Genomic DNA, 72,089 nt, shown 5'->3' with positions numbered 1-72,089 from the left:
CAAAAGAAGAAGTATGTGGATAATGATATTGTTAAATTGAAGCTATTTCCATTCTCACTTCGAGATGGTGCTAAAACTTGGTTTTCATCTTTGCCTAAAAATAGTATTGATTCATGGAATAAGTGTAAAGATGCTTTTATTTCCAAGTATTTTCCTCCTGCTAAGATCATCTCCCATATGAACGAGATTATGAATTTTAAGCAACTTGATCATGAACATGTTGCACAATCTTGGGAGAGGATGAAATTGATGATAAGAAATTGCCCTACTCATGGTTTCAATTTGTGGATGATTATACAAAACTTTTAGGCCGGATTGAATTCTGCTTCTAGAAATCTTTTAGATTCGTCTGCAGGAGGCACTTTTATGGAAATTACTTTTGGAGAAGCTACTAAACTCCTAGATAATATTATGGTTAATTATTCTCAATGGCATACCGAAAGATCTTCCACTAGTAAAAAAGTGCATGCGACTGAAGAGATTAATGTTTTGAGTGGAAAGATGGATGAACTTATGAAATTATTTGCTAGCAAGAGTGATTATATTGATCCTAATGATATGCCTTTGTCTTCTATGATTGAAAATAATAATGAATCTATGATGTGAATTTTGTTGGTAGGAACAATTTGGGTAATAACGCGTATAGAGGCAATTTTAATCCTAGGCCGTTTCCTAGTAATTCCTCTAATAATTATGGTAATTCCTACAACAATTTTTATGGAAATTATAATAAGATGTCCTCTGATTTTGAGAATAGTGTTAAAAAAATTATGATTTTGCAAAAAAAAATTAATTCTTTAATTGAAGAAAAATTGCTTAAGATTGATGATTTGGCTAGGAACATGGATAGAATTTCTCTTGATGTTGATTCCTTGAAACTTAGATCTATTCCACCCAAGCATGATATCAATGAGTTTCTCAAGGCTATGAGAATCTCCATTGATGATTGCTAAGAGAGAGCCGCGAAGATGCGTGCTAAATGAGATTGGTTTGTAAAAACGTGTTCTTCTAGTTTCCGTGAAAATAATGATGAAGGTCTTAAAGTGATTGATGTGACTCCTACTACCTCCGTTTCAGTTTACAAGTCCTGCGCATATACCTAGGTTGCCAATTTTATCACCCTAATATAGACTATATAACACAAAAATTATACCTTTTGAAAGTAGAAACTCCGAAGTTTATGTTGGTATATTTTTTGTAACATATGAGTTGTATTAGGTTGGTCAAATAGACGACCTAGGGATACGCGCACGCCCTGTAAACTGAGAGATAGATAGTATTTAATATTTGTTTTCTAAAATAAATCTTGATAAATATGGGATGGAGATGAGTCAACTTTATTTAGAAGGCGTCCCAATGATTCAGAGTTTTTATATCTTGATGCAAAAATTGATAAAGGTGGGATTGGAGAGGTCAAAACTTTAAGTACCAATGAACCCACTCTTTTTGATTTCAAGGAATTTAATTATGACAATTGTTCTTTAATAGATTGTATTTCCTTGTTGCAATCCATGTTGAATTCCCCTCATGCTTATAATGAAAACAAAGCTTTTACTAAACATATCGTTGAAGCTATGATGCAATATTTTGAAGGAAAGCTTGAATTGGAAGTTTCTATTCCTAGAAAACATTATGATCAGTGGGAACCTACTATTAAGATTAAGATTAAAGATTATGAGTGACATGCTTTGTGTGATTTGGGTGCTAGCGTCTCCATGATTCCAAAAACTTTATGTGATGTGTTGATTGTTCTTTAAATTTGCATCTTGCGGATTCCACTATTAAGAAACCTATGGTAAGGATTAATGATGTTATTATTGTTGCAAATAGAATTATGTGCTCATAGATTTCATTGTTCTTGATATAGATTGCAATCCTACATGTCCTATTCTTCTTGGTAGACCTTTCCTTAGAATGATTGGTGCAATTATTGATATGAAAGAAGGAAACATTAGATTTCAATTTCCGTTAAGGAAGGCCATGGAACACTTTCCAAGAAAGAAAATTAAATTGCCATATTAATCTATTATGAAAGCTACTTATGGATTGCATACCAAAGATGACAATACCTAGATCTATTTGTGTTTTTATGCCTAGCTAGGGGAATTAAACAATAGCGCTTGTTGGGAGGCAAACCAATTTTATTCTTGTTCTTCGATTTTTGTTCCTGTTTTGCGTTGAATAATTCATCTAGCCTCTGGTTAGATGTGGTTTTGTGTTTTAATTAGTGTTTATGCCAAGTAAGACCTTTGGGATAGTTTACGGTGATAGTTGTTTTGATCTTGCTGAAAAACAGAAACTTGTGCGCCCAGAAAAATTGTTTTCATAATTCACAGAAGCGTTCTTCTGATCTAATTCTTTTTTCACAAGATTGGTACACAAATTACCCAGGTTTTCCTAATTTTTCAGAATTTTTGGAGTTATAGAAGTATTCGAGAGTCCCAGATTGCTACAGACTGTTCTATTTTTGACAGATTCTATTTTCTATGTGTTGTTTGCTTATTTTGATGAATCTATGGGTAGTATCAGGGGGTATGAACCATGGAAAAGTTTGAATACAGTAGATATTACACCAATATAAATAAATAATGAGTTCACAACAGTACCAAACGTGGTGGTTTATTTTCTTATACTAACGGAGCTTATGGGATTTTCTGTTGACTTTTGTGTTGTAAAGTCTCAAAGCTTTGGGTAAGGATTTGATGCAGTCTGGAATAAGGATTGGCAAGAGCCTAAGCTTGGGGATGCCCTGGAAGGCATCCCTTCTTTCGTCTTCGTCTACCGGTAACTTTACTTGAGGCTATATTTTTATTCACCACATGATATGTGTTTTGCTTGGAGCGTCTTGTATGATGTGAGTATTTGCTTTTTAGTTTGCCACAATAATCCTTGTTGTACACAGATTTTTTAGAGGGACACGCATGAATCATGATTTATTAGAATACTCTATGTGCTTCACTTATATCTTTTGAGCTAGGCAATTTTGTTCTAGTGCTTCACTTATATCTTTTTAGAGCACGGCGGTGGTTTTATTTTATAGAAATTGTTGAACTCTCATGCTTCACTTATATTATTTTAGAGTCTTTTTAAATAGCATGGTAATTTTTTTGGTTATAAATTTAGTCCTAATATGATAAACATCCAAGAGGGATATAATAAAAACTTTCATATAAAAGTGCATTGAATACTATGAGAAGTTTGATTCCTTATGATTTTTTGAGATATAAAGATGGTGATATTAGAGTCATGCTAGTAAGTAATTGTGGATTGTAGAAATACTTATGTTAAAGTTTGTGATTCCCGTAGCATGCACGTATGGTGAACCGTTATGTGATGAAGTCGAAGCATGATTTATTTATTGATTGTCTTCCTTATGAGTGGCGGACGGGGACGAGCGATGGTCTTTTCCTACCAATCTATCCCCCTAGGAGCATGCGTGTAGTACTTCATTTCGATAACTAATAGATTTTTGCAATAATTATATGCACTCTAACCCTTCCACCATTGCTAGCATCTCTAGTACCGTGCAAATTTCGCCGGTACCATATACCTTCCTCAAAACTGAAGGAAATATACCCGAGAGGCAATAATAAAGTTGTTATCTATATTTCCTTATATCATGATAAATGTTTATTATTCATGCTAGAATTTTATTAACCGGAAACTTAGTACATGTGTGAATACATAGGCAAAACATAGTGTCCCTAGTATGCCTCTACTTGACTAGCTTGTTAATCAAAGATGGTTATGTTTCCTAATAATGGACATGTGTTGTCATTTGATGAAAAGGATCACATCATTAGGAGAATGATGTGACGGACAAGACCCATCCGTTAGCTTAGCATTATGATCGATACAGTTTCATTGCTACTGCTTTCTTCATGACTTATACATGTTCCTCAGACTATGAGATTATGCAACTCCCAAATACTGGAGGAACACCTTGTGTGCTATCAAACATCACAACGTAACTGGGTGATTATAAAGATGCTCTACAGGTGTCTCCGAAGGTGTTTGTTGGGTTGGCATAGATCGAGATTAGGATTTGTCACTCCGTGTATCAAAGAGGTATCTCTGGGCCCTCTCGGTAATGCTCATCACTATAAGCCTTGCAAGCAATGTGACTAATGAGTTAGTTGCAGAATGAAGCATTATGGAATGAGTAAAGAGACTTACCGGTAAAGAGATTGAACTAGGTATGATGATACCGACGATCGAATCTCGGGCAAGTAACATACCGATGACAAAGGGAACAACGTATGTTGTTATGCGGTTTGACCGATAAAGATCTTCGTAGAATATGTAGGAGCTAATATGAGCATCTAGGTTGTGCTATTCGTTATTGATCGGAGATGTGTCTCGATCATGTCTACATAGTTCTCGAACCTATAGGGTCTGCACGCTTAACATTCGATGACGATTTGTATTATGAGTTATGTGTTCTTGATGACCGAAGTTTGTTCAGAGTCCCGGATGAGATCACGTACGTGACGAGGAGTATCGAAATGGTCGAGACATAAAGATTGACATATTGGAAGCTTATGTTCGGACACCAGAAAGGTTTCAGAAAGGTTCGGGCATTTTTTTGGAGTACCGGGAGGTTACGGGAACCCCCCGAGAGAAGTAGTGGGCCGTAATAGGCTTTAGTGGAAAGGAGAGGAGGGCCGCAGGGTGGCCCCCCCCTTGGAAGGTCCGAATTGGACTAGGAGGGGGCGGCGTCCCCACCCCCCTCTTTCCTTCACCCTCTCCTATTCCTTCCCTATCTCCCCTGTTGGAAAGGAAGGGGACTCCAACTAGGATTGGGAATCCTAGTTGGACTCCCCATGGCGCCCGCCCCTCCTGGCCGCCGCCCTCCTCCCTCCCTCCTTTATATACGGGGGAAGGGGGCACACCAAGATACAACAGTTATTCTCTTAGCCGTGTGCGGTTCCCCCCTCCATAGTTTAACACCTCGATCATATCGTCGTAGTGCTTAGGCGAAGCCCTGCGCTGGTAACATCATCAACACCATCACCACGCCGTCGTGCTGACGGGACTCTCCCTCGACCCTCTACTGGATCAAGAGCTCGAGGGATGTCATCGTGCTGAACGTGTGCTGAACACGGAGGTGTTGTACGTTCGGTACTTGGATCGGTTGGATCGTGAAGACGTTCGACTACATCAACCGCGTTACTAAACGCTTCCGCTTTCAGTCTACGAGGGTACATGGACACACTCTCCCGTCTCGTTGCTATGCATCTCCTATATAGATCTTGCGTGATCGTAGGAATTTTTTTGAATTATTACGTTCCCCAACAGTGGCATCAGAGCTAGGTGTATGCGTAGATGTTATTTGGACGAGTAGAACACAAAGAGTTGTGGGCGATAATAGTCATACTCCTTACCACCAATGTCTTACTTTGATTCGGCAGTATTGTTGGATGAAACGTCCTGGACCGACATTACATGACCGCGTTCATGAGACTAGTTCTACCGACGTGCTTTGCACATAGGTGGCTGGCGGGTGTCTGTTTCTCCAACTTATGGGTGCCACATGATGATCGGGTGTGATAAGCTCTACATTCACATACAATGGGTGTCGGCGTTCTAGATACGGGAGTACCCAGACTTGCCTGCCTGCGGCCCACTGCATGGCTCCATCGACGGCCTGGTACGGCCCTTCTTCAGCATCAACAACTCAAGACCCTCGCGAGGGGCCAAGCCTCGGAAGGCAGACGACGCCAAGAACTCCAAGGGGATCGACCTCCTCAGGCTGGCTCCTAAGGGGCGGAGATTTCTATGCAGGGTGCACCTCACGAGGCTCAGCTAACGTGAGCCATGACGACCAAGGCAGGCAGGCGCCAGGGTGGCGCCAACGGGCGCAGAGTACCAGTTTCCCCTTTGGTGCAAAGGAGGCAAGCAGCAGGCGCAGAGTCCCGAGGAATCAGCCAAAGGTTTCCATTTTGGTGCAACAAGACCAAGACCACCAGGACGGCAGGACGGAGGTCATCGCCGAGCCCACCGTAGCGTCACGACCAGAGGCTTTTCGCAGGTGAAGACCACTTTAGTCAGGATAGGGTGTACTTCCTGTCCCCCTTCAAATCCGGCCGTTGTGAGATCCCTTCCTGCCAACATTTGGGAAGAGGACCAAGGCCACGATAAATAGGACTTAGCCACCACCATCGAAGGGGGTCGAGGTCAAAGGCGAATCGAGAGAGAAAGAGTAGAACAGGGATCGGATCCATTCTCATCCAACCACCTCACCAGCTCTCTTGAGCTCAAGAACACCTCGCCTCCTCAGGCTTGTTCATCCACTGTACTAGTTCATCCTCAGCCCCTTGAGGCAATCCACCAAAATGCTGGAGTAGGGTATTACACCACAAGGTGGCCCGAACCAAGATAAATGGATGTGTCTCTCTATCCCTTTGAACTTGACGCACTAAGCTTAGAGGATCGCGAGTAGGAAGACTGGGTAGGTTGAGATTTCCGCACGCACCCCAGAGTTCGAATCTATCAAGGGTTTGCGGAACCCGAAATCCGTCATTTGGCACGCCAGGTAGGGGTGCATCGGAACATCTCTTCCGTCGATTGATCCACCGCTACTGCGACATTTCCATGGCTGATGCACGTCAGGCTCGTGCTGAGCGCCGGGCCGCGGTTGCCGCCTGTGTTGCTTAGATGGCTTCGGCGGGCGACAGCTGTCCTCGTTGTCTTCCGTCACCGGCAGCCAACGCCGCCACGGGCCGTGTCGGCCAAGAGCATCAAGCTTCATAGCTGCACCCCTCTTTGCACCGCGACGGGCGCATCGCCGCTCCATCACTGACCCCGGCCATTTCATCCTCCCATGCGCATCGCGGCCCGACGAACGCGTAACCTGCTCGGCTCATGGCGCGGGAGCTCCTTCGCTACCGCCCAGTCGACGACTTCTACGAGGAATGGCTCGAGCGCATCGCCGAGCTCGTCAGCACCGCCGGAGACTCCAGTGCACTGTCTCGCTCTCTGCCTCATCAACCGCCTACCGCGAGCGACATGGCTCATGGGGCACCTCCACCACCTTCGGCCCAAGGCGCCATCGTCGAACCAAGGCGGGTGGCACCGCGGCGTGACCTATCGCGCCAGGCGCCTCCACGCGAAGAGGCAAGCTGCCAAGTGGTGCAGCGGCCCCAAGAAGATTCACGCGTGCTTCCAGCACCCCCATGTCAAGACCGTGTGCCTCCTGTGATGGTGGCGGCGTGCGAGCACCAAGACCAAGCTCCACCTCCTCGACGGGCTCCCGTGACCACAGCAGGGTGCCACGCATTCACCCCGGAGCTTCGCAACATCATCTTGCCGGGAAAGTTCAAGCCTGATCTGCCCCCACGCTGCAAGGGCACGCCGACCCAGCAGAGTTCCTACAGCTCTACGAGCTGAGCATCAAGGCGGCCAGCGGGGACAAGAAGATCATGGAAAACTGGTTCCCCATGGCCCTCAAGGATGGCGCGCACTCCTAGCTCCTGAATCTCCCTGTGGGATATTTCTCCTCCTGGGATGAGATGCGCAAATTCTTCATCGCCAACTTCCAGGGCACTCGTGACCGCCCACTAGCCGCGAGTGACCTACGACTCATCAATCAGCAGCCAGGGGAGACCCTGCAGAAGTACATCCAGCGCTTCAACAACGTTTGCCTCAAGATCCCCAAGGTGTCGGACGAGGCCATCATCTCAGTGTTCACTGATGGCGTCTGCAACGTCAAGACGAAGGAGGAGCTCGCATTCATGAGGACCTCTGCACACCCTTGGAGATGTTCAACATGGTAAACAACTGCGCGAGGGCTGAGGAGGGATGCCTCTCCCTCCTCGAGCTACCCGATGCTGACCAAGAGGACAAGAAGGCAAAGGCCAAGGACGTGAAGCGAAAGGGGCCAGCTGTGCTTGCTGCCGAGCCGGAGATGAAGCGTGGCTGCGATCACCCTGAGTAATCCAAGAGCAACCAACTGTTCTGCGTCTTCCACAACATGCACAGCCACACCACCAATGACTGCCAGGAGCTCAGGGCCCTCCGTGACGGACGCCTTGGTCGACGCCCCGAGCACAACGATCGAGGCTATAGTCATGGAGGCGGCCGAGGTGGAGCACGCTGGGACGGCCACGACCATCGCTAGGAGTGGCGCAACCAGTCTCGGGTGGACCGCTGGTAGGGCCAGCCTCGCGAGGGTGCCTGGAGGCACCATCCTCGCGAGGATCGGCCTCAGGGCAACGCCGGTATTCCTCCACTGCCTCCATCGCCAAGAAGGAATGAAGATCATCACCAGGTTGAGGGGGCTGGGGGCTTCCAGGAACCTCGAGCCATAGCCTGCATCCTGGGCGGCTCTCAAGCCCCAGCCTCTCACCGCATCTTCAAGCAGTTCGCGCTCGAGGTGAACGCAGTGCTCCACAAGCTCGAGGCAACTTGTCCGCTCAGGTGGTCCAAATACGCCATGACCTTCAACCCCTCTTTCCTTCGTCCTCTCCTACTACTTCCCTCTCTCCCTGTGTTGGAAAGGAAGGGGACTCCAACTAGGATTGGGAATCCTAGTTGGACTCCCCATGGTGACCGCCCCTCCTGGCCGCCGACCTCCTTCCTCCCTCCTTTATATATGGGGGCAGGGGGCACGCCAAGATACAACAGTTATTCTCTTAGCCGTGTGCGGTGCCCCCTCCATAGTTTAACACCTCGGTATATCATCGTAGTGATTAGGCGAAGCCCTGCGCTGGTAAGATCATCAACACCGTCACCACGTCGTCGTGCTGACGGGACTCTCCCTCGACCCTCTACTGGATCAAGAGCTCGAGGGACGTCATCGTGCTGAACGTGTGCTGAACACGAAGGTGTTGTACGGTTGGTACTTGGATCGGTTGGATCAAAAGACGTTTGAATACATCAACTGCGTTACTAAACGCTTCCGCTTTCGGTCTATGAGGGTACATGGACACACTCTCCCGTCTCGTTGCTATGCATCTCCTAGATAGATCTTGCATGCTCGTAGGATTTTTTTGAATTATTACGTTCCCCAATAGTGGCATCAGAGCCAGGTTTATGTATAGATGTTATTTGCACGAGTAGAACACAAAGAGTTGTGGGCGATAATAGTCATACTGCTTACCACCAATGTCTTACTTTGATTCGGCGGTATTGTTGGATGAAGCGGCCTGGACCGACATTACATGACCGTGTTCATGAGACTGGTTCTACCGACGTGCTTTGCACATAGGTGGCTGGCGGGTGTCTGTTTCTCCAACTTTAGTTGAATCGAGTTTGACTACGGCTGGTCCTTGTTGAAGGTTAAAACAGCACACTTGACGAAAAATCATTGTGGTTTCGATGCGTAGGTAAGAAGGATTCTTGCTAGAAGCCCGTAGCAGCCACGTAAAACTTGCAACAACAAAGTAGAGGACGTCTAACTTGTTTTTGCAGGGCTTGTTGTGATGTGATCTGGTCAAGACGTGATGTGATATAAATTGTTGTATGAGATGATCATGTTTTGTCATAGAGTTATCGGCAACTGGCAGGAGCCATTGTCACTTTAATGTATGAAATGCAATCGCCATGTAATTTCTTTACTTTATCACTAAGCGGTAGAGATAGTCATAGTAGCAATAGTTGGCGAGACGACAACGATGCTACGATGGAGATCAAGGTGTCAAGCCGGTGACGATGGAGATCATGACGATGCTTCGATGATGGAGATCATGAGCAGAAGATGATGATGGCCATATCATGTCACATATTTTGATTGCATGTGATGTTTATCTTTTATGCATCTTATTTTGCTTAGTACGGTGGCAGCATTATAAGATGATCCCTTACTAAATTTCAAGGTATAAGTGTTCTCCTTGAGTATGCACTGTTGCTACAGTTCGTCGTGCCGAGACACCACATGATGATCGGGTGTGATAAGCTCTACGTTCACATACAATGGGTGTCGGCGTTCTGAATATGGGGTTACCCAGACTTGCCTGCATGCGGACCACTGCATGGCTCCATCGACGGCTTGGTACGGCCCTGCTTCAGCATCAACAACTCAAGACCCTCGTGAGGGGCCAAGCCTCGCAAGGCAGACAATGCCAAGAACTCCAAGGGGATCGACCTCCTCAGGCTGGCTCCTAAGGGGCAGAGACTTCTATGTAGGTTGCACCTCACGAGGCTCAGCTGACGTGAACCATGACGACCAAGGCTAGGGAGGCGCCAGGCGGGCGCCAGTGGGCGCAGAGTACCAGTTTCCCCTTTGGTGCAAAGGAGGCAAGCAACAGGCGCGGAGTCCTGAGGAATTAGCCAAAGGTTTCCATTCTGATGCAACAAGACCAAGACCACCAGGACGGCAGGACGGAGTTCATCGCTGAGCCCATCGCAACGTCACGACCAGAGGCTTTTTGCAGGAGAAGACCACTTTAGTCAGGATAGGGTGTACTTCCTGTCCCCCTTCAAATCCGGCCGTTGTGGGATCCCTTCCAGTCAGTGTTCTGGGAACGGGGGTCCCCAGACTTTCCTGCCTGCGGCCTGCAGCGTGGCTCAGCAGTGGCCCAGTTCGGCCCGTCTTCATCAACCCAAGTTCAAGACCCTTGCGAGGGGCCAAGCCTCACGGGGCGGACGACACAAGGCCTCTTCAAGGGCGGCCTCACCAGGCAGGCTCGCGAGGAGGCGGAGATATCAAGGCAACGGGTACCTCACGAGGTGCTCATGACGCAAGCCATGGCGATCAAGACCAGGTGGGCGCCGGCCTGCGCAGTGTCCTCATTTCCTCTTTGGTGCAAAGGGGGCAAGCGCAGGCACGGAGTACCGAGACATCAAGCAAAGGTTTCCATATCAGTGCAACGACACCAAGACCAGCAGGATGGCAGGATGGAGGTCACCATGGAGCCCAAGACGGCGTCATCACCAGTGCCTTTGGCAGTCGAAGACCACCTTTAGTCAGGATAGCTTGTACTAGTTGTCCCCTTTCAAAATGGCCATTGTTGGCTTCCTTCCCGCTCAATATTTGGGAAGAGGACCAAGGCCTCTATAAATAGAGGTAGCCACAACCGTAGGAAGGGGGATCGAATCCTTCCTTAGTAGAGCACACCACCACCACAAGAACACCTATCGCGAGGCTGTTCTTCCCCTGTACTGTGCATCATCAGCCCAAGAGGCAATCCACCACACCACACACTGGATTAGGGTATTACACCACAACAGTGGCCCGGACCAGTATAAACCTCCTGTCTCTTGTGTTGTTCATCGTGCTAGCTAGAATCGCAGTGAGGTTTTGGGGTTTGTATCAGTAGGGAGAAGATCTTCATGCGCACCCTAGAGTTCGAACCTTAAGGGTTTTGCCGGAACCCGATATCCGTCATTTGGCGCGCCAGGTAGGGGTGCGCCGAAATCTTTTCTCTGCTAATCTGCGTCCCATCGCTTCATCGCATCCATGGCAGACGCTCGCCGAGCTCGCGCCGAGCGTCAGGCTGCCCTTGCCGCCCGCATCGCCCAGACGGCTCCCATCGGTGGTCCTCCTTGTCGTTCTCCGTCGCCTGCCGCCTACACCGCCACCGGCCCGGCAGGGAACGAGGAACAAGCGTCTTCGCTGCACACCTCAGTGCAGCGGGAAGGCCACACCGCCACTCTGTCGTTGACTCCAGCTGGTTCGTCATCTCATGCTTGTCGTGCCCCCACGGACGCACAGGCCGCGTTGCTCCTAGCACGTGAGCTCCTGTACTACCGCCCCGTCGACGACCTCTACGAGGAGTGGCTCGCCCGCATCACCGAGCTCGTTAGTGCCGCGGGGGGCTCTCCTGCGCCATCCCTCTCGCTGCCTCGCCCTCCGTCCTGTATGGGCAATGTGGCTCAGGGAGCGCCTCCGCCACCTCCTCCCCAAGAAGGCGCCCTGGCTCCAAGGCGCGCCGCCCCCGATCGTGACCCATCGCGTCCGGTACCCGTGCGGCAAGACAGAAGCTGCCAAGAAATCCCTCGGCCTCAAGAAGGTGCACACGTGTGATGACCCACAAGTATAGGGGATCTATCATAGTCCTTTCGATAAGTAAGAGTGTCGAACCCAACGAGGAGCCGAAGGAAATGACAAGCGGTTTTCAGTAAGGTATTCTCTGCAAGCACTAAAACTGTAGGTAACAGATAGTTTTGTGATAAGATAAATTGTAATGGGTAACAAGCAATGAAAGTAAATAAAGTGCAGCAAGGTGTCCCAATCCTTTTTGTAGCAAAGGACAAGCCTGGACAATTTCTTATAATGAGAAAAGAGCTCCCGAGGACACATGGGAATTATCGTCAAGCTAGTTTTCATCACCTCATATGATTCGCGTTCGGTACTTTGATAATTTGATATGTGGGTGGATCGGTGCTTGGGTGCTGTCCTTACTTGGACAAGCATCCCACTTATGATTAACCCCTATTGCAGGCATCCACAACTACAAAATAAGTATTAAGGTAAACCTAACCACAGCATTAGACATATGGATCCAAATCAGCCCCTTACGAAGCAACACATAAACTAGGGTTTAAGCTTCTGTCAGTCTAGCAACCCATAATCTACTTATTACTTCCCAATGCCTTCCTCTAGGCCCAAATAATGTTGAAGTGTCATGTAGTCGACGTTCACATAACACCACTAGAGGAGAGACAACATACATCTCATCAAAATATCGAACGAATACCAAATTCACATGACTACTAATAGCAAGACTTCACCCATGTCCTCAGGAACAAACGTAACTACTCACACAGCATATCCATGTTCATGATCAGAGGAGTATTAATATGCATTAAGGATCTGAACATATGATCTTCCACCAAGTAAACCAATTAGCATCAACTACAAGGAGTAATCAACACTACTAGCAACCCACAGGTACCAATTTGTGGTTTTGATACAAGATTGGATACAAGAGATGAACTAGGGTTTTGAGAGGAGATGGTGCTGGTGAAGATGTTGATGGAGATTGACCCCCTCCCGATGAGAGGATCGTTGGTGATGACGATGGTGATGATTTCCCCCTCCCGTAGGGAAGTTTCCCCGGCAGAACAGCTCCGCCGGAGCCCTAGATTGGTTCCGCCAAGGTTCCGCCTCGTGGCGGCGGAGATTCGTCCCGTAAGCTTGCTTATGATTTTTTCTAGGGTAAAAGCCTTCATATAGCAGAAGATGGGCATCGGAGGGCCACCAGGGGGCCCAGGAGATAAGGGGCGCGCCTAGTAGGGGTGGGCGCGCCCCCACCCTCCTCGCCAGGGTGTGGGCCCCCTCTGGTGTTTTCTTTGCTCAATAATTCTTATTAATTCCAAAAATGACTTCCGTGGAATTTCAGGATTTTTGGAGCTATGTAGAATAGGTTTCCAATATTTGCTCCTTTTCCAGTCAGAATTCCAGCTGCCAGCATTCCCCCTCTTCATGGTAAACCTTGTAAAATAAGAGAGAATAGCCATAAGTATTGAGACATAATGTGTAATAACATCCCACAATGCAATAAATATTGATGTAAAAGCATGATGCAAAATGGACGTATCAACTCCCCCAAGCTTAGACCTCGCTTGTCCTCAAGCGGAATCCGAAATTGATAAATATGTCCACATGTTTAGAGATGGAGGTGTCGATAAAAATAAAATACGGACATGAGGGAATCATGATCATTCTTATAACAGCAACATATATAGATTTTGTCATATGATTTCTTACGCTCAAGTAACAATCAATTCACAATGTCAAGTATGGTTCAGAAACTTCATTGGGAACTAACAAGTTGTAATCTCAGTCACTGAAGCAATTGCAATTTATCATAACATCAGAAAGAGTCAAGAATAGAGCTTTTCAGCAAGTCCACATACTCAACCATCATATATTCTTCTACAATTGCTAACACTCACGCAATACTTGTGGTTATGGAGTTTCAACCGGACACTGAGAAAGATAGGGGCTTATTGTGTTGCCCTCCAACGTATTCACCTTTGGGTGATGCCAACAATAATAATTCATGCTAACTTACATCCAATTGGATATATATATCAGGATCTTTCAAACACGAGGAGCTTGCCAAAGGATAAAATGAAAAAGGGAAAGGTGAAGATCACCTTGACTCAAGCACAAAGTAAAACATAAAGTAGAAGATAGGCCCTTCACAGAGGGAAGCAGAGGTTGTCATGTGCTTTTAGGGTTGGATGCACAAAATCTTAATGCAAAAGAACGTCACTTTATATTGCCACTTGTATATGGACCTTTATTATGCAGTCCGTCGCTTTCATTTCTTCCATAACAAGATCGTATAAAGCTTATTTTCTTCACACTAATAAGTCATACATATTTAGGGAGCAATTTTTATTGCTTGCAACATGACAACTTACTTGAAGGATCTTACTCAATCCATAGGTAGGTATGGTGGACTCTCATGGCAAAACTGGGTTTAAGGATATTTGGAAGCACAAGTAGTATCTCTACTTGGTGCGAGGAATTTTGGCTAGCATGAGGGGGAAAGGCAAGCTTAACATGTTGGGAAGATCAATGACAATATACTTTAACTGAGATGTGAGAAAACAGAAACCATTACGTTGTCTTTCTTGTCCAACATCAACTCTTTTAGCATGTCATACTTAATGAGTGCTCACAATCATAAAAGATGTCCAAGATAGTATATTTGTATGTGAAAACCTCTCTTTCCTTATTACTTCCTATTAATTGCAAAGATGACCAAAACTACGTTTGTCAACTCTCAACAACTTTTATGCCTCATACTTTTTATGTGTGAAGTCATTACTATCCATAAGATCAATATGAGCTCTTTTATTCTTTTTATTTTTCTACTTTCTCAAGATCATAGCAAGATAGCAAAGCCCTTGACTCAAAACTAACCTTTATTATAAATAGCTCACGAACTCGATTACATAAAGCGATCACAAAGAAAAACTCAAAACTAATTCATACCAAAACTTCAATCTACTAGATCAAGATACTACTAAAAGGATCAAACTAAGTAAAATGGTAAAGATAGGAGTGTGATGGTGATATACCGGGGCACCTCCCCCAAGCTTGGCAATTGCCAAGGGGAGTGCCCATACCCATGTGATTATGTCCTCGGAGGTGGTGAAGTACGAGTTGTTGATGATGTAGGATTGTCATCCATCTTCCAAGGCATAGGCTCACCATCATAGAAGGATGATCAAGTCTCCAGGATCCTCAAATCTGCAGCCAAACTCATCCTCTTGAATCTATATTCATGCTCACAGTTTTGGTTTTGCAGGTCATAGATCTGGGCTTGGAGATGCTTGATTTTCTCTTGGAGCTTGAAGATGGTCTCCCCAATGATCTTGGCATCTAGCTTGTGGTTGTTGGTGAACTCCATGATCATCATCTGGTTGGCGTTGAGTCCATGCTCCACCATCCCTTGGCACTTGAAAACTTGTTGCTCCATGGCTTCGAGCTTTGTCTCCACGCTTCCGGTACGCCTTGGTCCCTCCACATCACGGATGTGCAGCACCCCCTCACTCATCTCAATGGTTTGATGGTGTTGCAGCACCTCCGTAAGATAGGGGTTGATAACCATCTCGAAAAACTTGTCCTTGGGAGCGCTTGGAGACGTCATGATGCTCTAGATCTGTCAGAAAAATAGCTCGAAATGAAAACAGAGGATAGTTGCATGATACGGTGGTCAAAACCTTCGGGAGATTATATAATGAATTTTTACCAACCAAAATACGTAACGTGCAAGAAAACGGAGTCCGGGAGGCACATGAGGTGGCCACGAGACAGGGGGCGCGCCCAGGAAGGGTGGGCGCGCCCTCCACCCTTTTGGAGACCTCGTGTCCTTCCCGGATTACTTCTTGCTTTCCAAAATTCTTAAATATTCCAAAACGGAGAAAAAATGCCATTAGAATTGTTTCGGAGTCGGTTTACTTACCGTACCACATACCTATTCTTTTTCGGAGTCTGAAACGTTCTAGAAAGTGTCCCTTATGTATTCCACCGGGGTTACGGTCTCAATAATATTAGTTTCAACATTGATAGGATTACCTGAGACATAATGTTTGATTCTTTGACCGTTCACCACCCTCGGACTTGTGCCTTCAAAGTTGTTGATTTTTATGGCACCGAAATGATAGACCTCCTCGATAACGTAAGGACCTTCCCATTTAGAGAGAAGTTTTCCTGCAAAAAATCTTAAACGAGAGTTGAATAATAACACATAATCACCTACGTTAAACTCACGGTTTTGTATCCTTTTGTCATGCCATCGTTTAACTTTCTCTTTGAATAGCTTGGCATTCTCATAGGCTTGAGTTCTCCATTCATCAAGTGAGCTAATATAAAATAACCTCTTCTCACCGGCAAGTTTGAAGTCATAGTTGAGCTCTTTAATAGCCCAATATGCTTTATGTTCAAGTTCAAGAGGTAAGTGACATGCTTCCATAAACCATCTTATACGGAGACATACCCATACAATTTTTATATGCAGTTCTATAGGCCCATGATGCATCATCAAATTTCTTGGACCAATTCTTTCTAGATCTATTCACAGTCTTTTGCAAAATTAATTTGAGCTCTCTATTGCTCAACTCTACTTGACCACCAGACTACGGGTGATAAGGAGATGCAATTCTATGATTGACATCGTACTTAGCAAGCATCTTACGGAAAGCACCATGAATAAAATGTGAACCACCATCAGTCATAAGATATCTAGGGACTCCAAACCTCAGAAAAATAACTTCTTTAAGCATCTTAATAGAGGTGTTGTGATCAACACTACTAGTTGGAATAGCTTCTACCCACTTAGTAATGTAATCAACAGCAACTAAAATATGTGTGTAACCATTAGAGGCAGGAAAAGGTCCCATATAATCAAAGACCCAAACATCAAATGGTTCAATAACAATAGAATAATTCATAGGCATTTCTTGACGTCTACTAATATTACCAATTCTTTGACATTCATCACAAGATAAGACAAACTTACGAGCATCTTTGAAGAGAGTAGGCCAATAAAAACCAGATTGCAATACCTTATGTGCAGTTCTATCTCCAGCATGGTGTCCTCCATATGATTCGGAGTGACACTTGCGTAGGATCTATTCCTGTTCATGCTCAGGTACACAACGTCTAATAACACCATCTACTCCTTCTTTATAAAGGTGTGGGTCATCCCAGAAGTAATGTCTTAAATCATAAAAGAACTTTTTCTTTTGCTGGTATGTGAAACTAGGTGGTATAAATTTAGCAACAATGTAATTAGCATAATCATCATACCAAGGAGCAGTACGAGAAGCATTAATGACCGCTTATTGTTCATCAGGAAAGCTATCATCAATAGGTAGTGGGTCATCAAGAACATTCTCTAACCTAGACAAGTTGTCTGCAACGGGGTTCTCAGCTCCCTTTCTATCAATAATATGCAAATCAAATTCTTGGAGCAAGAGAACCCATCTAATAAGTCTAGGCTTAGCATCTTTCTTTTCCATAAGATATTTAATAGCAGCATGATCAGTGTGAATAGTAATTTTGGAATCAACAATATAAGGTCTGAACTTATCACAAGCAAATACAACTGCTAAGAATCTCTTTTTCAGTAGTAGCATAATTTCTCTGGGCAGTATCAAGAGTTTTACTAGCATACTGGATAACATTCAATTTCTTATCAACTCTTTGCCCTAGAACAGCACCTACAGCATAATCACTAGCATCACACATAATTTCAAAGGTAAATTCCAATCAGGTGGCTGAACAATAGGTGCAGTGATCAAAGCTTTCTTAAGTATTTCAAATGCTTCTACACAATCATCATCAAAGACAAAAGGAATATCTTTTTGCAATAAATTAGTCAGAGGCCTAGAGATTTTAGAAAAGTCCTTAATGAACCTCCTATAAAAACCGGCATGACCAAGGAAACTTCTTATACCTTTTATGTCCTTGGGACATGGCATCTTTTCAATAGCATCAACTTTAGCTTTATCAACTTCAATACCTCTCTCAGAAATCTTATGCCCCAAGACAATGCCTTCATTAACCATAAAGTGGCACTTTTCCCAATTCAAGACGAGACTAGTGTCTTCACATCTCTGCAAAACTCGATCAAGGTTGCTCAAGCAATCATCAAAAGAGGATCCATAAACGGAGAAATCATCCATGAATACCTCACAAATCTTTTCACAAAAGTCAGAGAATATAGCCATCATGCATCTTTGAAAGGTAGCAGGTGCATTACATAAACCAAAAGGCATACGTCTATAAGCAGAAGTACCGAAAGGGCAAGTAAAAGTAGTTTTTGATTGATCCTCCGCTGACATAGGTATTTGAGAGAAACCAGAATAACCATCTAGAAAGCAGAAATGTGTGTGTTTGGATAGTCTTTCTAGCATTTGATCAATGAAAGGTAAAGGGTAATGATCTTTATTAGTAGCTTTATTTAATTTACGGAAATCAATTACCATCCTATAACCTGTAATAATTCTTTGCAGGATCAATTCATATTTATCATTAGGAACGACAGTAATACCTCCCTTCTTAGGAACACAATGGACAGGACTTACCCAATCACTATCAGCAACGGGATAAATTATACCTACCTCAGGGAGCTTTAGTATCTCCTTTCTTACCACTTCTTTCATCTTAGGATTTAATCGTCATTGAGGATCTCTAATTGGTTTGGCATCTTTCTCCACTTTAATTTTGTGTTGGCATAGAGTGGGACTAATGCCCTTAAGATCATCCAGAGTATATCCAATAGCAGCACGGTGCTTCTTTAGAGTTTTCAATAATCTTTCTTCTTCTTGCTCTGAAAGGTTAGCACTAATAATAACAGGATATATTTTCTTTTCATCAAGATAAGCATACTTAAGATTATCAGGTAATGGTTTGAGCTCAAACATGGGATCACCCTTGGGTGGAGGGGGATCCCCTAGGATTTCAACAGGTAGGTTGTGTTTCAGAATAGGACCCTATTGAAGGAACACTTCATCTATTTCCCTTCTTTCATTCATAAACATATCATTTGCATAGTCTAGCAGATATTGTTCTAATGGATCTGTAGGAGGCATGGCAATAGAAGCAAGACCTATAATCTCATCCTTACTAGGTGATTCTTTATCGTGGGGTTGTCTACAAAACTTAGCAAAATTAAACTCATGAGACATATGCCCTAAGCCAATTGTAAAAACATCTTTATTGCAATCAATCCTAGCATTGACAGTATTCAAGAAGGGTCTACCAAAAATAATGGGACAAAAGTCATCTTGTGGGAAACCAAGAACAAGAAAATCAGAAGGGTATTTAATTTTCCCACACAAGACTTCAACATCTCTAACTATCCCTACTGGCTTAATGGTGTCCCTATTGGCAAGTTTAATAGTAACATCAATATCTTCTATTTCAGCGGGTGCAATATCATGCATAATTTCTTTATATAAGTCATAGGGTATTGCACTAGCACTAGCACCCATATCACATAAGCCATGATAACAGTGATCTCCTATTTTAACAGAAATAACAAGCATGCCTACAACGGGTCTATGTGTCTTAGCATCTAGTCTAGTAATATTAGCAGCCTGTTCACAGAAGTAAATAACATGCCCATCTAAAGTATCATCTAAGAGATCTTTAACCATATCAATACTAGGTTCAACTTTGATTTTCTTAGGAGGCGTATAAGTTCTAGTATTGCTCTTACGAACAATAGTCGAAGTTTTAGCATGATCCTTTATCCTAACAGGAAAAGGAGGTTTCTCAACATAAGTAGTAGGAACAATAGGATCATTATAAGTGACAGTCTTTTCTTCAACTATAATAGGTGCAACTACTTTTACTTCAATGGGAGGATTATATTTGAACCACTTCTCCTTAGGGAGATCGACGTGAGTAGAAAAAGATTCACAAAAAGCAGCTACTATCTCAGAGTCAAGTCCATACTTAGCGCCAAATCCACGAAAAGCATCGGTGTCCATAAAAGATTTAACACAATCAAACTTAGGTGTTATACCTGACTCCTTATCATCGCCGAAACCCCAATCTTCAGAGTTTCATTTAATTCTTTCCAATAAGTCCCACTTTAATTCAGTAGTCTTCAGCATATAAGAACCAACACAAGAAGTATCAAGCATGGTGCGATCATTGAAAGAAAGCCGAGCATAAATTTTTTGAATAATCATATCTCTTTAGAGCTCATGATTGGGGCATGAATATAACATTGACTTAAGCCTCCCCCAAGCTTGAGCGATGCTTTCTCCTTCGCGAGGCCAGAAATTATATATATAATTACGATCACGCTGAACAAGATGCATAGGATAGAACTTCTGGTGAAATTCCAACTTCAATCGTTTATAATTCCAAGATCCCGCATCATCACATAGCCTATACCATGTCAATGCATCTCCCTTCAAAGATAAAGGGAAGACCTTCCTTTTGACAACATCATCGGGAATACCTGCAAGCTTAAATAATCCAAAAACTTCATCCACAGAAATAAGGTGTAAATCAGGATGCAATGTTCCATCTCCTGCAAAGGGATTAGCTAGCAGTTTCTCTATCATACCCGAAGGAATCTCAAAGTAAATATTTTCAGTAGGTTCAGTAGGTTGAGGAGCAACTCTTTGCTCTACTGGTCGGGTTGAAGATACCCCGAACAAGCCCCTCAAAGGATTTGTTTCCTTACCAAGTTCCACTCACCAAAGGCGCTTCAATCCCCGGCAATGGCACCAGAAAAGAGTCTTGATGACCCACAAGTATAGGGGGTCTATCATAGTCCTTTCGATAAGTAAGAGTGTTGAACCAAACGAGGAGTAGAAGGAAATGACAAGCGGTTTTCAGTAAGGTATTCTCTGCAAGCACTGAAATTGTAGGTAACAGGTAGTTTTGTGATAAGATAAATTGTAACGGGTAACAAGCAATGAAAGTAAATAAAGTGCAGCAAGGTGGCCCAATCCTTTTTGTAGCAAAGGACAAGCCTGGACAATTTCTTATAATGAGAAAAGAGCTCCCGAGGACACATGGGAATTATCGTCAAGCTAGTTTTCATCACCTCATATGATTCACGTTCGGTACTTTGATAATTTGATATGTGTGTGGACCGGTGCTTGGGTGCTGCCCTTACTTGGACAAGCATCCCACTTATGATTAACCCCTATTGCAAGCATCCGCAACTACAAAAGAAGTATTAAGGTAAACCTAACCACAACATTAGACATATGGATCCAAATCAGCCCCTTACGAAGCAACGCATAAACTAGGGTTTAAGCTTCTGTCACTCTAACAACCCATCATCTACTAATTACTTCCCAATGCCTTCCTCTAGGCCCAAATAATGATGAAGTGTCATGTAGTCGACGTTCACATAACACCACTAGAGGAGAGACAACATACATCTCATCAAAATATCGAACGAATACCAAATTCACATGACTACTAATAGCAAGACTTCACCCATGTCCTCATGAACAAACGTTACTACTCACAAAGCATATCCATGTTCATGATCAGAGAAGTATTAATATGCAATAAGGATCTGAACATATGATCTTCCACCAAGTAAACCAATTAGCATCAACTACAAGGAGTAATCAACACTACTAGCAACCCACAGGTACCAATTTGTGTTTTTGTTACAAGATTGGATACACAAGATGAACTGGGGTTTTGAGAGGAGATGGTGCTGGTGAATATGTTGATGGAGATTGACCCCCTCCCAATGAGAGGATCGTTGGTGATGACGATGGTGATGATTTCCCCCTCCCGAAGGGAAGTTTCCCCGGCAGAACAGCTCCGCCGAAGCCCTAGATTGGTTCCACCAAGGTTCCGCCTCGTGGCGGCGGAGTTTCGTCCCGTAAGCTTGCTTATGATCTTTTCCAGGGTAAAAGCCTTCATATATTAGAAGGTGGGCACCAGAGGGCCACCAAGGGGCCCAGGAGACAGGGGCGCGCCCAGTAGGGGTGGGCGCGCCCCCACCCTCCTGGCCAGGGTGTGGGCCCCCTCTGGTGTTTTCTTCGCTCAATAATTCTTATTAATTCCAAAAAATGACTTCCGTGGAGTTTCAGGATTTTTGGAGCTGTGTAGAATAGGTTTCCAATATTTTCTCCTTTTCCAGCCAGAATTCCAGCTGTCGGCATTCCCCCTCTTCATGGTAAACCTTGTAAAATAAGAGAGAATAGCCATAAGTATTGAGAGATAATGTGTAATAATAGCCCATAATGCAATAAATATTGATATAAAAGCATGATGCAAAATGGACGTATCAACGTGCTCCCTGCTCCAGCACGGCAAGACCGCATCCCTGCTCTAGCACGCCAAGACATCGTGCTTCCCCTGGCGGTGGCACGCGGGAACCATCATTGCAAAAGGCTCCGGTGGCCACGGCAGGTTGCCATGCCATCACCACCGAACTATGCGGCGTCGCCTGGCCAGGCAAGTTCAAGCCGGATCTGCCTCCTCGCTACGACGGCAGCGCCGACCCCGTGGAGTTCCTGCAGCTCTACGAGCTGGGCATCGAGGTGGCCAACGGAGATGAAAAGTTCATGGCGAACTAGTTTCCCATGGTGCTCAAGGATGGTGCCCGCACCTGGCTCCTGAACCTGCCTCCCAGCTCGGTCTCCTCTTGGGACGAGATGCGCAGCCATTTCATCGCCAACTTCCAGGGCACTCGCGACCGCCCTCCGGCAATGGGTGACCTGCACCGCATCAAGCAGCAGCCTGCAGAGACCCTGCAGAAGTACATCCAGCGCTTCAACAACGCCCGCCTCAAGATCCCCAAGGTGACTGAGGAGGCCATCATCTCAGCGTTCTCTGACGGCGTCCGCGACGTCAAGTGAAGGAGGAGCTCACCATCTACGAGGACCTGTGCACATCTCTGGAGCTATCCAACCTAGCGACCAAGTGCGCAAGAGCTGAGGAGGGGCGCCTCTCCCTCCTCGAGCTTCCAGCTGCTGACCTAGAAGAGAAGAAGGCCAAGGCCAAGGACGTGAAGCACAAAGGAGCAGTCGTGCTTGCAGCAGAGCCAGACATGAAGCACGACAAGGACCAGCTGGAGTCGTACAAGGGTAGCTGATTCTGGTCCTACCACAACCTCTACACCCACAACACCAACGAATGCCAGGAGCTCAGAGCCGTTCGAGAAGGACGCATCGGTCGACGCCCCGAGCGCAACGACCGGGGCTACGGCCGAGGAGGAGGAAGAGGTGGAGGACGATGGGACGACCGAGGCCCTCGCCAGGAGTGGCATGACTGACCTCGCGAGGATCGCTGGCAGGACCAGCCTCGCGAGGGAGCTTGGAGGGATCAGCCTCGCGAGGATCGCCCGTAGGGCAACGTAGACCTTCCTCCTCTGCCGCCACCGTCAAGAAGGAATGATGACCACCACCAGCACGAGGGGGCTGGGGGCTTCCAGGAGCCACGTGCTATTGCTTGCATCTTAGGCGGTGCCCAGACCCCAGCCTCTCAACGCATCTTCAAGCAGTTTGCTCGTGAGGTGAATGCAGTCCTCCCCAAGCTCGAGGCCACGCGCCTGCTCCGATGGTCCACGTGCGCCATCACTTTCAGCTCAGCAGATCAACTCAAGTGTGTGTCCATACCTGGCATCCTCCCAATGCTTTGTTCCCCAGTCATCAGCAATGTGCAAGTTACCAGGACTCTCATCGATGGTGGAGCAGGACTCAACATTCTGTCCATCGAGACGTTCAACAACCTTCAAGTGCCATATGATCAACTCCAGCCTACCAAGCCTTTCTCAGGAGTCACTGATGGCTCCACCACCCCGATAGGGCAGGTCGGCCTCCCTGTCACTTTCGGACAACGCAAAAATTACCGTACCGAGTTCATCGACTTTGACGTTGCCCACATTCGCCTGCCATACAATGCCATCCTCGGGTATCCAGCCCTGGCCAAGTTCATGGCAGTGACCCACCATGGTTAGAACATCCTCAAGATGCCAGGAAGCGGCGGAATCATCACAGTCCCCTGTGAAGAGAAGGATGCGGTGTGCTCCCTCGAGCGTGCCTTCCAAGCTGCATCAATCGAGGACCAGACAGCAAGAGCGAGAACCCTCCTGAGGCAGTTCCCAAGAAGAAGAAGACATCGCCCAGCCCAAGGCCTTAGGAGGTTGGCATCTCCGGAGGTGTCACGTCAGGATCCGCGCCCGTGCAAGGGGTGCCTCCCTCCATCGCATAGGAAGGCGCGCCCGGCGCCCTCCTCGGGCGGGGCTGGAAGCCTCCCTTCTAGAGGGCCTCCGACTTTGCCAAGATCATGAGGGAGGCGCTCGGGCACCATTTGGAGGCGTGCTTCGCAGCACGTTTCCCTCAGGAAGGCATGGGGCAAGGAAGGACCAACCCTCAGGAGTTCATCACCAAGGATACTCAGGAGCTTCAGGAATCAAGAGTCATACGCGGTGATCCCCGCCTGCCTGGCGTAGCTCCCCATCCAGGCGAGGATGGCGGGTTGCATGTCTGCATCGACTTCCCAGGGCTCAACCGAGCCGCGTCTCAGGAGCGTCTCTGGCCTTCGCGCATGGGACGTTGTGAGGGTCCTCCGCACAGCTATGTTTGCATGCCTTTCAGCCTGCCGAACGTGGCTGCTACTCACCAGCGCCACCTGCGGAGCATTCTGGCGGCTCAAGAGGCCAGGCATCACGCGGTCCTGGCGAAGATGGAGATGGTCCTCGAGGAACCGCCTGGACCGCCAGAGCCTCCCGAGGCTCAGGGCCCCGGTGGCTCGTGAGGGTCGACCTCTTCATTGCGCACCTTCAGCTACTCCGACACTCGCTCTACAATGGTATCAGGTGACATCTTTCGAAGTTCATTTCAGCTAGGAGCGCCCTCAGGGCTGCAGCATTCCCAGGCTGCAGGGTTCTGTCCCTGCGGCATGTATCCCTTTTGCTTATGTCTTTAGTTTACCTTGTTGAGGGCGCCCCTCGGGCCGCATCATCCCAAAGCCGCTCGGGCTTGACCCAGTGGCAGGTATCCCTCCTGCTTTTATCTAAGTTGATTTTCCTTTCATGCTTAACCTGCCTATGATTATCATCTGCCGCCTACCATGGGCCTTCTCTCCCTCATGCAAATCGCTTGCACGTTAAAAGAGGGGCTCCTGAGCATCGCGACTCAGGAACTCTTATTGGCTCTCCAGCCCTCACCCCCTGGCCTTGTCCACGGCATCGCGACCTGGCATACCAGTGGCGGCTGAGCTCACTCGAGGGCCGGGACCTGAAGACATAGAGCACTTGTATCTAACCATCTCTCAGGAACACACACACGCCCAAGGCTCAAGACCAGGCGCAACCCGCCTTGAGGTAGGGCCTCATGAGTCCCGCGCTGGCTCACGAGTGCCCAGATACACCTCGTCCAGCACTGTCGTGCAAGCCACGTGTCAGAGCGGGGTTGTACATGCCCCAGGGGCTCCTCCCGGAGGGGGGCCTCCTCCCACGTACCAGTGGAAGCTCCATGCTCCGCGCTAGCTGACGACACTGCCGAGGAGCGGCTATGCCCGTACACATACGGAAGCGATATGCTCTGCGCTGGTGATAAACAACTGAGGGCGGCCCATGGCAGTATCAACCTTAGGGAGCCCAGAGCTTAGTGTTTGGCCTCATCACAACACCTCCCCTCAGGAGCGTCACGCGAGGGGGCTGGACACGGGGGCTGCGCCCGGGTCACGCCTGAGCGCAGGCCACCCAGCCAGGTCCCTCGGACCTGGTCGTCGCGCGTCCCTCCCCGAGCGAAGCCAAGGTATGAAGACCGTTTGAACGTCAAGGGGGACTCCTGAGCATCGCGACTTAGGAGTCTAACTGGTCACGTAGCCCCTCACTCCTTAGTTCCGCAAGGCTAATGGCGGCTGAGATATGCGCGGGGCCGGGCCCTACCGACGTAGAACGACAGATCTACTCCTACACTCCCTCCCTATTTGCTATTTGCGTGTCAAGGGGGACTCCTGAGCATCGCGACTCAGGATCCTAACTTGTCACGTAGCCCCTCACTCCTTGGTTCCGTCCTGGTGATCCGATCGGGGCTAACGGCGGCTGAGGTATGCGCGGGACCGGGCCCTGCCGACGTAGAACACCAAGCAAATAGGAAGGAAACCGCAAAATCCCGAAGCAAATCCAGAAGCAAATATTACAAACCATAATTGTCTTCACGATACCAAACACAAGTTTAAACGCCTCCACAAGGCATAGTGCATATTGCAGGAGTTAAAACAGGAAAGAAGCCGTGAGAAGATCACCCTTGGGCAACGCCGTCGTTCGCCAGGAGCCCTGCCTCCGTGGTGGTGTTACCTCCATCAGCTCCACCTCCCGAGGCCACGGGATTAGCAGCACCTGCCCTGGGCACGGTGGCAAAGGAGCGGAACTTCGCCAGCAGGGCTTCCGCCCAGCCCTTCATGGCTTCGTCAGCAGTGGCAAAGCGCTCATTGTCCACAGGCTCCAGCAGCTCGTCGAGGTTGGCGCCAGGGCCGCGAAGGTAGACATGACTGAAGACGCGTGTCAGCGCCGTAGAAGAAAGGACGCGAGCTTCAACCTCGGCCATGGGGCCCACGCCGGTCACGATTTCCTCAAGCGCTTCGACCAAGAAGGGAAGCATCTGGGCGAGGTCGTCCTTGGCCCCAGCCAGCGGCTTCTCCAGGCCACCATCATAGAGCGTCTTTAGCGCCTTGCGAGATCTCTCCTCAAGATCCACGAAGGCCACACGGTCCTCGGCCGGGACCTTTGCCTTGGCGTACAGCTCGGCCCTCTCCCTCTTCAGCTTCTGCTCCAGCGTCCCCAGCCGGCCGCGTTCAGCGGCCAACTCGGCGTCGCGGTCCTCGATGGCATCTTCCCGAGCCTTCATCTCCTCCTCCTTCGCCTAGCGGTCGCGAGCTTCCTTGGCGAGCTCATCGCGTAGACCCTCCAGCTCGGCCTCCATCGCATTGCAACTGTCCTGGGCGACCGTGGCATCCTTCAGCGCCGCATCGCGACTAGCTGCGACCTGGGTGGCGGCTTGCTTCTCCTCCTCACAAGCTGCCGCAGCCCGGCTCAGCGCCGCCCGGACAGAGGTATCAGAGTGAAGCCAGCTAGAGACCAGCTCCAGGCGCCCGGCTACCAGGTAGGAGTTGGCGCCCTGGAGGTCCTCTCGCAGCTGGCTCAGCTCGGTAAGGGCACGGTCCAAGACGGCGGAGGAGGGAGAGGAGTCTGAAACCAGTGGTGCGGGAGGAGAAGGTGGCAGCATGACCACAGCTAGGGAGACTGGGGGCTCCTGAGCCCTGGGCACCTCAGTGATAGCATCAGGCACCGGCATCTCCAGAGTCAGCGGGGCCACGAGGGCTGGCACCCTGCTAGAGCGCTCCTCCTGGACTCGCGAGGATGATCGGGCAGGGGAAGTGCACACTTCACTGCCTCCCCTTCCCACAGGCGAAGGCGCGGCTGCAGCAAATGAGCCTGCCCCAGGCGGGGCCACCATGTCCCCCTTCTTCTTCTTAGCCGCAAGAGGCGGCCTAATCACGTGATGGAGAACGTCAAGCCCCAGTAGCAAAAACAAGAACAAGACGGAGTTCGAGCACTTACTGGTCAATCGCGGCGTAGGCCGCCAGCCTCTTGCCAAGCTTAAAGCCCGTAAGCCTCTTGGTCTGGGGCGCAACCTCAAGAGGTCCAGAAGCAGAAGAGGGCACACCAGAAGGGCTGGAGGCGGCTTTGGGCGGTGCCTGGGTAGGAGTAGCCCCTCGGGATATCAGCCCTGACCTGTCTTTCTTCGGGATCATGGGAGGGTCCTCTTCCTCTCGCCTGGCATCGGCCTCGTCGTCGTCCGGCAGGGTGCGGAGGATGTTGGCCCTGCGCCAGGGAGAAGTCTCCCCCATCCCCTCAGCAGTCGCCTCCGAGTCGCGCTCATCTTCTCCTTCGTCTTCCTCTCCTCCCCCGCGGGAATCATCAGAAGACACTTCCACCAGCGTCATCGCCCCCTGGCCCTCAGGAGGTACCGCCGGCACAAGACCGCGCCCATCAAAGGTGGGCATGACATCCACCACCTATTTCCAGTTGTCGCGAAGGAACAGGGGGGCAGGAGCGCCCTCCAGACCTTCCACGTCATCTCCAACCAAGAGGCGGAGAGCTACGACCAGATCCTCGTCGGCCAGGGCCGCCGAGTTCAGGCGAAGATCCTCGTCCGCACCCCCAAGCGTCCACAACGGGCGCGAGTGCGCCTGAAGTGGAGCCACCCGCTGCGTCATGAACTCCCTCAGGAGTGTGGCCCCTGTCAGCTTCGCCGCCTTCATATTTACCTGGCCTCAGGTCGGCGTTCATCTTCTCCAGCACCGACTTCGCCCATCTGTCATCAAGCTTCGCACGAGACCACGCCTCATCGGGCTGGGGCTGCTCCATTGGCAACACCAACCGAGAGTGGATGCATCTGGAATCCATCATGACCCACTTGCTTCGGAAGCCGTCGACCCTCTTCCTGGTCTTCGAGATTGCGTTGGCCTTGGAGTACGCGATGAAGCCAGCGCACGCCGAGGTATGACCGCTGGTGATTCGGAGGGAGAAGAAGTGGTGCAGCAAAGCCACGGACGGCATCACCCCAACGTGCACCTCGCAGTAGTAGGTGAAAATCGACAAAAGGAGAACGGAGTTGGGATGGAGATGAAGGGCCTGCAACCTGTAATGGCGGAGGACGACATAGAAGAACTCGGAGAAGGGAGGAATCAGGCTGGCGATGACGGTGATCATGAAGAAGGGGTAGAAGGTGCTCCCCTTAGCCTCCGGCTCAGTGGAGCCGGCCCGGAGTCCGGTCTCCCCCATCTCGCTGCCCTATGCCGCCGTCATCAAACGCGTAGCGATGAGATTCTTCTCCATCATGTTGGGGGGATCCAGGGCCGGCGAGAACCAAGCCGGCAGGGCCTCAGCCACGGCCTTGCGGGGCGCCATTGCTCGCTGAAAGGGGAAGGATGGAGCAGATCTGGAGATTTCGGAAGCAAGAGAGCAAGGAAGGGGATCTGAAGCAAGGTGAAGGAGAGCAATGAAAGTAAGCCTTACCCAGGCCAGCCTTTTTGTCAGTCGGGCAGTTGCCGAGGCAGCATGGGGAAGCAGAGACGCCCACGTCCAAACAATCGCCACGCGGCGACCAAGGCCGCAGGCTATTCGGGCCCGCGGTGCTCCACACTTGCCCTTTGGCTTCGCTGCTAAGCCAAGTCTGAGCGCGCCTTGGGCTCGGGGGCTACTGTCGGCGTTCTGGGAATGGGGGTGCCCAGACTCGCCTGCCTGCGGCCTGCAGCGTGGGTCAACAGTGGCCCAGTACATCCCGTCCTTATCAACCCAAGTTCAAGACCCTTGCGAGGGGACAAGCCTCACGAGGCGGACAACACAAGGCCTCCTCAGGGGCAGCCTCACCAGGCAGGCTCACGAGGAAGCAGAGAGATCAAGGCAAGGGGTACCTCACGAGGTGCTCATGATGCAAGCCATGATGATCAAGACCAGGTGGGCACCAAGCGGGCACCAGGCGGGCGCCAGCCTGCGCAGTGTCCTCGTTTCCTCTTTGGTGCAAAGGGGGCAAGCGCAGGCACGGAGTACCGAGGCATCAAGCAAAGGTTCCCATATCAGTGCAACGAGACCAAGACCAGTAGGATGGCAGGAAGAGGTCACCATGGAGCCCAAGACGGTGTCATCACCAGTGCCTTTGGCAGTCAAAGACCACCTTTAGTCAGGATAGTTTGTACTAGCTGTCCGCTTTCAAAATGGCCGTTGTTGGCTTCCTTCCCGCTCAATATTTGGGAAGAGGACCAGGGCCTCTATAAATAGAGGTAGCCACCACCGTAGGAAGGGGGATCGAATCCTTCCATAGTAGAGCACACCACCACCACAAGAACACCTCTCGCGAGGCTGTTCTTCCCCTATACTGTTCATCGTCAGCCCAAGAGGCAATCCACCACACCACACACTGGATTAGGGTATTAAACCACAATGGTGGCCCGAACTAGTATAAACCTTGTGTCTCTTGTGTTGTTCATCGTGCTAGCTAGAATCGCGGCAAGGTTTTGGGGCATGTATCGGTGGGGAGAAGATCTTTGTGCGCACCCCAGAGTTTGAACCTTAAGGGTTTTGCCGGAACCCGATATCCGACACTTCCCGCCAACATTTGGGAAGAGGACCAAGGCCACGATAAATAGGACTTAGCCACCACCATCGAAGGGGGTTGAGGTTAAAGGCGAATCGAGAGAGAAAGAGTAGAACAGGAATTGGATCCATTCTCATCCAACCACCTCACCAGCTCTCTTGAGCTCAAGAACACCTCGCTTCCACAGGCTTGTTCATCCACTGTACTAGTTCATACTCAACCCCTCGAGGCAATCCACCAAAATGCTGGAGTAGGGTATTACACCGCAAGGTGGCCCGAACTAGGATAAACTGATGTGTCCCCCTGTCCCTTTGAGCTCGACGCACTAAGCTTAGAGGATCGCGAGTAGGCAGGCTGGGTAGGTTGAGATTTCCGCACGCACCCCAGAGTTCGAACCTATCAAGGGTTTGCGGAATCCGAAATCCGTCATTTGGCAAGCTAGGTAGGGGTGCGTAGGATCATCTCTTCCGTCGATCGATCCACCGCTACTACGACACTTCCATGGCTGACGCACGCCGGGCTCACGCTGAGCGCCGGGCCGTGGTTGCTGCCCGTGTTGCTCAGATGGCTCCGGCGGGCGATGGCTGTCTTCGTCGTCCTCTGTCACTAGCAGCCAACGCCGCCACGGGCCCTGCCGGCCATGAGCAGCAAGCTTCATCACTGCACCCCTTGTTGCACCGCGACGTGCGCACTGCCACTCCATCACTGACCCCGGCCACTTCATCCTCCCATGCGTGTCACGGCCTGGCGAACGCGCAACTTGCTCGGCTCATGGTGCGGGAGCTCCTTCTCTACTGCCCAGTCGACGACTTCTACGAGGAATGGTTCGAGCGCATCGCCGAGCTCGTCAGCACCGCCAGAGACTCCACTGCACCGTCTCGCTCGCTACCTCATCAGCCGCCTACCGCAGGCGACGTGGCTCACGGGGCACCTCCACCACCTCCAGCCCAGGGCGCCATTGTTGAACCAAGGCGGGTGGCACCACGGCGCGACCTATTGCACCAGGCACTTGCACGCGAAGAGGCGAGCTACCAAGTGGTACAGCGGCCCCAAGAAGATGCACGTGCGCTTCCAGCTACCCCATGTCCAGACCGTGTGCCGCCTGTGATGGTGGCGGCGCGCGAGCACCAAGACCAACCTCCACCTCGACGGGCTCCCGTGACCACAGCATGGTGCCACGCGTTCACCCCGGAGCTTTGCAACATCATCTTGCCGGGCAAGTTCAAGCCTGATCTGCCCCCACGCTGCGACGGCACCGCCGACCCAGCAGAGTTCCTACAGCTCTATGAGCTGAGCATCAATGCGGCCAGTGGCAACGAGAAGATCATGGCAAACTGGTTCCCTATGGCCCTCAAGGATGGGGCGCACTCCTGGCACCTGAATCTCCCCGTGGGATATGTCTCCTCCTGGGATGAGATGCGCGACCGCTTCATCGCCAACTTCCAAGGCACTTGCGACCGCCCACCAGCCGCGAGTGACCTGCGATGCATCAATCAGCAGCCAGGGGAGACCCTGCAGAAGTACATCCAGTGCTTCAACAACGTCCGCCTCAAGATCCCCAAGGTGTCAGACGAGGCCACCATCTCAGTGTTCACTGATGGAGTCTGCGACGTCAAGACGAAGGAGGAGCTCGCCATTCATGAGGACCTCTGCACAGCCTTGGAGATGTTCAACATGGCAAAAAAGTGCGCAAGGGCTGAGGAGGGACGCCTCTCCCTCCTCGAGATCCCCGATGCTGACCCAGAGGACAAGAAGGCGAAGGCCAAGGACGTGAAGCGCAAGGGGCCAGCTGTGCTTGCTGTCGAGCCGGAGATCAAGCGCGGTTGCGATCATCCTGAGTAATCTAAGAGCAACCGACTATTCTGCGTCTTCCACAACATGCACAACCACAACACCAATGACTGCTAGGAGCTCAGGGCCCTCCGTGATGGACGCCTCGGTCGACGCCCCGAGCACAACGATCGAGGCTACGGTCATGGAGGCGGCCGAGGTGCAGCATGCTGGGACAGCTGCGACCATCGCTAGGAGTGGCGCAACCAGCCTCGGGAGTACCGTTGGTAGGGCCAGCCTCGCGAGGATTGGCCTCAGGGCAACGCCGGTCTTCCTCCACTGCATCCATCGCCAAGAAGGAACGAAGATCATCACCAGGACAAGGGGGCTGGGGGCTTCTAGGAACCTCGAGCCATAGCCTGCATCCTGGGCGGCTCTCAGGCCCCAGCCTCTCACCTCATCTTCAAGCAGTTCGGGCACGAGGTGAGCGCAGCGCTCCATAAGCTCGAGACAACACACCCGCTCAGGTGGTCCAAATACGCCATGACCTTCAACTCCTCCGATCAGCTCAAGTGTGCGGCCACTGCCAGCGCGCTCCCAATGCTTTGCTCGCCCGTCATCAACAACGTGGTCATCACCAAGACCCTCATTGATGGTGGAGCAGGGCTCAATGTTCTCTCTGTTCAGACATTCAATAGGCTCCAAGTACCATACCAACAGCTTCAGCCTACCAAGCCCTTCTCAGGAGTGACCGACAGCTCCACGCATCCCATAGGCCAGGTCCACCTCCCTGTCACCTTCGGCAAGCACAAAAACTACCACACCGAGCTCATCAACTTTGACGTCGCCAACATTCATCTGCCATACAACGCCATCCTCGGGTACCCGGCACTGGCCAAGTTCAAGGCGGCAACACACCACGGCTACAACATCCTCAAGATGCCAGGGAGCGGCGGCATCATCACGGTCGCCTGCGGGGAAAAGGACATGGTGTGCTCTCTCAAGCGCGCCTACCAAGCTGCAGAAGTCGAGAACCCTGAAGGCGAGGGTGTTGTCCTCCCTCCTGAGGTCGTCCCCAAGATGAAGAAGCTGCAGCTGGGCCATGGGTCTCATGAGGAGGCATCGCCCGACAGTGTTGCGCTGAGCCTCGCGTCCCTGGACGGGGCGCCTTCACCAATCGCCTAAGAAGGCGCGCCCGGCGCCCCTCTCAGGCTGGGCTCGAAGGCTCTCCTCTGGAGGGCCTCAGACCTAGCCAACGTCACGAGGAAGGCGCTCAGGCACCATGTGGAGGCATGCTTCAGCGCACGCTTCCCAGGAGAAGGCATAGGTCGTGAGGCGCCAGGTGTTCAGCAGTTCATCAGCAAGGCAGTCAAGGAGATTCAAGAGGCAAGGGTTCTGCAGGGCGATCGCCGCCCACCGCTGGGCGCGGCTCCTTGCCTTGGAGAGGGTAAGGAGTTCCGCGTCTGCATCGACATTCCAGGGCTCAATAAGGCCATGTCTCGGCAGCTCTTTTGGCCGTCCCGTGTTGGCCGATGCGAGGGTCCAACTCACAGCTACGTTCGCATGCCCTTCGGCCTGCCGAGCACGGCTGTCGCATTTTAGCACCGCATGTGGGACGTCCTAGTGGCTCTAGAGGCTAGGCACCAGGCGATGCTGGCGGAAATGGAGATGCAGCTTTAGGAGCCCCCTAGGCCCCCGGAGCCTCCCGAGGCTCAGGGCCAAGGCGGCTCGTGAGGGACAACTTCAGCAGCGTGCATCTTCTACTACCCCGACATCTCTTCAGAACCGGTGCCAGGTGACATCTTTTTAGTTTGTTCAGTTTGGGGGCGCCCCTCGGGCTACCTTATCCCCAAGTCGCGTGGGTCCGTCCATGCGGCATGTATCCTTTTGCGTCCATCGGAATTGCCTAACCATCTCCATGAGCTTATCTATGATCATCACCTGTTTGCTTCGAATCCTATCCTCCTCACGGTCTCCCTACATTGATGGCATGTCCCTTGCCCACCCCGCAACGGGGGCTACTCACACTGGCACAGCGCTTGTGCTCGGTTCCGTCCCCGCAATGCTGATAAACCCGAGGACCGATATCTGGCTCGCGGCCCGCCTCATGCACGCCACCTCACCAGGTCCTCGGTGCCTTCGTCTTCCTATGAAAGGTCCAAGGACAGGCGGTCAGCACCATAGGTAATTGCAATCTCTTTTGCTAGTTAACACGCAGGTTCACCCGAGGCCTAGCTACGGGCGGACCCCGGTGGTCACCACCTTACCCCGCAAGTCGCTTGCACGTTAAAGGGGGGGCTGATGTCTACTATGCAACCTTCTTCTTGTAGACGTTTTTGGGACTCCAAGTGCATAGGTTTGTAGGACAGTAGAAAATTTCCCTCAAGTGGATGACCTAAGGTTTATCAATCCGTGGGAGGCGTAGGATGAAGATGGTCTCTCTTAAACAACCCTGCAACCAAATAACAAAGAGTCTCTTGTGTCCCCAACACACCCAATACAATGGCAAATTGTATAGGTGCACTAGTTCAGCGAAGAGATGGTGATACAAGTGCAATATGGATGGTAGATATAGGTTTTTGTAATCTGAAATTATAAAAACAACAAGATACAAGTGCAATATGGATGGTAGATATAGGTTTTTGTAAACTGAAATTATAAAAACAGCAAGGTAACTAATGATAAAAGTGAGTGTAAACGGTCTTGCAATGTTAGGAAACAAGGCCTAAGGTTCATACTTTCACTAGTGCAAGTTCTCTCAACAATAATAACATACTTGGATCATATAACTATCCCTCAACATGCAATAAAGAGTCACTCCAAAGTCAATAATAGGGTACGACACCACCGCAAAGTTATCCTTTCTGCTTGATCTATTCAAGAGTCTGTAGTAAAATAACACGAAGCTATTCTTTCCGTTCAATCTATCATAGAGTTCGTACTAGAATAACACCTTAAGACATAAATCAACCAAAACCCTAATGTCACCTAGATACTCCAATGTCACCTCAACTATCCGTGGGCATGATTATACGATATGCATCACACAATCTCAGATTCATCTATTCAACCAACACAAAGTACTTCAAAGAGTGCCCCAAAGTTTCTACCGGAGAGTCAAGACGAAAACGTGTGCCAACCCCTATGCATAACTTCATTGAACCCGCAAGTTGATCACCAAAACATACATCAAGTAGATCACGCAAATATCCCATTGTCGGTGTCAAAACCGGCGGATCTTGGGTAGGGGGTCCCGAACTGTGCGTCTAAGGCTAATGGTAATAGGAGGCGGGGGACACAATGTTTACCCAGGTTCGGGCCCTCTCGATGGAGGTAATACCCTACTTCTTGCTTGATTGATCTTGATGATATGAGTATTACAAGAGTTGATCTACCATGAGATCGTAGAGGCTAAACCCTAGAATCTAGCCTATGATTATGATTGTTGTTGTCCTACAGACTAAACCCTTCGGTTTATATAGACACAGGAGGGGGCTAGGGTTACACAGAGTCGGTTACAGAGAAGGAGATCTACATATCTGGATTGCCAAGCTTGCCTTCTACGCAAAGGAGAGTCCCACCCGGACACGGGACGAAGTCTTCAATCATAGTCCAACAGTTCGGCCAAAGTATATAGTCCGGCTGTCCGAGGACCCCCTAATCCAGGACTTCCTCAGTAGCCCCTGAACCAGGCTTCAATGACGATGAGTCCGGCGCGCAGATTGTCTTCGGCATTGCAAAGCGGGTTCCTTCTCCGAATACTCCATAGAAGATCTTAAACATGAGGATCGTGTCCGGCTCTGCAAAATAATTTCCACATACCACCATAGAGAGCACAATATCCCACAAATCTAATCTGCTGACAACTTTTAATAGCATGACATCACGCCGTGGCCCGGTCATTATTCGAACTGTTTCCCAACCTGCTACCACACATATCGCGAGGCGGTTTTATTGGCACGTCTTGTCAAAGCAGAGATCGTGTCCCCTTATCACGGGATTCTCATCAATACGGGTGTGGGTAACCCAACCGCGCCATCAATCGCAGCGCTTGGGGAATAAGTGATTTTACCGGGCAAGTGGGGAGGCGCGGGATCCCTGCTGCCTTTATAAGGGCATAAGGACTCCCTTTTTCACCCACGCCTTCTTCTTCCTCTGCTCATCCATTCCCCATCGCTCGAGCCCCAGCGCCCAAGCATTCGTCTTCTCCGCCCACAAAGGCATTCCAAAAATGTCCGGATCTGGAGCAGGAGGCAAGTGAATGGCCTCTACCGTCCAGGAGAAGGATATCAAAAAGCTTCGGGAGGCCGGGTATCTAGCCAAGAAAATCAGCCACCGTCTTCCGACGGCGGGACAGGTCGTCCCTACTCCGAAACCCCACGAGAGGGTTGTATTCCTTCCTCATTTTGTCCGTGAGCTAGGGTTTCCCCTCGAGCATTTACCCGCGGCATCACATATTATTACGGGATTGATTTTCATGATCTATCCCCCAATTCCGTCCTCAACATCTCGACATTCATCGTCGTGTTCGAGGCCTTTCTCCGCATCCCGCCACACTTTGGCTTATGGCTGAATATCTTTAATGTGAAGCCCAAGGTAGTGAGCGGCGAGCACGCCGAGTGCGGAGGTGCCATGGTGAGCAAGATGCCCAACGTCACATGGCCAACAGGTACTTTCAATGATTCCGTCAAAGAGTGGCAGCAACAATGGTTTTACATCACTGAGCCATGTGGCACGGAATGGGCCGCTGCTCCTGAATTCCGATTCGGAGCCCCCCTACGGCTTACGTCCTGGCCCAAGAAGGGCCTGAACTGGTCTTCGTCCGACAAACTATCGGTGCTCCAGACGCGCGTCAAGCATATGGAAGACAAGAATATCAAACTTGTCAATGTAGTCCGGGTGATGTTAGTTCGCCGGATTCTTCCTTGTCAACACAGGGCTTGCAATTTATGGGAATTCGATCCGGCCAAGCACCAGACCCTACTGGAGCTCTTTGGCTTCTCACACAAGGACATTTGGAAGGTGCTTTCTAAGTCCGGCAAATCGTGGCCGGACTCCGCCGAGGACCGCGGGTACCAACTGTCCCGCCCTGCAAGTTTGGTAAGTCACTGTATGTTGGCAATTCATATGTTGTATTCGCATATCCTGAGGAAGATACTTAATGTGTGTTACACAACTCTCCTAGGGCTGGAAGAAGAAGGTGGGGCTGATCTACAGTCCGGCCCCTCTACCGGAAGAACCGGCCGGCCCACTTTTGACAAAGATGCTGGTCCCGGCGCCTTACAAGGCGCCGAAGAAGAAGGCCGAGAAGGAGGCCAAAAAGACCAGCGGCGGCCTTCGTCACTGTGGTACTTCGGACACAATATCCGAAGACTCCAATGCCCGATCTTCCTCTGGAGAGAGGACGAGGAAGAGAAGGAAGACCCGTCCCCAGCGAGGGGAGGAAAGAAAAGGACGGCCTCCACATCTTTGGAGGCCGAGTCGCCTAAGAAGGGAAAAACTCCCCTTCCAGAGGAGTCTACTGCCGCTGCCGACAGCAACCCGGAGTGGTATCCCAGGGCCCAGACCCTGGTGAACTCGTGAGTATATAAAATCTGAACACATTTATGCGCCAGACTCATCATGGCATAATATTTTAATCTGAGCCATACTTTTTGCAGTCCGGTAAGGTCCCGCACTGAACAATCCTCGTCGGAGGATTTACTGGGCTCGGATGCTATGGAGAGCTTGACACCCCCGAAGGCCCCTTCCGCCGAACATGTAAATGACACCGAGGTTTCGTCCCGGCAGGACTCAGGCCGAGGAGGGGGGGAGATCATAAAGGCGGTGCCAAGAGGTCAAACTTTAGGGGCCGGACACATGGGAGAGAAGGCTCCCATGGACGTCGATGTCACGGGCTATCCTGAATTCGGCCCCCAGCCGAACGCAATTCCGGAGGCCAATACGGCTCTAGAACCAGGCAGGCTAGCCCCCTCGGCTGGAGGGGGTGTGCCTGTTCCACCGGCAACCTCTGTCCAACCAGAGGTGCCAGATACTCTATCGGCGGCACTGAAAAGCGCCTCCATCGTCGATGAACACCGTGCCCTTATGGGTGCGGTGATTGAGAAGATTTAGTCCACTGAGAGTGGACTCAATGAAGCCTGCATCAGCCTTATCACGGGCTTTGAGGTATGTTTTGTGAGGTTTCGAAGAGTGTCATAGTATAGATAGTAACCCCTGATACACTGTTCGGTGAAAGAAAGAAACGGACAGAGGATCAAATTTATGCTCGCAGGAGACTCACTTGATGGCATATATCTGTCTTCTTTTATAAGAAGGCGCCTGTACCGACTGCCGCCTCTCATACTGCGGAAGTCTCTGGACTAAAGCAAAGTCTGGAGCAGACCGAAGAAGAACTTGGCCAGTTGAAGAGGTAGTTGGAGGATAAACAAGGTATGCACAAACCTTGCTCGTGTTCAGTGCGAACGAATTTTTAGTATGATAAAAATATGTTTCATTATTTGCTATAGGGGCGATGACCAAAGTCGAGTCTCTTAAGAAGGTTGTCGTCGAGGCCGAGAAAAAGGCAGCCGCAGAGCAGGCCCTTCGTGAGAAGCACGAGGCCAGGGGTATTGAAGCTGAGCAAGAGCTTTAAGAGGCCGTGAAGAAATGCGAGGCCTTGGAGCAGAGTTTAACAAAAAAAGAATCCGAACTCACCAAGGCTCATCAGGGCGCACGCGATGCCTGGGGGGAAACCCAAGGCACCCTGTAGGAGATCCAAGAGGCGAGGAAGATCATGGTGGGTAAGGCTTTTTCCATGTAAAGCAAGTATTTGAGGAGAAAATCATGTTTCTAATATTGAGTTCGGATTTCTCCAGGGGTATTTGCACAGCTGCCACGCAGCATATCTGATGCCACCCAATTCTACCGAGCCAAAGAAAGGAACACTGCGGATAAGCTCTTCTGGTCGCAGTATCTGGCACCGAATTATCCGGTGCCTTTTATCGATCAACTGAAATAGCTGATCGAATTGCATAAGGCGGCCGAGCTAGCATGAAGGATTTAATTATCCGGCTATGGCCCGCCGAGCCAATTCCAAGGAGCTACTTCGGGCTCGTGAAGCGGCTGTGAGTGCCTGCCCACGACTTGACATCATCAAGCGGTCGGTCTGTATGGAGGGTGCGTGAATGGCCTTCGCCCGTGCAAAGGTGCACTGGTGGAAGATGGATGCTGAAATGCTGATGACCAAGGGACCGCCAGAGGGGAAGGAGCACCGCAAGTCTGAGTTATATTATGATAGTGTCCTGAAAGGAGCCCGCCTTGCGGCGGAGCAATGCACCAAGGACATTATATTTCCATGAATATAGTCAAGTTGTCCTTTGTAATGTTGAACAAGGTCATTTCTATTATTTATTGCATGTTATTTGAAAGTTTTTCCTCTTGCATGGCTGTTTTATATATTAATCCTGAGAGTTGGCCAGTCGTCGGCTTCTGCCCCCACATAGGATGTACGGGGGTGTTCGGGATAAACCTGAGCACTCTTTATCCCAGTTTTGGGTCCATGAAGGAGGTGTTCAGCACAACGAACCAGGCAATTGGACTATAGGGCTTTATCACTCTCACTTAGCCATAGGAGCTTGACAATAGGAAGGTAGGCGCAGCCCCTAGTGTTCGGAAGACCGCATGAGGGGCTCTATAAGCACCTGATCAGAAGAAAAGTCGATCCATCGCACGCTGCATTAGTTATGGCATTATGCAGAAGAAATCCTTAAATATTTTACAACCTCTCGAACAGCTGACCAGCTCTCTCCATATCATGACAGTCAGTTTTCGGCTTTCTCTACTGAGGTGCTCGTCCGGAAGAACCGGGACACAATCGCACTAGTTCTCCCTGTGCCGCCTTAGCCGATATAGCGGAACGTAAGGCAGCAAAACATGGGAGCCGGGCAAACCCAACTATTGACCCAAGACATGATTCAGAGCTGATGCATATAATGCTATAAGTTCGGGGTGCCGAACGGCCGTGAAGGTGTTCGGACTTTATTGCCGTATTATGGGTACAATGAAGCCCCTAGCGTATTAAGGCATATCGCGGTGTACAGATGCCATTTGACAAAAGAGTTTTGATAAGAAATAACAATAGATAAGCGTCATATAAATCCATATGTTGTATTTGAGTAGTACGTCGATGCGTATGAGTACAGGTACTGTGATAAAAAGAAATATGACTGCGGAACCTGCTGAGACCAGGCGGGAAGAAGCTGTGTGCGGATCCGGAGTGTAGTCGGATGGTCATCGAGGGGAATATCTAAGGATTCCCTTGCGCGTTCGAGCTGTTTCCATGTCGCCAGTCCTGGCCTGTGCAAAGGTGAACCTGCAAAGAAAATGCAAGAAATGTTTGTGTGCCACAAAGCGGTTGAGCCGCAGTATGTGGCCTGTCCTAGCTTTTTCCGAAGTGTTTAATTGAGCTCCGGACGAGCCGGGCTATCCTGCCGCGAAGTAGTTTGGACTCCTTTGGTGGTGTCCGGGACCTTGGCCGTTGACTCGAGGTTCGATTGAAAGATGCCACTCATTGCTTCTGCTATTAAAGCGGCGGTATACTCTTCGGCACCAAGGGGTAGTTCGGACCTGCCATTAACCGTGATGACGCCGCACAGACCGGGCATCTTAAGCTTACGGTAGGCATAATGTGGCACCGCGTTGAATCGAGTGACCGCGGCTCGTCCGAGCAGTGCCTGATAATCACAGCGAACGGGGACGATGTCGAAGATTAACTCTTCGGTATGGTAATTGTCCGGTGATCTGAAGACTACCTTGAGAGCGATGGAGCCTGTACAACGGGCCTCCACACCTGGTATAATACCTTTAAAGGTGGTTTGAGTGGCCTTGATTATCGAAAGATCAATACCCATCTTGCGCACTATGTCCTGATACAGCAGGTTTAGACTACTGCCTCCATCCATAAGGACTCGTGTGAGGCGGAACCCATCAATTATTGGGTCGAGGACTAGTGCGGCTGAATTGCCCTGATTGGTATTAACCGGACAATCTGTGCGGTCGAAGGTGATCGGCCATAGTTTATATTGTGGGGCGACTGGTTCCGTTAAGTCGACATCCCTAAGAGTGCACATCCGTTCCAGCTTGGGAATGTGGGTGGCGTTTATCATGTTCACCATTTTGATTTGCGGGGGAAATTTCTTTTGCTCTCCTGTATTCGGTGATTGTCAGGACCCCGACTCGATGTCACATCGATCTAGCCGGTAACACCTCATATCCCTTTGCGGCCTCACGCACGGTATCCCCACGGGTGTCGCCTTACCTTTGCCCGGGACCGTTTGCGCCTTTTGGCTCACGTATATGATAGTGTCGCTAGCATCCATATGATAAAGAGCCCGGGCTGACATGACTAGTCGTAAACCCAAAGTGGCACAGACTTACAGGGACAGGCATCCATGACCCAGCTTCGAACGTGTCGGTCATCAGCAAGTGGGTCCGGGCTGTAGCACTGGGCTAGCAGGACTCCGGTAAACCGGGCTGTAGCGGGCTAACAGGACTCCGGTACTCAAAGCGTGACATTTCCCCGAAGGGACAGACACAGGAACGAAGAAGGACACATGCCGGCCAGCCTAAGTGTTCCAGAGCAGTAGCAAGCTACCATGGCTCAGCGGTAACACTAGGAGACATTTCCCGGTAAGAGAGGCTACTAAAGATAAACAACTAGATAGTCAGATCCCACACATACCAAGCATTTCAATCATACACACAATATGCTCGATATGTGCAAATACAACGAAGCATCACAACATGACTCTACGACACAAGTACTTTATTTAAGGCTCAGGGAGCCATACATAGCATACACAAAGGTACGGGTCACACGACCCAACATTCAAGTCATACAGTCATACAAACCAGCAGCGGAAGTAACTTGTCTGAGTACAGACAACTAGTAAAATAAAAGAGGCTTGGAAAGCCTAGCTATACTACGTGGTCCTTCACAAGCTCAGGGTCACCACCTGGGTCTTTAGCCTACTCGTTGATGTCAACGTCTACATAGAACCCATCAGAAGGGGTTGCAGCGTCTTCTGTAAAAATGTAAATTATAGCAACATGAGTACAAAGGTACTCAGCAAGACTTACATCAGATCCTACATACATGCATAGTATCAAGAAGGGTTGGTGGAGTTATTGCAGCAAGCCAGCTTTGACTCTTGGCTAGGCTATCCTACGATACTCAACTTGAAATGGTTTTGCGCACACGAGTCCACTACTCACCACTTCAATACACTACCGAGGATCCACCTCCGTCTTCCTACGGAAGAGCCATCCTCGGCACTCACACTTATCTTGAGGCTTTTAGTAGTTTCCATTTACTTGTCTATGAACTGTATAGGCAACCAAGTAGTCCTTTACCGCGGACGCGGCTATTCGAATAGATTATGATAACCCTGCAGGGGTGTACTTCTTCATACATGTTTCCACCACTTAGCGTCTGCACACGACATGTGCTCGGCAGACTTCAAGCGAAAGCCGACGTGGGTGTAGACCACGACCTACCTAAACACTTAAGCCTCTAGTCCAGGTTTATCGCCTATTCAGGTTCCATCCGCAGGGAGTCCGGCCGAGGTTTCCCATACGGCCCCGAACGATGTGAACAGGGTTCCCGAGATACCTAACGGGTATTCGGTACACCCGGCCACGTACCTACCGCATCACAGCCCACCCCTACGGTCAGCGCTGTCCACGGCCTCCAGTAGGCTACAAACACCAGAAACTACTTGCAACTCCTGGACAGAGAGCTAGGGTGAATAAGAAGTCGAGCGGGGTCATATTTCAGGGCCCAATGCATGGTAGTAGCTGTATCTTAAATCACACATACAGATCTCAGTGCTTAAGGTCGGCTTCAATGAAACAACCCACCATGTACTCCTACATGGCCTCTCATCGATACCTTTACCAAATCGTGTTCACCACACCACTCTCATTACCGACATAATCATTTCACTCTAGCCCATCACCCAGATGAACCAGACCTGACACGACTCTAAGCATAGCAGGCATAGCAAGGTAGGAACAACACATACATATGGCTCAATCAACTCCTACACATGCTAGTGGGTTTCATCTAGTTACTGTGGCAATGACAGGTCATGCAGAGGAAATGGGTTCAACTACCGTAGCACACAGCAGTTTGAAACGCGTTGTCTTAATGCAGTAAAAGAGAGCAGGAGCGAGAACATGGGATTGTATCGATATGATCAAATGGTTGGTTGCTTGCCTGATGGTTCGATGCACTGATACGGTTCTTCGTTAGGGTAATCACGGTACTCCTCGGAGGCAGAACCTGCCGCAAAGAACACCGATACACAACCATCACCAAACAATGTGCAACAATATGATGCATGCATGAAACATGGCAATATGAGTGTGTTGGGCTAATGCAACTAAGACCAGAAGGGTTTGAACAAATTTGAATCAAAGATTCAAATTTCAAACTCAAACATGGCCTTTTAAAGTGCTTTTCCTTGTTCTGCTTGAAACATCAATTTAACTTGTTTGATCATGCATGAAAATAGTACAGATGGATAGATTGGATTTTTCTGATCATTTTTCATATATAATTTGTCCAATTTGGAGTTACAGAATAAAAGTTATGAATTTTTGAAGTTTAAATAATATTCTGGAATTTCCTGATTTAATTTAAATCCAGAAATATAAATATTGCGCCAGCATGACGTCAGCATGACGTCAGTGGTCAACTGCGGCTGGCTGAGGTCAAACCTGACGTGTGGGGTCCACACGTCAGTGACAGGGGGGTTTAACAGGGTTAATTAATCCTAATTAGGGATTAGTGGCGCTGGGGCCCACTGTCAGTGTCAGGGGGGGGTAGTTAGTTTAACTGATTCGGTTAGTGCTAATCCTAATTAGCTACAGGGCTGGGCCCACCTGTCAGGGACACAGGGGGGTTCCTGCCGTGGTCAAGGTGGGTCAAACCCACCGGCGACATGACGCCGGCGAGGCCCGAGACGGCGGCGCGATGCGGGATCGCGCTACAGGGCACGGGCGAGGCCGTGCTTGGGCTCGTTGGAGAGCCCTTGCTCCCGCGCGTCGAACGGTGGTGGTGGCCGTGCCTGGGGTGGCCTGTACCGTCGACGGCGACGACCGTGGCGGCTGCCGGAGCTCGGTTGAGCTCGGGGTCGAGGCTACAACGGCTGCGGGGATGCGGGGTTGGCACCTACGGCTTCTACGCGGTGCGGTGAGGGCGTGGGTGTGCTCGGTTGGGCGCTACGGTGACCGTGGCCACGACGGCGACATCGCCGGCGGCGTCGAGCTTCGGAGCTCAAGGGGGCGGCAGCTACAGGAGGCTAGGGACGACGGGGCAAGGGGGAATCGAATCAGTGGCTCACCGCGGAGCTGCAGGGATGGTTAGCGGGCTCGGGGACGGCCGGAGTGCAGCGAATCGACGGCGATGACCTCCGGTGGCCGAGGAGGGGAACGGCGACGTAGGCGGCGATGCAGGGCTTCCGGAGACCCGTGGATCGGTGGGGAGGAAGAGGGGGTCGAGGCGGAGCTCCTGAGCTAGTCGGGGGAGCGAGGGGTGGCCGGTGACGGCTGCTATGGCGAACGGCGGCGAGGGTGGTGTTCGGCCGTGTGAGAGAGAGAGCGAGGGAGAGGAGGGAGGAACCGAGGGAGAGTGAGAGAGAGCAGGGGGGAGGCGTGGCGTCGTCCGGGGCATCGAGCGAGGAGGGGAGGGCAGGCAGGCAGCCGAGCAGGTGGCGTGGCGCGGTGGCGCGCGCGCGCGCCGGCCACACTCCCCTCCCTCTGTCGAGGACGAAGACGACAGAGGAGGGAGGCGGGCTGGGCCGCCTGCTGGCTGGGCCGGCCAGCTGGCTGGGCCGCACAGTGGAGGAGCCCAGGTAAGCTCCTCCTGTTATTTATTTTTCTGTTTTCTAATTTCTGACATTTGTTTTGATTTAAATAATATATTAAATCATTTATTTACCTTATGCCAATTTTTGCAGGAGCTAGATATATTATTCCAGAGCTCCTTTATAATTGGCATAATATTTGGACATATATTAATATATATAATTAATATATTTCCAATGCAAATATTTATGCATTAATTCCAAATGCCCAAAATAAATACCTATGAGCTCTTAAAAATATTGGTTTGATTTTTATCTCTGTCCAATATTTTCAGAGAGCAACATGAGCATTTTCTTGGACCCTTTTGGAGAAATTTTTATTTGGATCATTTTCAGAAATGATTCTGAGGGTTTCACAATCCCCATTTCAAGTTAAATGGAAATTTTAAACATGATGCACACACTCTGATGCATGACTAGCTAGGGTGTGACAACTCACCCCCACTCAAAAGAATCTCGTCCCGAGATTTGGGTTCCTCCGGGAAGAAGGCGGGATACTCAAGTCGAAGACGATCCTCCCTTTCCCAGGTTGCTTCATCCTCAGAATGGTGCGACCATTGAACTTTGAGAAACTTGATATTATGACGTCGGGTGGTACGTTCGGCCTGATCGAGGATACGAATGGGGTACTCTCGATATGTAAGGTTATCTTGGAGATCAAGCGTTTCATGGTCCACTTCACGGATAGGATCCGAGAAGCAACGCCTGAGTTGGGAAACGTGGAAGACATCGTGGACTCTGGAGAGGTGCGGAGGTAGTTCCAACTGGTAGGCAACTTCTCCTCGTTTGGCGAGAATGCGAAAAGGTCCAATGTAACGAGGAGCCAATTTGCCTTTGATACCGAAACGATGGGTTCCCTTCAGAGGGGTGACCCGAAGATAAGCCTTCTCGTCAACCTCGAAAGTCATAGCCTTATGTTTTCGGTCATATTGACTCTTTTGACGAGATTGGGCTGTTTTCAACTTTTCACGAACGATACGAACTTGTTCTTCTGCTTCCTGAATCATATCCGGGCCAAAGAATTGTCTTTCCCCGGTCTCTGACCAGTTAAGGGGTGTTCGACACCGTCGTCCATAGAGAACTTCAAAAGGGGCTTTACCCAAGCTAGATTGATAGCTGTTGTTGTAAGCGAATTCGGCAAATGGAAGGCACTTCTCCCAGTCCATTCCGAATGAGATAACAGAGGCTCGAAGCATGTCTTCTAGAATCTGGTTGACGCGTTCCACTTGACCACTCGACTGAGGGTGGAAAGCGGTGCTAAAGGAGAGACGGGTTCCCATAGCATTTTGGAAACTTTCCCAAAATCGAGAGGTGAAAAGACTTCCTCGATCCGAGTTAATTTCCAAAGGAACACCATGGAGGGACACTATTCGGGAGATGTATAAGTCTGCCAGCTGACTAGCGGTTATACTCTCACGAACAGGTAGGAAATGGGCTACTTTGGAAAGACGATCGACAACGACGAAGATAGCATTATTCCCTCTCTTGGTCCTGGGAAAACCGGTAATGAAATCCATACCAATTTTATCCCATTTCCATTCAGGAATAGCTAAGGGTTGAAGGGTGCCAGCAGGCCGTTGATGCTCTGCTTTTACACGACGACAGACGTCGCAATTAGCAATATACTGAGCAATTTCTCTCTTCATCCTAGTCCACCAGAACCTCTGGCGTAGGTCCTGATACATCTTAGTACTACCGGGATGAATGGTGAGAGGAGATTCATGAGCCTCCTTAAGGATCAACTGCCGTAGATGCTGGTTCTTGGGAACCACTAGACGGTTCTCAAAGTACACAACACCATGATCATTTGTGGAGAAACAACTAGCACCTCCGCTAGCAATGTTCTCTTTGATTTTAGATATTCCCTTATCTCGCTTTTGGGCAGCGATGATTTGATCCGTAAGAGTAGGTTTTGCTACCAAGGTGGAAAGAAAACCTTGAGGTACAATGTGAAGGTTAAGCTTCCGAAATTCCTCATGGAGAAGCGGTTGACTTTGTTGTAACATCAGGTTGTTACAATAAGATTTACGACTTAGCGCATCAGCCATGACGTTGGCTTTCCCTGGGGTGTAGGTTATTCCTAAGTCGAAGTCTGTGATCAATTCAACCCAACGTCTTTGCCTGAGATTCAGATCCGGTTGGGTGAAAATGTACTTCAGACTTTGGTGATCAGTGAATATTTCGCAACGATTACCGAGGAGGTAATGTCGCCAGGTCTTAAGTGCATAGACTACGGCTGCAAGCTCTAGATCATGAGTAGGATAATTCTCCTCATGTGGGTGCAATTGCCGTGAAGCGTAGGCAATTACATGTCGATCTTGCATAAGGATGCAACCTAGTCCTTGTCGCGAGGCGTCGCAGTAGATAACAAAGTCTTTGGAGAAGTCTGGCGGTACCAGTACGGGAGCAGAAGTCAGGCGTCTTTTCAGTTCCTGAAAGCTGTGCTCACATTGTGGAGTCCACTCGAACTTCTTATCTTTCTTGAGGAGTTCGGTTAGAGGTTTAGCAACCTTGGAGAAGTTCTCGACAAAGCGACGACAATAGCTCGCTAAGCCTAGAAAACTCCGAACTTGCTTGACCGATTCAGGTGGAGTCCAATTAAGGACGGCTTGAACTCGCTCAGGGTTAACAGCAATACCTTTACCAGATATTACATGACCCAGATAGGTCACTTCTGACAACCAGAATTCACATTTAGAAAATTTGGCATAAAGGCGATGCTCTCGAAGTTTCTTCAACACTAGCCTTAGATGTTCGGCATGTTCTTCCTCGTTCTTGGAGTAGATGAGTATATCATCGAGGTAAACCACGACGAATTTATCCAAATACTCCATGAAGATTGAGTTCATTAACCGAGAAAAGGTGGCTGGAGCGTTGGTTAATCCGAAGGACATGACGGTGTACTCGTATTGGCCATAACGAGTAACAAAGGCCGTTTTAGGAATGTCCCCGTTTCTGATTTTGATTTGATGGTAGCCCAACCTCAAATCCATCTTGGAGAAGACTGAGGATCCAGCAAGCTGATCATACAGGTCGTTGATCCTGGGAAGCGGATATTTGTTCTTGATTGTGACCAAATTGACAGGTCGGTAATCTACAACCATCCGGTCCGTACCATCCTTCTTCTTGACGAATAGGACGGGGCAAGCCCACGGAGATGAACTAGGGCGGATGAAACCCTTTTTCAAGGACTCATCGAGTTGTTTCTTAAGCTCGGCTAGTTCTAGTGGTGCCATCTTATAAGGTCTTCTAGCAATCGGAACGGTTCTTGGGATGAGGTCTATTACGAACTCAACATCCCTGTCAGGTGGAACACCTGGCAATTCCTCTGGGAAGACATCCGGGAAGTCACGGACTACCGGAACGTCCTCAAGGTCTGGCAAAGGGCTGGCGTTAAGAGAATATAATTATCGCTTGGCTATTCGGTTCAAGACATTGACTATCTTCCCCGAAGGATGGGTGAGTCGAACAGTCCTAGAGAAGCAATCAATTTGGGCATGATGAGCCGACATCCAGTCCATACCCAGAATGATATTAATATCTGAAGATTTAAGGGCTATCAAAGACGCGAGGAAAACAAGTCTGTCGACTTGGATTTCATTTCCATAACTTACCCTAGAGGTCTGCCATCTAGAACCAGGAGTAGAAATTTCCATAGTGGATGGCATGTCACAGAATGCAACGTTATGCAAACGAGCATAATTTTCGGATATAAAAGAATGAGAGGCTCCTGTATCGAAAAGAACAGATGCCGGGTGGCAATTAACAAGAAGCGTACCGAGAACGACGTTGGGATCCTCTTGAGCTTCTTCGGCAGAGATACAGTTGACATGGCCACGTGAAGCGGTGACCGGCTTGGCGTGGAATATTTTTCCTGTTGGCTTGCCACGGCCAACAGCTTTAGCAGACTGGTTGGGGTTGGTCTGGGGACACTCACGCATATAGTGACCAGATTCCCCACACTTGAAACAAGTCACGGAACTGGTACGTGGAGGAGCATTGTTAGTTGGACCCCCATAGGGCTTGGTCGGTGCAGACTGTTGAACAGGGCGAGGCGCCTGGAAGGATGGCCTCAGTGTGAACCTGGGTGGCAGGGCAGTGTTGGGCACCCACACGCGGCGCTTCTGAGGACCAGCACCGGATGAGGAACCCATGTCACGGCCATGCTTGCGTGTTGCGTCATAGTCAGTCTGACCAGTTTCAGCACTGATGGCTTTGTTGACAAGTTTCTGAAAAGATGTGCACTCATGCAGACGGAGGTCACGGCGAAGCTCAGGACTAAGGCCCTTACGGAACCTTGCTTGCTTCTTGGCGTCAGTAGAAACTTCCTCGGTTGCATATCGTGCGAGATTACCAAACTCCCTGCTGTAAGCATCCACAGAAAGTCGGCCTTGGGTGAAACTGCAAAATTCCTCACGTTTACGGTCCATGAGACCCTCCGGAATGAGTACAAACTAGGTCATATCCCACGAGTCACGCGGGACGATAGACGACACAGCTAGTGCGAACTAGTGATACTACCACTAACTCAGACCGATCCGTAGTAGTCCTCGTAGAAGTCACCTCCATAGCCTGGAAGCTCAACATGATCATCCGGAAACAGACGATCTCGCGGAGCTTGTGGACCATAGGGGCTAGGATGAGGCCTTGGACCAACAGACGGTGGCCTGCGGGGACCGCGAGGTGGGGTGATGCCTCCTACATCACGCCAAACCATCACGTCTGGCAGAGCAGATCTCACAGGATAGAGATCGCGCATATCCGAATATCCAGCTTGCACCGCCGGTGCGAACCGAGTCAAAGTGGCCCAGTGGTCAGCACGGGTATTGAAGAGCTCTAACCTCAAGGCCCGATTTTCACGGTCCTTATCCTCGAGCATCTCAGCAGTAGTGCGAGTCCGTGAATCCTCCTGGGTGGGGTCAGCATAGATAGCCTGGAGATACCCTTGTGCTCCCGGAAGTGATCCTGGCATATACCGGAAATCAGAGTCCCGAAATAAACCAGATCTGACTCGCATAATGGTCATCATAGAGTAGGCGGCGTCCTGCACAGCCATCTCAATAGTAACCCCGAGTCCATAGGAGCAGTGAAGGGGCTCGGTGGATCCAGGATAAGATGGAAATATCCGGACAGTGCAGAGATACTGGCTTTGATTGAAGTCCCGAAATTGCTCTTCGACCGTGTACTCAGGATACCAGCGGTATCCAGCCTCAGTCATTACCCTGACCAACTTGGTAGTATGGCCGGGTACATCTAGGCATCGAGTCAGGCGAATCACTTGATTGAGGTCGCGAGTGGCCATCTGAAAGCACAATCATAATGCAAAGGCATTAGAATTTCTAGCAAAATTTCGGCAGCATAACAGCTGTAAATGCTCAAGAAGGATTTTGAGACATTTGACAAAGGATTTCGTACACACTCAACATCATCATATCAAAGTTCTGAAACCATTCTAACAACATAATGTGGTAGAAGAACTGAACTAGGCTTGTATCCATCATACCTATAAGGTACTACTGATTAGTAACACGTGATCCTGATAGAGAGAATAGGTCCTAATTCCTTAACCCCCGGTGGAAGAATGGACTGACTCAGATCAGAATGTCATAAGATAAAGGAGTAAAAAGAGCCTTACGTTCCAACCCACAAACAATTCCCCTACATATAACTAAAGAATTTCTAGACTCAACATCGACCAGTTTGGCTTGGAGAACCTACAGGCAGTCCGGCTCTGATGCCAACGCTGTCAGGACCCCGACTCGATGTCACATCGATCTAGCCGGTAACACCTCATATCCCTTTGTGGCCTCACGCACGGTATCCCCACGGGTGTCGCCTTACCTTTGCCCGGGACCGTTTGCGCCTTTTGGCTCACGTATATGATAGTGTCGCTAGCATCCATATGATAAAGAGCCCGGGCTGACATGACTAGTCGTAAACCCAAAGTGGCACAGACTTACAGGGACAGGCATCCATGACCCAGCCTCGAACGTGTCGGTCATCAGCAAGTGGGTCCGGGCTGTAGCACTGGGCTAGCAGGACTCCGGTAAACCGGGCTGTAGCGGGCTAACAGGACTCCAGTACTCAAAGCGTGACATTTCCCCGAAGGGACAGACACAGGAACGAAGAAGGACACATGCCGGCCAGCCTAAGTGTTCCAGAGCAGTAGCAAGCTACCATGGCTCAGCGGTAACACTAGGAGACATTTCCCGGTAAGAGAGGCTACTAAAGATAAACAACTAGATAGTCAGATCCCACACATACCAAGCATTTCAATCATACACACAATATGCTCAATATGTGCAAATACAACGAAGCATCACAACATGACTCTACGACACAAGTACTTTATTTAAGGCTCAGAGAGCCATACATAGCATACACAAAGGTACGGGTCACACGACCCAACATTCAAGTCATACAGTCATACAAACCAGCAGCGGAAGTAACTTGTCTGAGTACAGACAACTAGTAAAATAAAAGAGGCTTGGAAAGCCTAGCTATACTACGTGGTCCTTCACAAGCTCAGGGTCACCACCTGGGTCTTTAGCCTACTCGTTGATGTCAACGTCTACATAGAACCCATCAGAAGGGGTTGCAGCGTCTTCTGTAAAAATGTAAATTATAGCAACATGAGTACAAAGGTACTCAGCAAGACTTACATCAGATCCTACATACATGCATAGTATCAAGAAGGGTTGGTGGAGTTATTGCAGCAAGCCAGCTTTGACTCTTGGCTAGGCTATCCTACGATACCTCAACTTGAAATGGTTTTGCGCACACGAGTCCACTACTCATCACTTCAATACACTACCGAGGATCCACCTCCGTCTTCCTACGGAAGAGCCATCCTCGGCACTCACACTTATCTTGAGGCTTTTAGTAGTTTCCATTTACTTGTCTATGAACTGTATAGGCAACCAAGTAGTCCTTTACCGCGGACGCGGCTATTCGAATAGATTATGATAACCCTGCAGGGGTGTACTTCTTCATACATGTTTCCACCACTTAGCGTCTGCACACGACATGTGCTCGGCAGACTTCAAGCGAAAGCCGACGTGGGTGTAGACCATGACCTACCTAAACACTTAAGCCTCTAGTCCAGGTTTATCGCCTATTCAGGTTCCATCCGCAGGGAGTCCGGCCGAGGTTTCCCATACGGCCCCGAACGATGTGAACAGGGTTCCCGAGATACCTAACGGGTATTCGGTACACCTGGCCACGTACCTACCGCATCACAGCCCACCCCTACGGTCAGCGTTGTCCACGGCCTCCAGTAGGCTACAAACACCAGAAACTACTTGCAACTCCTGGACAGAGAGCTAGGGTGAATAAGAAGTCGAGCGGGGTCATATTTCAGGGCCCAATGCATGGTAGTAGCTGTATCTTAAATCACACATACAGATCTCAGTGCTTAAGGTCGGCTTCAATGAAACAACCCACCATGTACTCCTACATGGCCTCTCATCGATACCTTTACCAAATCGTGTTCACCACACCACTCTCATTACCGACATAATCATTTCACTCTAGCCCATCACCCAGATGAACCAGACCTGACACGACTCTAAGCATAGCAGGCATAGCAAGGTAGGAACAACACATACATATGGCTCAATCAACTCCTACACATGCTAGTGGGTTTCATCTAGTTACTGTGGCAATGACAGGTCATGCAGAGGAAATGGGTTCAACTACCGTAGCACACAGCAGTTTGAAACGTGTTGTCTTAATGCAGTAAAAGAGAGCAGGAGCGAGAACATGGGATTGTATCGATATGATCAAATGGTTGGTTGCTTGCCTGATGGTTCGATGCACTGATACGGTTCTTCGTTAGGGTAATCACGGTACTCCTCGGAGGCAGAACCTGCCGCAAAGAACACCGATACACAACCATCACCAAACAATGTGCAACAATATGATGCATGCATGAAACATAGTAATATGAGTGTGTTGGGCTAATGCAACTAAGACCAGAAGGGTTTGAGCAAATTTGAATCAAAGATTCAAATTTCAAACTCAAACATGGCCTTTTAAAGTGCTTTTCCTTGTTCTGCTTGAAACATCAATTTAACTTGTTTGATCATGCATGAAAATAGTACAGATGGATAGATTGGATTTTTCTGATCATTTTTCATATATAATTTGTCCAATTTGGAGTTACAGAATAAAAGTTATGAATTTTTGAAGTTTAAATAATATTCTGGAATTTCCTGATTTAATTTAAATCCAGAAATATAAATATTGCGCCAGCATGACGTCAGCATGACGTCAGTGGTCAACTGCGGCTGGCTGAGGTCAAACCTGACGTGTGGGGTCCACACGTCAGTGACAGGGGGGTTAAACAGGGTTAATTTAATCCTAATTAGGGGTTAGTGGCGCTGGGGCCCACTGTCAGTGTCAGGGGGGGTAGTTAGTTTAACTGATTCGGTTAGTGCTAATCCTAATTAGCTACAGGGCTGGGCCCACCTGTCAGGGACACAGGGGGGGTTCCTGCCGTGGTCAAGGTGGGTCAAACCCACCGGCGACATGACGCCGGCGAGGCCCGAGACGGCAGCGCGATGCGGGATCGCGCTACAGGGCACGGGCGAGGCCGTGCTTGGGCTCGTTGGAGAGCCCTTGCTCCCGCGCGTCGAACGGTGGTGGTGGCCGTGCCTGGGGTGGCCTGTACCGTCGACGGCGACGACCGTGGCGGCTGCCGGAGCTCGGTTGAGCTCGGGGTCGAGGCTACAACGGCTGCGGGGATGCGGGGTTGGCACCTACGGCTTCTACGCGGTGCGGTGAGGGCATGGGTGTGCTCGGTTGGGCGCTACGGTGACCGTGGCTACGACGGCAACATCGCCGGCGGCGTCGAGCTTCGGAGCTCAAGGGGGCGGCAGCTACAGGAGGCTAGGGACGACGGGGCAAGGGGGAATCGAATAAGTGGCTCACCGCGGAGCTGCAGGGATGGTTAGCGGGCTCGGGGACGGCCGGAGTGCAGCGAATCGACGGCGATGACCTCCGGTGGCCGAGGAGGGGAACGGCGACGTAGGCGGCGATGCAGGGCTTCCGGAGACCCGTGGATCGATGGGGAGGACGAGGGGGTCGAGGCGGAGCTCCTGAGCTAGTCGGGGGAGCGAGGGGTGGCCGGTGACGGCTGCTATGGCGAACGGCGGCGAGGGTGGTGTTCGGCCGTGTGAGAGAGAGAGCGGGGGAGAGGAGGGAGGAGCCGAGGGAGAGTGAGAGAGAGCAGGGGGGAGGCGTGGCGTCGTCCAGGGCATCGAGCGAGGAGGGGAGGGCAGGCAGGCAGCCGAGCAGGTGGCGTGGCGCGGTGGCGCGCACGCGCGCCGGCCACACTCCCCTCCCTCTGTCGAGGACGAAGACGACAGAGGAGGGAGGCGGGCTGGGCCGCCTGCTGGCTGGGCCGGCCAGCTGGCTGGGCTGCACAGTGGAGGAGCCCAGGTAAGCTCCTCCTGTTATTTATTTTTCTGTTTTCTAATTTCTGACATTTGTTTTGATTTAAATAATATATTAAATCATTTATTTACCTTATGCCAATTTTTGCAGGAGCTAGATATATTATTCCAGAGCTCCTTTATAATTGGCATAATATTTGGACATATATTAATATATATAATTAATATATTTCCAATGCAAATATTTATGCATTAATTCCAAATGCCCAAAATAAATACCTATGAGCTCTTAAAAATATTGGTTTGATTTTTATCTCTGTCCAATATTTTCAGAGAGCAACATGAGCATTTTCTTGGACCCTTTTGGAGAAATTTTTATTTGGATCATTTTCAGGAATGATTCTGAGGGTTTCACAATCCCCATTTCAAGTTAAATGGAAATTTTAAACATGATGCACACACTCTGATGTATGACTAGCTAGGGTGTGACAGTGATGGGGGCTCCTCCTCGTCATCGTCGCTTTGAGACTGCTTCTCCTTGCTTTCGGCACCTGACCTGCCGGCTTGTTTGAAGACCCAGCATTCTCTGTTGGTATGATTGACTGGTGTTCCTGGGGTGCCGTGAATTTGGCATGGATGGTCGAGTATGCGGTCCAGACTGGACGGGCCCGAATTGTTATTTTTGATTGGCTTTTTCCGCTGACTGGACTTAGAGCCACTGAATCTGGTGTTGAGTGCCGTGTCTTCAGTGTTATCACCATTTTTGTGCCGCTTGTGTTTGTTGCGTCGGGGCTTGCCGTTGCTATCTCTGGCCTCTGATGTGCCAGGATTGCTTGTTGTGTTGTTGCTACGGGCCACCAGCTATCCTCGCCCGCGCAAAAGCGGATCATGAGTGTCATGAGGGCTGCCATGGACTTTGGCTTTTCTTGGCCGAGATGTCGGGCAAGCCATTCATCACGGATGTTATGCTTAAAGGCCGCTAGGGCTTCGGCATCTGGACAGTCGACAATTTGGTTCTTTTTAGTTAGGAACCGAGTCCAAAATTTCCTGGCTGACTCTCCGGGCTATTCGGTTATGTGACTTAAATCATCAGCATCCGGTGGTCGCACATAAGTGCCCTGGAAGTTATCCAGGAATGTGTCTGCCAGGTTTTCCCAACTTCCGATGGAGTTTACCGGCAAGCTATTCAGCCAATGCCGAGCCGGTCCCTTGAGTTTTACTGGGAGGTGCTTGATGGCGTGCAGATCATCCCCGCGGGCCATGTGAATGTGGAGGAAGAAATCTTATATCCATACTGTGGGGTCTGTAGTGCCATCATATGATTCAATGTTCATGGGTTTAAACCCTTCTGGGAATTCATGATCCATTACTTCATCAGTGAAGCCTAGGGGGTGTGCGGGGCCTCTATGCCGGGCTACATCACGGCTCAGTTCAAATGAGTCTAGTCTGTTGTATTCGGCCCGGCCGGATTTGTTTTTAGTATAGCCAGCGTGACGGTCATCGTCACGCGTTGGGGCGCGCCCCCGTGATCCGTAGATCGATCTTGGCTGTCCTGCTTTGTTTTTCAATTTGTCTCGCAGGTCATGCGTGGAGCCTCGGGCCTTCGTGTTTTTGCTTGTTTGGCGGCGGGGTGCGGGCTGGACTTTGGGCTGATACGCCGCTTTGTCTCGGCCACGAGGTGGTCGGTCCACCGCATCATGCGCTGGTAGTGTAGGCTTTAACGCCTCCTCCTCGAGTTGCGGTAGCAACCTGTGCTTTGGGTAAGTTTTGGTTGGGCGCTTGAGTCCGTATTCCTTGGCTGCCAGGACCTCGGTCCATCTATCAGTTAGCAGATCTTGATCAGCTTGAAGCTGCTACTACTTTTTCATTAGGCTTTTTGCGGTGGCTATAAGCCGGCGCTTGAAGCGCTCCTTCTCGACGGGATCCTCAGGCACGATGAATTCTTCATCGCCAAGGCTCACTTCATCTTTGGAGAGGGGCATGTAATTGTCATCCTCTGATTCTCCCTCCGTTGCCTGTTCCTTAGGGCTAGCTTGCCCATCTTCCCGCTCGGCCTGCTCGAAGCCTGGCTAGGCGGGATTTTTTTCATCCTCGGCATTATCCGGAGCATTATTGTCTCTTGTGCCGGTATCACTGTTTGTGCTATGGCGAGGATTAGAGCGGCGCCGATGACGCCGGTGCTTAGACTGCTTCTCAAGGGGATTATCCTTCGTTGCCTCATCGCCATTGCTTTCTTTAGGGGTGTCCACCATGTATATATCATATGATGAGGTGGTTGTCCAGCGCCCTGAGGGCGGTGGTTCATGTTCCTCTCCAGCATCATCGTCCGTACTGTCGATGTCTTCAGAGTCAAAATCAAGCATGTCGGTTAAGTCGTCGACAGTGACTATTAAGTGGGTGGTGGGTGGGGAACGAATTTCTTCGTCGTCCGCTTCCCACTCCAGCCGGACATAGTTTGGCCAAGAGTCTCCTGATAAGGAGAGAGACCTACATGACTTTACCACATCGCCCAAGGGTGAGTGCTGAAAGATATCCGCGGAGGTAAACTCCGTGATCGGTGCCCATCAGATTCGATAGGCACAGACGCACACGGTTCAGAGCCTGTGGCCGGAGACGAGTCCGAGGGTCTGATGACACAGGCCTCATAGGAGGTGGAGTATGTGCTCGGATCTATCGCTGCTGAGTGTGCGGCCTCCGTGGCAGGGTCCATCCACCCGCCCTCGGATGGCACGATCTGCTCCGGATTGGGGGTCGGGGCAGCCGCAGGTGTGATCTCCCGAACACTGTCCGATGGCAGATCTAAGTCATGCTCGTCGTGACTGTTCGGCGCACCTGTCATGGTCTTGAATCAGTCGAAGATCAAGTCTCCGCGGATGTCAGCAGTATAATTCAAGCTTCCAAACCCGACCTAATGGCCAGGGGCGTAGCTATCGACCTGCTCTAGATGGCCAAGCGAATTGGCCCGCAGTACGAAGCCGCCAAATACGAAGATCTGTCCGGGGAGAAAAACCTCACCATGGGTCGCATCGTAGCAGATGATTGAAGGAGCCATCAAACCTTATCATGACAGCACAGCGGAACTCTCAATGAAAGCACCAATGTCGGTGTCAAAACTGGCGGATCTCGGGTAGGGGGTCCCGAACTATGCATCTAAGGCTAATGGTAACAGGAGGCGGGGGACACAATGTTTACCCAGGTTCGGGCCCTCTCGATGGAGGTAATACCCTACTTCCTGCTTGATTGATCTTGATGATATGAGTATTACAAGAGTTGATCTACCACGAGATCGTAGAGGCTAAACCCTAGAAGCTAGCCTATGATTATGATTGTTGTTGTCCTAAGGACTAAACCCTCCGGTTTATATAGACACCGGAGGGGGCTAGGGTTACATAGAGTCGGTTACAGAGGAGGAGATCTACATATCCGGATTGCCAAGCTTGCCTTCTATGCAAAGGAGAGTCCCACCCGGACACGGGACGAAGTCTTCAATCATAGTCCAACAGTCCGGCCAAAGTATATAGTTCGGCTGCCCAAGGACCCCCTAATCCAGGACTCCCTCACCCATGGTCACCACATATAAGCACGACAAGACATACATCAAGTGTTCTCAAATCCTTAAAGACTCAATCCGACAAGACAACTTCAAGAGGAAAACTCAGTTCATCACAAGAGAGTAGAGGGGGAGAAACATCATAAGATCCAACTACAATAGCAAAGCTCACGATACATCAAGATCGTATCACCTCAAGAACACGAGAGAGAGATCAAACACATAGCTACTGGTACATACCCTCAGCCCCGAGGGTGAACTACTCCCTCCTCGTCATGGAGAGCGCCGGGATGATGAAGTTGGCCACCGGTGATGGATTCCCCCTCCGGCAGGGTGCCGGAACAGGCTCCCGAGAGGTTTTTGGTGGCTACAGAGGCTTGCGGTGGCGGAACTCCCGATCCATTCTGTTCCCCGAAGGTTTTAGGGTATATGGACTTATATAGGCGAAAGAAGTCAGTCGGGGGAGCCTCGAGGGGCCCACGAGGGTGGAGGGCGCGCCCAGGGGGATGGGCGCGCCCCCTGCCTCGTGGCCTCCTCGAAGCTTCCCTGGCTTCAACTCCATGTCTCCTGGATCACGTTCATTCCAAAAATCACGCTCCCGAAGGTTTCATTCCGTTTGGACTCCGTTTGATATTCCTTTTCTTTGGAACACTGAAATAGGCAAGAAAACAACAATATGGGTTGGGCCTCTGGTTAATAGGTTAGTCCCAAAAATAATATAAAAGTGCTTAGTAAATCCCATAAACCTCCAAAAATAGATAATATTATAGCATGAATGCTTCACAAATTATAGATACGTTGGAGACGTATCAGCATCCCCAAGCTTAATTCCTGCTCGTCCTCGAGTAGGTAAATGATAAAAGAAATAATCTATGAAGTGTGAATGCTAGAAGGTGCACAAGTTTGATCAATGATAATTTCAATCACCTTTTCTAGCATGATTATATGTCATAACAATAGTTCATCTCATAAAACTTCTCAAGATCAAGTAACAAGCTATTCACATGTTAAAGCATAGACCATAAACTTTCTTGAAAACTAGCAAACTTCATTCTCAGTCATCAAACAATTACAATTCATCTTATTTTCAGGAAGGGTCTAAGTCAGAGCTTTGATTTAGCAAACTTCACATACTCAACTATCATATAGTCTTCCATGATTGCTACCACTCAAAGCATATTCTTAGAACAAATAGCATCCATCGAACACAGAGAAAGATAGGGGCTTAGTGCCTCCCAACTCACTTATCATATAGATAATTGTCAACAATAATAATTCATGATCAAATATATTTGCATGGCCATATATGCTTATATCTTTCCCCAACACACGATGCTTGCCAACTAAAGAGTGGGTAGGAATGAGAAGGAATACTACTGACTCCTGCATAAGAGTAAAAGATAGGCCCTTCGCAGAGGGAAGCAGGGATTTGCAAAGGTGCCAGAGCTCGTTTTTGAAATAGAGATAAATAATTTTGAGAGGTATGATCTCATTGTCAATATAACAACCAAGATTTCCCAATATCTTCCATACTACATACATTATAGGCGGTTCCCAAACAGAATGGTAAAGTTTTTACTCCCCCTCCACCAACAATCATCAATCCATGGCTTGCCCGAAACAATGGGTGCCTCCAACTAACATCAAACCTGGGGGAGTTTTGTTTGCAATTATTTTTTATTTGATTTTGATCTTTTGATCATGGGACTGGGCATCCCAGTTATCAGCCATTTTTCTCGTGAATGATGAGAGGAGTCCACTCATCTTGAGAATAACCCACCTAGCATGGAAGATACTGACAGCCCCTAGTCGCTACATGAGCGATTCGGGCATACAAAACAGATTATTATTTGAAGATTTAGAGTTTGGCACATGCAAATTTACTTGGAACGGCAGGTAAATGCCGCATATAGGTAGGTTGGTGGACACTCATGGAAGAAACTTGGTTCAATAAATTTGGATGCACAAGCAGTATTCCCACTTAGTACAGATATTTTGGCTAGCAAAGGATTCTAAAAAGCAAGCACCACATGTTGGAGGATCTATAACAATATAACTTCTATACAAATATACCCAAGCATAACTCATTACGTTGTCTTCCTTGTCCAACTTCAACTAATTTGCTCAAGTTTGAAAATAATTAATGGGGCTCACAATCATAGAAGATGTCTAAGATAGTATATTTATATGTGAAATCTCTCTTCCTTCAATATTCTTTCATGAATTGTTCAAGTGACCAATACAATGCTTACTAACCTTCAATAAATTTACAGCCTCTACTTCGTAGATGTGAAGTCATTACTCCCCATGAGATAAGCAAATGAAACATATATAATTTCAGATTTATGACATTCAACTCATTCAACCATTTACTCATACGATATAAGTGAAGCACACGAGTAAATGACAAACTACTCCAAAAAGATATAAGTGCAGATCAAAGAGTAGTTAAATAATTATGTAACTATGTGAAGACTCTCTCTCATTTAATAATTTCAGATCTTGGTATTTTATTCAGACAGCAAGCAAAACAAAATAAAACAACATGACACTCCAAGCAAAACACATATCATGTGGTGAATAAAAATATAGCTCCAAGTAAAGTTACCGATGGATGAAGACGAAAGAGGGGATGCCTTCCGGGGCATCCCCAAGCTTAGGCTCTTGGTTGTCCTTGAATATTACCTTGGGGTGCCTTGGGCATCCCCAAGCTTAGGCTCTTGCCACTCCTTTTTCCATAGTCCATCGAATCTTTACCCAAAACTTGAAAACTTCACAACACAAAACTCAACAGAAAACTCGTAAGCTCCGTTAGTATAAGAAAATAAAACCATAACTTACGTACTGTTGTGAACTCATTCTAAATTTATATTGGTGTAATATATACTGTATTACAACTTCTCTATGGTTCATACCCTCCGATACTACTCATAGATTCATCAAAATAAGCAAACAACACATAGAAAACAGAATCTGTCAAAAACAGAACAGTCTGTAGTAATCTGTATCAAACGTATACTTCTGGAACTCCAAAAATCCTACCACATTATGAAGTCCTAAGAAATTTGTGCACAAATCCAGATCAAGAAGAATCAGATAAAAAGCACGTTTCTGTGAATTATCAAAACTAATTTACTGGGTGCAAAAGTTTCTGATTTTCAGCAGGATCAACACAACTATCACCGTAAGCTATCCTAATGGTCTTCCTTGGCACTTTATTGAAACAAAAGCAATAAAACATGATTAGTACAGTAGAATAATCATGTGAACACACAAAACCAGTAAAGATAAATATTGGGTTGTCTCCCAACAAGCGCTTTTCTTTAATGCCTTTCTAGCTAGGCATGATGGTTTCAATGATGCTCACATAAAAGATAAGAATTGAAACATAATGGGAGCATCATGAAGCATATGACTAGCACATTTAAGTCTAACCCACTTCCTATGTATAGGGATTTTGTGAGCAAAAAACTTATGGGAACAATAATCAACTAGCATAGGAAGGCAAAACAAGCATAACTGCAAGACTTTTAGCACATAGAGGGGAAACTTGATATTATTGTAATTCCTACAAGCATATGTTCCTCCCTCATAATAATTTTCAGTAGAATCATGAATGAATTCAACAATATAACCAGCACCTAAAGCATTCTTTTCATGATCTATAAGCATAGAAAATTTACTGCTCTCCACATAAGCAAAATTCTTCTTATTCGGAATAGTGGGAGTATCATAAGAGACTCGAATACTATAAATTGTTTCCACATTAAAAGAGTAATGTTAAGAAAAAGGGTAATCATAATCATGACAAGTTTTATAAATATAATCATCACTACTTTTTATAGCATAAGTTTCATCACAATAATCATCATAAGTAGCAACTTTGTTCTCATCATAATCGATTGAAACCTCTTCCAAGATAGTGGAATCATCACTAAATAAAGTTGACACTCTTCCAAATCCACTTCCATATTCATCACAATAAGATTCAACATCCTCCAAAATAGTGGGGTCATTACTTCCTAAAGTTGACACTCTTCCAAACCCACTTTCATTAATATAATCATCATAGATAAGAGGCATGCTATCATCATAACAACTTTGCATATCAAAACTTGGGAGGCTAAAAATATGATATTCATTAAACGTAGCATCCCCAAGCTTGGGACAAACATTAATTTCAGCAAATATATTCTCAAACATGTCATCCTCATCAAACATAGCTTCCCCAAGCTTGGGCCTTTTCATATCATAAGCATAATCACTCTCAGCATTAATAGTATGGATAGCACCAAAAGTATAGCAATTATCATCATCACAATGAGTAGTAGGAGCAACATCATTTGGGAGGGATACCTTTTTACCTTTACTTCTCCGTTTTTTCTTTTTCTTCTTCACATTATGTGTGGGTTCAACCCACTTCTTTGAGCTCCTTATTGATGAGATTAGTTGAATAGAAAGCTCCTCCTCGTTACCTTATTCATCATAAGAAATAATAGGAGGAGATTGGGAAGTCTCTTCCCTTTCATTAGTATTCTCTTCATCTTTTGTTTTCTTTCTTTTCTTTAGGTAATTGGCAATATAATGATTTTCAATGCAATTCACCGGACAATACATATAAATCTTCTCTAGATCAAAATCAAGAAATCTCTTAAGGGCAAATTCTGGAATATTCTTAGTTACATGTTTCAATTCTTCATAACCCAAAAGCAAACTAAGTTCATTATGATGTGCAAGGGAAATCAAGTCATCACAATTTTCGGACACGATTCGATCATGAAACAATTTGTGGAGATTTAAATGACCATGTTCATTGCAAAGTTCACAAGGATCGCGAAAATATTGAGTTTTTCAGCACACACATCAAGACTTTCTTGCAACAATTTAGTTTCTAAATGCTTATGCCTCTTGCAATATCTATTTTCCCTATTTGGTGTGTACTTGCAAACCCAATGTACTCCACAAAAATCGGCATGCTTATAGGAGACATTTTCATCATGTCTAATGCAATCATCATTAGTACTATGGATATTCAAGGAGTTCATACTAACAACATTGCAATCATGCTCATCATTCAAAGATTTAGTACCAAACATTTTATAGACTTCTTCTTCTAGCACTTGAGCACAATTTTCCTTTTCATCATACTTACGAAAGATATTAAAAAGATGAAGCGTATGAGGCAAACTCAATTCCATTTTTTGTTAGTTTTCTTTTATAGACTAAACTAGTGATAAAACAAGAAACAAAAAGATTCGATTGCAAGATCTAAAGATATACCTTCAAGCACTCACCTCCCCGGCAATGGCGCCAGAAAAGAGCTTGATGTCTACTACGCAACCTTCTTCTTGTAGACATTGTTGGGCCTCCAAGTGCAGAGGTTTGTAGGACAGTAGAAAATTTCCCTCAAGTGGATGACCTAAGGTTTATCAATCCATGGGAGGCGTAGGATGAACATGGTCTCTCTCAAACAACCATGCAACCAAATAACAAAGAGTCTCTTGTGTCCCCAACACACCCAATACAAAGGCAAATTGTATAGGTGCACTAGTTCAGCGAAGAGATGGTGATACAAGTGCAGTATGGATGGTAGATATAGGTTTTTGTAATCTGAAATTATAAAAACAGCAAGGTAACTAATGATAAAAGTGAGCGTAAATGGTATTGCAATGCTAGCAAACAAGGCCTAAGGTTCATACTTTCACTAGTGCAAGTTCTCTCAACAATAATAACATACTTGGATCATATAACTATCCCTCAACATGCAACAAAGAGTCACTCCAAAGTCACTAATAGCGGAGAATAAACGAAGAGATTATGGTAGGGTACGAAACCACCTGAAAGTTATCCTTTCTGCTTGATCTATTAGAGAGTCCATAGTAAAATAACATGAAGCTATTCTTTCTGTTCGATCTATCATAGATTTCGTACTAGAATAACACCTTAAGACACAAATCAACCAAAACCCTAATTTCACCTAGATACTCCAATGTCACCTCAACTATCCGTGGGCATGATTATACGATATGCATCACACAATCTCAGATTCATCTATTCAACCAACACAAAGTACTTCAAAGAGTGCCCCAAAGTTTCTACCGGAGAGTCAAGATGAAAACGTGTGCCAACCCCTATGCATAAGTTCATTGAACCCGCAAGTTGATCACCAAAACATACATCAAGTAGATCACGCGAATATCCCATGGTCACCACAGATAAGCACGGCAAGACATACATCAAGTGCTCTCAAATCCTTAAAGACTCAATCCGATAAGACAACTTCAAGAGGAAAACTCAATTCATCACAAGAGAGTAGAGGGGGAGAAACATCATAAGATCCAACTACAATAGCAAAGCTCGCGATACATCAAGATCGTATCACCTCAAGAACACGAGAGAGAGATCAAACACATAGCTACTGGTACATACCCTCAGCCCCGAGGGTGAACTACTCCCTCCTCATCATGGAGACCGCCGGGATGATGAAGATGGCCACCGGTGATGGATTCCCCCTCCGGCAGGGTGCCAGAACGGGCTCCCGAGAGGTTTTTGGTAGCTATAGAGGCTTGCGGTGGCGGAACTCCCGATCTATTCTGTTCCCCAAAGGTTTTAGGGTATATGGACTTATATAGGCGAAAGAAGTCGGTCGGGGGAGCCTCGAGGGGCCCACGAGGGTGGAGGGCGTGCCCAGGGGCGTGGGCGTGCCCCCTTGCCTCGTGGCCTCCTCGAAGCTTCCATGACTTCAGCTCCATGTCTCCTGGATCACGTTCGTTCCAAAAATCATGCTCCTGAAGGTTTCACTCTGTTTGGACTCCGTTTGATATGCCTTTTTTTCGAAACACTGAAATAGGCAAGAAAACAACAATATGGGTTGGGCCTCCGGTTAATAGGTTAGTCCCAAAAATAATATAAAAGTGCTTAGTAAAGCCCATAAACCTCCAAACTAAATAATATTATAGCATGGATGATTCATAAATTATAGATACGTTGGAGACGTATCAGGGGCTCCTAAGCATCGTGCCTCAGGAGCTTACTAGATCTCCAGCCCTCACCCCCTGGCCTTGACCACGGCACCGCGACCTGGCATACCAGCGATAGCTGAGCCTGCTCGAGGGCCGGGACCCGAGGACGTAGAGCACCTAGGCAAGCGAGGGAAGAGGATGATCGTCACGGGACCTGCCTAGTGACGCTACCAGAGATGCATGAATGAGCACCACCCAGGGGAGTCGCAACGCGTCTGCTAAAAGATAAGTCACACGCTCTATGATATGAGCCTCGTAACCCGCTCACCCCAGTCTTGCAGTCCCACTTCGGCAGTTTCACTCCCCTTTCCGTCTCTTGGGCAGCTGCTTGCATGCCAAGGGGGACCTCGGGAGCATCGCGCCTCATGATCTCTCACCGGACCTCAGGCCGCTCACCTCCTAGCCTTGACCACGGCATCGCAACCTGGCATAGTAGCGACGGTTGAAGCCCGCCTGGGGACTGGGTCCCGCCGACGTAGAGCGCTATGGTACCTAAGGGGAAGAAAGGGGGATCATGGCAGATTGGGATACACAATTTCATCATAAAACCAAAAGAATAACACTGGAATTAAAACATTTTGATCCTTACATGCCCCGCGGGCTAGTCCTAATTCCGCACAAGGAAGCAAAAGAAGAAAGGCTCCGACTAGGCCAGCACGCATCACCGACGACGCCGAGCGGCAGCCGCTGGTGCCCTCTGGCCGCAGCGGGAGCTTGGCGGCACGTAGTTGTCGTCACTGGACTCCGAAGATTCGCCGGGCTCAGGAGAATCGCTAGATTCCCAAGAGTCTTCGCTACTGCCGGAGGTGGTGCTGACGGGGACGGAAGCAGGTCCAGCACACACGGCCGCGTCCTGCGGGCTGCTTCCTCCGGGGCAGCACTCCAGCCACCAGCCCTCCTCATCGAAGATCTTGAAGAACAGGGTGGAGGCGCTGTCGTACTCGAAGTGGATCACGAGGGCCCCCTCTGCACGACAGGCTCGAGCGACCTCGCCCCATCCACGGGTCATGAAGACATCGCCAGGGGGCACCACCTCGACTTCAGCCTCGGTGGCCAGGCTGCAGCACCCGGTGTGCTGTAGCCACAGCTCAAGTGGCCCCCTCAGCGATAGCTTGTCAGTGAAGAACCTCAGGAGCCGGACCACGAGTCGGGCGGCATCGCTGCCCACACCATCAACTCGCATGAGCTTCCCTCGACGTGGGTCCGTAGTTCTGCAGGAAGGACGGTAGCGGCTCGTCCCTCGCCGCTTGGGGTTGCCCGATGGCGTGCGTCGTCGTCCTGCGCCCAGGCGTACAAGGGAAGGGGGAAGTCGGGTGGAGGCCTCGATTGCCAAGGTCTAGACACCTCCTGCCTCATGTCGGCGTCACGGGGAAGGCGGGACTGTTTCTTCGGCGGGAGAGGATTAGGCCCCTCCCGAGGGGCCTTTCCCTTCTCGGCCGCAGAAAACCTCCTAATCGGCACCATGGATGCTACAGAAAGATGGAGAAGGAGAAGAAACGAGCAGCGAGAAGTCAGAGGAAGAGATGAGCGAGGGGGGCTCTGCCCCTACCCTCATTTATAGCCAGAGGGAGGCCAACCGCCGGCCTTCATGACCTCGCGTAATGATGATCTTCTGCATGCAGCATCGACTCGTCAAGTCGAGCGGTTGCCGAGGCTGCATGGGGAAGTGGAGACGCCTACGTCCCATCAATCGCCACACGTCGTTCAAGGCCACAGGTGGTTAGGGCCCGTGGCGCTCCGCACTTGCCCTTTGTCTTCGTCTAGAAGCCAAGTCCGAGCGCGCCTTGGGCCCGGGGGTACTGTCGGTGTTCTAAATATGAGGGTACCCAGACTTTCATGTCTGCGTCCCACAGCATGGCTCTATCGATGGACTGGTACGGCCCTACTTCAGCATCAATAACTCAAGACCCTCGCGAGGGGCCAAGCCTCACGAGGTGGACGACACCAAGACCTCCAAGGGGATTGGCCTCCTCAGACTGGCTCCCGAGGGGCGGAGACTTCTATGCAGGGTGCACCTCATGAGGCTCAGCTGACGTGAGCCATGACAACCAAGGCCAGGCGGGCTCCAGGCGGGCACCAGCGGGCACAGAGTACTAGTTTCCCCTTTGGTGCAAAGGAGGCAAGCAGGAGGCAAGGAGTCCCGAGGAATTAGCCAAAGGTTTTTATTCTGGTGCAACAAGACCAAGACCGCCAGGACGGTAGGACGGAGGTCATCGCCGAGCCCACCGCAGCATCATAATTAGAGGCTTTTCGCAGGCAAAGACCACTTTAATTAGGATAGGGTTTACTTCTTGTTCCCCTTCAAATCCGGCCATTGTGGGATCCCTTCCCTCCAACATTTGGGAAGAGGACCAAGGCCACGATAAATAGGACTTAGCCACCACCATAGAAGGGGGTTGAGGTCGAAGGCGAATCGAGAGAGAAAGAGTAGAACAGGGATCGGATCCATTCTCATCCGACCACCTCACCAGCTCTCTTGAGCTCAAGAACACCTCGCCTCCTCAGGCTTGTTCATCCACTATACTAGTTCATCCTCAGCCCCTTGAGGCAATCCACCAAAACGCTGGAGTAGGGTATTACACCGCAAGGTGGCCCGAACCAGGATAAACTGTTGTGTCTCTCTGTCCCTTTGAGCTCGAGGCGCTAATCTTAGAGGATTGCAAGTAGGTAGGCTGGGTAGGTTGAGATCTCCGCACGCACCCCAGAGTTCGAACCTATCAAGGGTTTGCGGAACCCAAAATCCAACAACGGGTGCAAGCCACTTTTGCACGTGCAGAATACTCGGGTTAAACTTGACAAGCCTAGCATATGCAGATATGGCTCAGAACACTGAGACCGAAAGGTCGAACATGAATCATATAGTAGATATGAATAACATAGTGATGTTCACCATTGAAAACTACTCCATCTCACGTGATGATTGGACATGGTTTAGTTGATATGGATCACATGATCATTTAGATGACTAGAGGGATGTCTATCTAAGTGGGAGTTCTTAAGTAATATGATGAATTGAACTTTATTTTATCATGAACTTAGTCCTGATAGTTTTTGCATGTCTATGTTGTTGTAGATCAATGGCTCGTGCTACCGTTCCCTTGAATTTTAATGTGTTCCTAGAGAAAGCTAAGTTGAAAGATGATGGTAGCAATTACACAGACTAGGTCCGTAACTTGAGGATTATCCTCATTGCTACACAGAAGAATTATGTCCTAGAAGCACCGCTAGGTGTACCACCTGCGCCAGCAACTGCATACATTGTGAATGCCTGCCAGACGCGTGTTGATGACTACTCGATAGTTCAGTGTTCCATGCTTTACGGCTTAGAATCAGGACTTCAGAGACGTTTTGAATGTCATGGAGCATATGAGATGTTCCAAGAGTTGAAGTTAATATTTCAAGCAAATGCCTGAGTTGAGAGATATGAAGTCTCCAACAAGTTCTATAGCTACAAAATGGAGGAGAATAGTTCTGTCAGTGAACACATACTTAGAATGTCTGGGTACCATAACCACTTGACTCAGCTGGGAGTTAATCTTCCTGATGATAGTATCATTGACAGAGTTCTTCAATCACTACCACCAAGCTATAAAGGCTTTGTGATGAACTATAATATGCAAGGGATGACGAAAACGATTCCCGAGCTCTTCACAATGCTAAAGGCTGCGGAGGTAGAAATCAAGAAGGAGCATCAAGTGTTGATGGTTAACAAGACCACTAGTTTCAAAAAAAAGGGCAAAGGGAAGAAGGGGAACTTCAAGAAGAATAGCAAGCAAGTTGCTACTCCCGGGAAGAAGCCCAAGTCTAGACCTAAGCCTGAAATAGAGTGCTTCTACTGCAAAGGGACTGGTCACTGGAAGCGGAACTGCCCCAAGTATTTGGCAGATAAGAAGGATGGCAAAGTGAAAGGTATATTTGGTATACATGTTATTGATGTGTACCTTACTAATACTGGTAGTAGTGTCTGGGTATTTGATACTGGTTCTGTTGCTCATATTTGCAATTGGAAACAGGGGCTACAGATTAAACGTAGATTGGCTAAGGACAAGGTGACGATGCGCGTCGGAAATGGTTCCAAGGTCGATGTGATCGCCGTCGGCACGCTACCTCTACATCTACCTTCGGGGTTAGTTTTAGACCTGAATAATTGTTATTTGGTGACAGCGTTGAGAATGAACATTATATCTGGATCTTGTTTGATGCGAGACGGTTATTCATTTAAATCAGCAAATAATGGTTGTTCTATTTATATGAGTAATATCTTTTATGGTCATGCACCCTTGTTGAGTGGTCTATTTTTATTGAATCTCGACCTTGGAGATACACATGTTCATAATATTGAAGCCAAAAGATGCAAAGTTGATAATGATAGTGCAACTTATTTGTGGCACTGCCGTTTAGGTCATATTGGTGTAAAGCACATGAAGAAACTCCATGTTGATGGGCTTTTGGAACCACTTGATTATGAATCACTTGGTGCTTGCAAACCATGCCTCATGGGCAAGATGACTAAAACTCAGTTCTCCGGAACAATGGAACGAGCTACTGACTTATTGGAAATAATACATACTGATGTATGCGGTCCAATGAGTGTTGAGGCTCATGGCGGGTATCATTATTTTCTTATCTTCACACATGATTTGAGCAGATATGGGTGTATCTATTTATTGAATCATAAGTCTGAAACGTTTGAAAAGTTCAAACAATTTTAGAGTGAAGTGGAAAATCATCGTAACAAGAAAATAAAGTTTCTATGATCTGATCGTGGAGGCAAATATTTGAGTTACGATTTTGGTCTTCATTTGAAACAATGTGGAATAGTTTCCCAACTCACGCCACCTGGAACACCAAAGCTTAATGGTGTGTCTGAACGTCGTAATCGTACTTTATTGGATATGGTGTGATCTATGATGTCTCTTACTGATTTGCCGCTATCGTTTTTGGGGTATGCTTTAGAGACGGCTACATTCACTTTAAATAGGGCACCATCAAAATCCGTTGAAATGGTGCCTTATGAATTGTGGTTTGGCAAGAAACCAAAGTTGTCGTTTCTTAAAATTTGGGGCTGCGATGCTTATGCGAAAAAACTTCAACCTGACAAGCTCGAACCCAAATCGGAGAAGTGCGTCTTCATAGGATACCCAAAGGAAACTGTTGGGTACACCTTCTATCACAGATCCGAAGGCAAGATATTCATTGCTAAGAATGGATCCTTTCTAGAGAAGGAGTTTCTCTCGAAAGAAGTGAGTGGGAGGAAAGTAGAACTTGATGAGGTAATTGTACCTTCTCCCTTATTGGAAAGTAGTTCATCACAGAAATCAGTTCGAGTGATTCCTACACCAATTAGTGAGGAAGCTAATGACGATGATCATGAAACTTCAGATCAAGTTACTACTGAACCTCGTAGGTCTTCTAGAGTACGGTCCGCACCAAAGTGGTACGGTAATCCTGTTCTGGAAGTCACGTTACTAGACCATGATGAACCTACGAACTATGAGAAAGCGATGATGAGCCCAGATTCCACAAAATGGCTTGAGGCCATGAAATCTGAGATGGGATCCATATATGAGAACAAAGTATGGACTTTGATGGATTTGCCCGATGATCGGCAATCCATAGTAAATAAATGGATCTTCAAGAAGAAGACTGATGCTGACGGTAATGTTCCTGTTTACAAAGCTCGACTTGTTGCGAAAGGTTTTTGACAAGTTCAAGGAGTTGACTACGATGAGACTTTCTCACCCGTAGCGATGCTTAAGTCTGTTCGAATCATGTTAGCAATTACCACATTTTATGATTATGAAATTTGGCAAATGTATGTCAAAACTGCATTCCTTAATGGATTTCTTGAGGAAGAGTTGTATATGATGCAACCAGAAGGTTTTGTCGATCCAAAGGGTGCTAACAAAGAGTGCAAGCTCCAGTGATCCATTTATGGACTGGTGCAAGCCTCTCGGAGTTGGAATAAACGCTTTGATAGTGTGATCAAAGCATATGGTTTTATACAGACTTTTGGAGAAGCATGTATTTACAAGAAAGTGAGTGGGAGCTATGTAGCATTTCTAATATTATATGTGGATGACTTATTGTTGATTGGAAATGATACAGAGTTTCTGGATAGCATAAAGGATACTTGAATAAGAGTTTTTCAATGAAAGACCTCGATGAAGCTGCTTACATATTGGGCATCAAGATCTATAGAGATAGATCAAGACGCTTAATTGGACTTTCACAAAGCACATACCTTGATAAAGTTTTGAAGCAGTTCAAAATGGATCAGTCAAACAAAGGGTTCCTGTCTGTGTTACAAGCTGTGAAGTTGAGTCAGACTCAATGCCCGACCACTTCAGAAGATAGAGAGAAAATGAAAGTCATTCCCTATGCTTCAACCATAGGTTCTATGCAATGCTGTGTACCAGACCTGTGTGTACCCTGATATAAGTATAGCAGGGAGGTACCAAAGTAATCCAGGAGTGGAGCACTGGACAGCGGTCAAGAACATCTTGAAATACCTGAAAAGGACTAAGGATATGTTTCTTAATTATGGAGGTGACAAAGAGCTTGTCGTAAATGGTTACGTCGATGCAAGCTTTGACACTGATCCGGATGACTCTAAGTCGCAACCCGGATACATATTTATATTGAATGGTGGATTTGCCAGTTGGTGCAGTTCCAAGCAGAGCGTCGTGGCGGGATCTACGTGTGAAGTGGAGTACATAGCTACTCCGGAAGCAACAAATGAAGGAGACTGGATGAAGGAGTTCATATCCGATCTAGGTGTTATACCTAGTGCATCGGGTCCAATGAAAATCTTTTGTGACAATACTGGTGCAATTGACTTGGCAAAGGAATCCAGATTTCACAAGAGAACCAAACACATCAAGAGACACTTCAATTCCCCCCGGCATTAAGTTGCGGAGGGAGACATAGAGATTTGCAAAATACATACGGATCTGAATGTTGCAGACCCATTGACTAAGCCTCTTCCATGAGCAAAACATGATCAGCACAAAGACTCCATGGTGTTAGAATCATTACTGTGTTAATCTAGATTATTGACTCCAGTGCAAGTGGGAGACTGAAGGAAATATGCCCTAGATGCAATAATAAAGTTGTTATTTATATTTCCTTATATCATGATAAATGTTTATTATTCATGCTAGAATTGTATTAACCGGAAACTTAGTACATGTGTGAATACATAGACAAAACATAGTGTCCCTAGTATGCCTCTACTTGACTAGCTTGTTAATCGAAGATGGTTATGTTTCCTAACCATAGACATGTGTTGTCATTTAATGAACAGGATCAAATCATTAGGATAATGATGTGATGGACAAGACCCATCTGTTAGCTTATCATTATGATCATTACAGTTTCATTGCTAGTACTTTCTTCATGACTTATACATGTTCCTCAAACTATGAGATTATGCAAT

The sequence above is a fragment of the Triticum aestivum genome, chromosome 6B (assembly GCF_018294505.1).
Source record: "Triticum aestivum cultivar Chinese Spring chromosome 6B, IWGSC CS RefSeq v2.1, whole genome shotgun sequence".
In the NCBI taxonomy this organism is placed as follows: Eukaryota; Viridiplantae; Streptophyta; class Magnoliopsida; order Poales; family Poaceae; genus Triticum; species Triticum aestivum.
The sequence above is the reverse complement of the archived record's forward strand: the minus strand, read 5'-3'. Positions refer to the sequence as shown.